Genomic DNA, 72,089 nt, shown 5'->3' with positions numbered 1-72,089 from the left:
AACGAGTTGGTGATTTAAGAGGCGGAACATTTACTTATGAACCAATGATCTCTCTTATCCACGGCCAATGTGGGATTTGCCTAGGATGTTACAAACACCCCCATTTGGATTCATCTTCCTCGATGAGGTTTGCCCCACCATCCCATTTAGGATGTGGGATTTGCCTAAGGTGTACCTCATGACACCCCTGGGGACTCACCGTCTCTGATGAGGTTTGCCCCACTATCCCGAACGGCACAAGAGTGGCTCTGATACCACTTGTAACATCCTACCCTTCGCACCACCAATATTGTCCGCTTTGCCCACGAAGAGCTCACAGATTTGTTTTCGGTTGCCCAGGTGGAGACTTCCCAGGAGGTCACCCGTCCTGCTACTACTTCCAGCTGAGCACGCTTAACTGTGAAGTTCTCCTCTCGTCCACTACGATGAAGCCCAAAATGCGTTGGTAATTTAAGAGGCGAGACATTTACTTATGAACCAAGGATCTCTTTTGTCCACGACCAATGTGGGATTTGCCTAGGATGTTACAAGTAGTTTCTTAATAGTTGCTATGATACATGCCACTGCTATTAAGAGCATCCACAACGGGCTACTCATCCCAAGGTCCGAATGATGTGGTCCAGCAGCATACAAGGCAAGCTGAAACTTCACCGTTGTAGCCATCAAGTCTGGTGAAGTGGTCCGTGACTGCAACCGGCTCTGCAAACGAGAAGATATGGGGCCATGCTATATAAAATAGAGAAAGAAACAAGAAGGAAGGATCGAAAATGGCAATGGTTTGAGCTGAGGATCGTTAAAGTTCATCCCTTTAACCTAATTACGTTTACGAGCCGTAATTTATTCAACCGGAAAGAACAAATTCTTCATGGTAAAATTGAAGAATGAAATTCAAAGATCAAGATCAAACCTGATTTGATTAAAGAAAGATGTGTTGATGGAATTTAATAATGATGTTGAATTACAAAGTGGAAGAGGAGATATGCGTCGAAGGGTGATGAACAAGTGGTGAAGATACGTGGAAAAAGAATGTTAATTTAGATGCTTCCATTTTTTGTATGCTTTCAAATAGATATTTAGTTTTTTTCTATTTATTTAATTTATTTTTTTTATTATATTCTATTATTTAAATATTATATGACAAATAAGAACTATAAATAATATCATGTATTATGAAAGATAATTTGTTTTATATAATATAATTGGATAATTTGTATATATTGTAAAAGTTATGCAAATGACTGGCTCGTTTCAGCTTTGCTCAATCGAGCTTTTTCACGATTCGATTTTGAGTAGCTTGCGAGCAGCTTGGCTCGTTTACACCCCCTATTCTTCAAGGATCCTTTTTCTCGTAACGAAACAGACATGGACCTTTCTGAGGATTTGTATACCTCGATCGAGACGAAATAAAAAGATTTGTAGGTCACTAGGCCTTAACGAGTAACGAAATATGTAACTTATGTACTTTAAACGAAAATAAAAATAGTAAAAATATAGTAATAAAATCAAATACCATAATAGGCAATGGTCAATCGATGATTCGTGAAGCTCTCCTACATTTTTTATAAAAAACTGTCTATGGTCTTTAGAGTTTTTGGAATTCAATCGGCGACTCCTATTATTATTATTATTATTATTATCTATACTACATTTAGAATTGGTGGCAAAATATTTAGTTTCATTTAATTTATTTTTATTTATTTAGTGGTTATATAATAAAACAAATAACCTCTATATTTCTTTACACAAATTATATCTCTTAAATAGTTAGATTGAACCTCCACGTTTATTAATTTATTAATATAACGAACGATTATTATTTTGTTCTAACTCTTACATTATAATATATTATAATTAAAGAAAGCAATATATAATATTTAGCCAATTAAAAGCACCATATTAAAAAGAAGGATGACGGTTATCGTATTTTAGTATTGTAACAGTCACAATTAATCAATACTATCGTAATTTCCAACGTCCGACGCATATCCATTAACCGTCAGCACCACTTCCCCCCACCGTTTCATACCCTATATATACCACCAGAAAGATACACAATATTATCACTCGACAACAAGTGGATGCGAACGGACATCCTGCATCAAACGAATGGCCCCGTTTCCATGAATGAAAATGTTTGTGGCCGCGTGATTCACGGTCTGCAATTACATAATGACATAATTTTCGTTGATTGATTTCAATGATTTACGCGTCGAAGTCACCGGAAAAGATGGACGTGGCCAGGATACTTCTACCGAAAAATGACGGTGAACGTGGTAGTTAGTGTGTTTTTCATATATTTCTTATTTTCCATCTACCTTTGGAATTTACAAACATGTTTAAACAATGATACAAATAGAGGCCTTACATTTAATCACATATATATTGCAAATTAATAATTCCCAAACTGATGCAATCCCAAGTTGTTCGTCAAATAATGGCCACTGCAATCATTTTACAATTTACCATTGACAAACAATAAATAAATAAATTAAAAATTTTGATTGATTTTAATATGGTATGAATATGTTTTCGTTTATGATTGTGTATGCATGTTTTTTTTCCAAAAAAAGTGTAACATGTATATTAACCAATCTTTAAGGGAATTAATATTAATATATATATATATATATATATATATATATATATATATTAATTTGCAACCTCCTGTTGCATTGTTGTTTATACTTTATGCAAGTAATTTTGTACATTATGTCCTTATTCTTAATGCTTCTTTTGCTGCATATATATATATATATATATATATATATGTTGTACGGTGTGCTTTGCTATTGCTTACCAGTTTATCAGCTACTAGAGTTTGTGTATCCATCCACGTGGTAGTTATGTGAGCCTTATTAAGTTATTTTGTTTCCACGTAGCCTAACTTCACACGTGTTCTGTTGTCTTTCACTTTTTTGTGCTTTCAAAATTGCATGTTTCATATTTGTTTGAACTTTCATATGTCCATTCTCTCAGCTAGAGAAACCAGACGAATATTTTTCATAGAATTTTGCGGCAGATACTATGATGTTTGGTAGAGAGAGAAAGAGTGTGAGAGTAACAAAGTTGTTGCTCTGCGTTGCCGGTGGCTTTCCGGCGGCGACGTATAGTTGCTCCCCTCACTAGTCTACTGTTCGTTTCTTTTATGCTTCATCTACAAGATTTATATTTTATATTTATAGACGCATGTGGTTATGATGTTGCAAGAGGTGGCGGAGTCGATTCTATCTATAGATAGAAATGAAGAGGTGGGTGTTGGTCTGTCGTTGCCGGCCATCTTTTACTTTGAGTCGATGATTGTGATGATGATCCTCTAGATTTTTAGATTAATTTGGGCCATAAAACTCACAAGTGCACTATTACTTTTAAACATGTGTAAGAAACAACCGTCAACCTAAGAGCACCAATCCCCCCATCTCATACCAAACTATGCGAAAAGTGGTGTCTTTTCGTCCCCGCCGCGTTGGAAAAGTATTGTCTGGTTGATTTCTAGGTAGCGATGCAGGTTGTTAGATTTAGGGTTTTGAGACATCGATCATTGTTGCCAAGTTGGATCTTGATGGCGGTGATCGCAATCCCTAACTCAGTCGCTGGGCCTAATTAATAAGGGGAGCCTTCATTCAAAGGTATTTTTGATTTCTGATTAAAGGTTTTTCTTTGTTGTTTTTTTACATTCTTAATTATTCTTTTATCTAGACAACTACATCGATATGTCATGCTGCTTATGACAACCTTTTTGCATTGGTATAGAATAGGTAACTGAAACAGTTCAAAAATTGTTGGCAATATGCAATAAGACATCGCGGTTGAGCTACATATCTCGACAACTAATGTCGACATTGATGATAATCTGAACGATCTGGTATTTGATCTACCGAAGTTTGTTTGAATTTATCAAGTAAAATAAAATCTCGGTTGGTGTACATTTGATCAGCTGGAGTTTGTTTGAATTTATCATACAAGATGAAATCTCACGTAAACAACCATAGGTGTTGTACAATGTACATAGTTTACTTTCTATCAAAATGGTTTTCCCCAAAAATACTAGTTCAGTATTAATTTGTTGAATTGTTACAACAATGTTTAAATCAAAATATTATATGTAACATAATATTACCGCCTACATTATGCTCTTGTATCTGCATATAATTTCTAAATATCACAAAATGAAAATGATAAACATGAATTGCGTTTCAATTTGTACGACATATATTTTTTACTTGAGAATTGAATTAATTATACTATATTTAAGGTATATTTAATCCAATTTGTACGGTTTTGATATATTTTTGCATTTATATTTATAAGTTATTGTATTATTTGTACGTGTTTTCCTAAGTTTGAAAGTTTATATTATATAGTACATAAAGTTACTGTCATGTATAATTAAATGCAATTGTTGATTTAATTTTAATTATATATATATTAAAAGGCAGATTTTGTATGTGAGGGAAAGTACTATTCATCTTTGTTGGATAATATGATGCATAGCGTACAACATGTAATCCGATTGTTTTTATCTTCGTCTTTAGAGGCCTTAACTTTATCTTCTATTTTCAGTTAAGATCGATAGATGTATGAATCCTCTTCCGTTGTTCTTACGGTTGTTTGTAGATGAATTTCTTCTACATCAGTACTACGTTAACGATGTGCAGTTTCCATGCCCCAATATTGATAATAATTTTAGTTGGGTCTTCAAAGAACCATTGACATTGACTAGAGGCTGTACTTTGCAACAGTATATGTACACTTATTTAACTTAATTATTTGAGCTTTGCTTTTTAAGTTTGTTCTGCAGTTTGGCGATGTCTTTAGGTTGCTTGGTCCTGTTACTGGCTTACTGTATTACATTATGATTTAAGGTAACACACTTTGAAGAAATAGATGAAACTATAAGGAAGACATAAACGACAACAATCATCTATTTTTTCAAAGTATGTTTATTTCAACACTAAAAGGACCTTATTAATTTGTTGTTTACCACATTTGTAAACATTTTGCTTTCACTTGAATATGGTCTGCTTGGATATTGTTTTACATGGTAGCTATTCTTTGTTTCCTCTTTTACGTTTTTTTTATCTAATTTTTTCTTTATTAACATTTAACACAAACCAAGCTACATCTAATTTTTTCTTTTTACGTTGGTAATTTTGTTGTTGAATTGTAATTAATTTACAATTAAAGTCATGGTGATGTTTTCCGAATTGTAAGCTCTATAAAAACCAAGACTAATATATTTTCATTGCCCTTTTGCATATTGATTTGTATATATAATTAGACCAGTAGCTAATGTACCCCACGATGGTCAAGATGAAGCAGATCAAAGCTGCCTTTAATATGAAGATAAGATCTTCGAATTGTATAGCGATTTCTAACTGCATACCATTGATCTAGACAGATCTGAGTGGAAATGGCATCATCTTTCGAAAACCTAGCAGTTTGCATTTGAGTTATGATAGCAGTTTGCATTTGAGTTATGATCTTTTTTCTCGCTCTTTTTGGGTTTCAATTGCAGATCTACAGAATGTGACAATATGAAGGGCATGATATTGATTACTAATTATTGCTCGATGTTTTTGTATACTTTTGGTATGATACATTACAAAATTTTGTTGTGGTGAAATTTGCAGGGAGCAGGAAATGCAAACATTTACTTTGCTACTGCAATGGTTTATGCTCGCTTTCAGGTTGGTTAACTTATGGGATTTGATTAATTGTTTTGTTATCCGTCTACCGTTTATGGGTATATTACACGAGGATTAATGTAACACCCCAACCCGGAACAGGCTAACGTGTTACTATTACAGATATCAAATCAACGCCACAATCCAAAATACAACAAAAATTAATGCAACCTATGTCATATCATTAAACAAAATGAATTAACTTTTAGAAGCTTGAACTTCATTTTGTTATCTCTCATCACTAAATTCCTAGAATCCCGGATTACCTGAAAACAAAATAAGAAAAACAAAACAAGAAAACACGGCTGAGCCAAAAATTGCCCAGTAATGGAAAGAACAATAGTATAGGTAAGGACAGACGTAAGAGAATAAATATACGAACTTCAATTCAAACTCGGAACCAACCCTTTTTACCGAAACATATACTTAACAAAATTCGGATGTATGATCCGACACTTGGCCAGAACATGGTCAAACGCATGCGGAAATATATCAGAACTATAACAAAAACACCCAGAGCCAGAAACATATAACTTGTAACATATAATGTGTGACGTGTAACATATAACGTGTAACATTTAACTGAACTATAATTAAATGCGAAACATAATCCGATACACGATCGGGACGTAATCTGAATATACTCAAATTTAACCAAATGCGTATACACATATCAAAACGGACCAGAAATATAGCGAAACAAAATATAATTACTAAAATACACGACGATGATGTTAAAATAAATAGGTCGTGTAATACGGAAGCACCCAGAGCCTAAACAGAGGGGTACACAGCTAGCTAGTCCATGCACCAAGGAGACGGTGTGGGTGGCGTGCACACATTGTTCCATCTCAAACAGAAGTCAGGAGTCAGGAGTCAGAGCTAAGATCGATCTATACGCCTCTAAGTGGCCGAGGTACTACATGAGTACTTTCAGAGACGCCGTGAACTTTGATTACGCACTGTCATGATAAGTGCCATGTCAGGAGTCAGGAGTCAGGAGTCGGAGCTAAGATCGATCTATACGCCTCTAAGTGGCCAAGGTACTACATGAGTACTTTCAGAGACGCCGTGAACTTTGATTACGCACTGTCACGATAAGTGCCATGTTGTTGACGCCCCAACGACAAGTCAAAAATGCTCGGGTAACAGAGTACTGAACTAAAGTCGTATAACTAAAATATATTATATAAAATAACTGAACTCAAAATATAACCGATGCGTAACGAAAATCCATACTACAAAGTAACGGAATAGAGTCAATACTAAAAGTGAACAAAAACAGAAACCGTACTACGAAGTAACAAGAAATAGAATCCGTACTACGAAGGAACAAAATATAATACTATGAGTAACAAAAACGGAAACCGTACTACCAAGTAACAGAATATAATTAATACTAAGAGTAACAAAAACAGAAACCGTACTACGAAGTAACAAGAAATAGAATCCGTACTACAAAGGAACAAAATATAATACTATGAGTAACAAAAACGGAAACCGTACTACGAAGTAACGAAATATAATAATACTATGAGTGAAAGAAACCAGAAACCGTACAACAAACTAACGGACTATAATTAATACTAAAAATAGCAAAAACAGGAAACCGTACCTTAGTAGTCGATGAGCAAGCAAGTAAAGCCGAGTCGCGCTAAGTCATACTAACTCCTACATTTTATTTATAATTTGCATTAAATTTACAAAACCTAATTTCGTTGTTTTAATAACTGATCAGGCGAGAGGAAAATTTATTGATTACTTGTCAATTGTCCATCTTACCATTTATCTGAAAGTCTAATCTAGATTCCATTTATGAAACTTATACCACACATAACTATTATATATATATAAATATATATATATATATGTATATATATATATATATATTCTTGTTAACACCTACTGATGCTAGCATTGATCAAACTTGCACATTAAGAGTTTGCATGACAACTACTTTCAAAACATTTGTTTTCCTCTTTTATCTTTCTTATTCATCTTACCATTTAATTTATATATACATAAAAATAAGGATGCATGAGGTGTGGGTGTGCAGGTTAGACCTCAAAACAACCTACATTCACCAATTTAGTATTTCCAAAATCCCTCTTATTCCATGAAGAGTTTTAAAACGTATGACATAGAATGAAAGCTTTCCCTTACTCGATTAATCAATTCCAATTTATATAATTGCATAAATTAACTATTCTAAATTTTGAATTTATTTATAGCTAGCTAGATTACATACACCAAACTTACAAAACAATTTATATTAATTCAGTTATGATTTATATTTTTCAGCTCAAGCTTCACCTAACTATAAGATGATAGCAATCTTATTATAACAAATTATGTGAATATGCACTAAAGCAATTTCAACAAACAGAATCGTAATTTATTTGTTTTACCACTTTCTTCGTACACAAAATCTCAGATTTATTATATAGGTTAAGTCGCCGGAATAAATCGAACTCACGGAAGCATGTTAACAGAAAGCGTAACAGCAGAGGGTCGGAAGTCCTTACCTAAATGGGTCGGCATAAGATATAAACGACGACAGACTTTGACTTAAATGGCATCGGCAGGAAGTAATGGTGTGTGTCTGTGTGACCATCAGCAGCGTCCGCGAGTGTTTGTTGTTACAGGTGTGATGGTGTGTCGCTGGCTGCTGTTGGAACTCACGGTTATTAAATGCAAAGCAAGGCATATATGAGGAAGAAGAAACGAGGAGTTTCAAGATCAGAATGAAAGGTAGAGACTATTCAATGCCAAAAGCGTATTATAGATTAGCAACGAGGAGTCATCATCCGATTCTTTAGTTAGTTTGTTGCAAATCATTATAACAAAATATCTAGTGCCAATTTCAAATACATATATATTATTATTAATAAATTTTGTTTTCAAATTACTTATAACCCAATTACGTATATAACTAAAAGTTCTAAATATCAATTGCTTTAATTATTTTAATTTTTCTATGTGTTAAGAATTTAAAATATTTGTCACTCTAATAAATCCATTTGTTTTATTATCCTTTCCTGTTTTAATTTATTTAAATACATATATTTATATTTTGAAAACCCCTTCAAAAATATATATATACACCAACAATCTACTTAATATCTATTCAATTAGATTATCATATCAATTTATTATTTATTAAATTATATTAAATATAATTTATATGTAAATCATGATTTTTCGTTTATTAACGGTTCATCGGTTTATCAATTTTCTAACAATCGACATTTATTATTTTATTGTTTCGAATTTTAGTATATTACAATTAAGGTTGTAAGTTTTAACTTTTCTTTTTCCTTATGCTTTCAATTGCACAGATTATGTTGGTTGTGGACATTGTAACTTATATGCTTAGCCATGATCAAGATTTAAAGCATGTTTCAACAATGGTTGACTAAAAAGTACAATAGTACAATGCATGATATAAACAAAATCTCAGGAAGTTTGATTACAAGAGGTTTTATAGGTTTTTTTCTTTTGAGATATATGGGTTTTGTATCACAGAATTATAGAGTTGATCTAATAGTTTTTGTTAACTATTTGTTGTTGCAATGCTTTTACTAGGGGCCGTGTTATCTGCTAATTTTGCATAGAATTATACAAAATCAAATGTATTTGTAAATTGCCAATCATACGATAACATTTCATGTTATTGATTTGATCTTTTTTTTTTCCTTCCCTTTTTCCTTAGTTGTCTCGCGCCCTTAGATTTAACTACATGTGGGTGGGATTTATAAAATTTGGTGGTTCATGATGTACTGTATAAACCTACAACTTAGTTTTGTGGTACAGCGCAAAAGAACAGGTCAAGTTAGGATTTAAAGATGATTCAAAGAAACATCGAATGGAATGAGGTGGTAGTAAAAAGAGAACAAAGAAGTCAGTTGTAGGCTTCTAGATACTAAAGGGTATATGCAGGTAATATAAAGTTATAGGAAAAGAGATGATAGATGAAGACATAATTAGGTACTTAGGTGTGTGTTTGAAAGAAAAGGCAATCGAGGAAGCGTTCAAGTAATGGGCCAAAAATATAGGTCCCTCATCAAGAGTTTAAAACAACATACCCTATCAGTACAAGTACTATTTGCTAAATTTGATTATAACCCACTGCTCTTGAAACGAACTAATAGATGAAACCGGCGGACCGCCGCAACGCGCGGGTCACAAATTCAAGTATATTATAAATAGGAAGGTCGGTCACACACAGAGTTTCACTGTTCATTTTGTTGTGCATTGTTTATTAGTACATCGTGCTTCAATCAATGTTCCCATACCACAACTTTGTGATGCTGCCACGTGCTCCCTGACATTGTCAGAAGCTCACCTTCTCAGTTCCCACTACTACTACACAACCATTATTCTCAGTTGTTTCTTGCACCGTCATTGTTTGATCCATCAAAACAAAAAAAAAAAGCCCATTTCTTTATCTTATCTTCCCTGTCATCTCCATGGATCCGATTTCGTATGATGTTGTGCGGTTGCTCTGATTGACTGTTGTCGGGTTCCATTTAAGAACCCTAGGCGACATCGCTTATCTAAGGAGGTACGATGGTGATGTTGTCTAACGTTTGTGGCTCCGATTGACTGTTGCCTGGGGCGATGGTGGTTGTCTACGTGCTTGTTGTTGAAGGTACGATTTCTTTAGGTTGAATGAGGCTCTCTGATCGTCAGCCATTGTATCTATGTAGATCGTTGGCATTAATTAATACTAACTTAGGGCTTATTGGTGATGTTGCAGCTTATTGTCGGTGATTAGTTCCTTACTGTTTTGATTATGTGATGATGATGGCTACGACGATGTTGATGATGATCGTAGTGATTTTAGTTTCCATGCACATTTTCCTCTCTGGATTAATCGATCAATGCCTACTAATTTGAAGGTAATATAGTCTGCGTCTCAGTTCTTTGTTCTTGATTAAAGTTAATTTGATGATAATTTGGGTGAATTGAACTTATGTGTACAACATGCTAAGCTTGATAAAATATTTGTGTGGGATGTTAAGAAGACAGTGACAATTGTTGCGACAAGATAATGGACATTCTAGGGATACCTCTTCGCATATAATACTTTCAACTATGTTACAACGGTGAAGAAACACTAAGTGACCCCGGGCAGATTATGGGTAATCTGGGGGCTAAGTAATGTTTCCCACGAAGGTTAGGTCCAGCAGAGTAAGTTGTACTTCAAGGAACCTGCAAAACAGACACCGTAAGCTCGTCACTGAGAAGGGGGGGGGTTCCTCCTTGTGACCACCCTCCGGCGTGAGAATCAGTCTATATTGCTCTTTAAATATAAAAGTATATGAATACTATTAGAGCAATTATCAAGTAAGTTATACGAGATAGTAGATGATGAAATGATAATACCATTTGCTGTCTTTTATAGCCGAAGGTGGGTTTCCAAGGGGTTTAGCCGGCCCAACACGCTACCAACTGTAACCTATGCACGTGCCCTACCTGTGAGTGGTGGATAGGTAGCGGCTGACACAGAGCAGGCGTGCCGTGCACTCTTCGTCTTCTACCAACTGCAGGCTAGGCACGTGGTCTGGCAGGAGTTGGTGGGCAGGCGGCGGCTATTGGTCACAGTGCTGTGGCGTGCTGTCTGCCACGCTGCTGTCAGTGAGCTGTCGCATTCTTGGTCAGATCTTTTGTCTTTACCTCGTCAGGTATCACGCAAAAGATCCTCCATCATACAGACTGGCCCATTTTGGCGGGAGTTTTCCCCCTCCCGCCTCTGCTCATTCTTTCAGGTGACACTGAATATTTGTAAGTGTTAAGCCTTATGCGTGTAGCTATGCTGTGCGGGTAGCCTTCCCTGATGGCTTGTATCCGCAACTGCGGGGAACAGGCGGGTTACTTTACCATTGGGAGGCTTTTCCCTGCGTATGCAGCTTGCATACTGCGCGTAGGCTTCTCTGAGCATGGTGGGTCCTGCGGGAGTAGATGGTCTTTGCGCAGACATCCCTGTTCAAGGTGAGTCATGCGGGACCAACTGAGCCCTACTGGGACCTACCTCTTCAAGTCCCCCCAGTCCAATGTTCTTTTCACGAATGTCTAATAAAGTGAGGTGAACTTTTGGACTTAAGCAAAGGGTTTTGAAAAGGGGTTTTTGTAAGGTTTTCCATGGGGGTTCTTCCCGCGGAAGTCCTTGTCACTTGCAGAAATTCCCGAGTTTCCTGCTTGGTCTTTGGGTATGATGCGGGTAGGTCTGTAACCTCCTCGCAAGTCAGGAGCATTGAGTCTTAGTTGTGCGGATTCTCCCTGTGGTTCTGGTAGTTTTTTGAACATAGTGATCAATTATGTTTAAACCACCAATTCCATCTTGGAGCCTCAAACAACGTAGTACTCGATGTTCCCGCTATGCGGGGATATTATTTCCGTTTTCACAAGCATTGCCCAGAAGATCCTTCCTGGTTTCAATTCTCAGCGGGTGCTAGGTATGTGAAGGGTTTTGCCTTTACACTGTACCTGCATCCGTCTTATGGTTACTTTACTTCCAAGGTATTCCTGGCGTCCATTCCCTGCGGGTGCTAGGTATGTGAAGGGTTTTGCCTTTACACTGTACCCGCACCCGTCTTATGGTTACTTGCCAAATATTTTGGCTTCAATTCCCTGCGGGTGTTAGGTATGTGAAGGGTTTTGCCTTTACACTGTACCCACACCCGGCTTATGGTTACTTGTTTGCCAAGGTAAGGGGTATTTTCCCGCTTACTTTTTTGAACCTTAGTCTTCAAATTTTTTAAATTTTGAAATTTGAAGAGTTGGTGGATGGATAACAACCCAATACCTCAAACGTCGTGCGACGGTTTCTTCTGACTGTGTCAGGACGTGCCAGAAGTTATGGCGACATGACATTATGTGGTCATTCCAGTTGCTTTTTCAGGCGCGTGGGCACGGGATTCCGGGCGCGTGGCCGCGAAATCTCTGGCACACGTCCTTTTGACAGCTGTTGCCAGCTTGCCTTTGCCACGTGTCATAGTTTCATTGCACCTTTGACTTCTCTCTCTTCCGTATTAATTTCATCGCATTAATTGCGATTACTATATAAAGGGGGAGAGGGTTATTTGCAATTCACACTTTCCACTTTCATCTCTTCTTCTCCAGTAATTTCCGGCGAATTTCTCTTTTCAGTAAAGCATTACTCTGAAATCTCTTCTTTCTTCCACCATGTCTTCTCACGATGCTGATGATCAGAAGACTGCTGGCGAATGCCAGTGTTCTCTTCCTGTCGAGCTGTACCAGTATATCGTCAGGAAGTTCATGCTCGAGTCTCTCGAGCCTGAGTTTCCTGAGCCCCACCATACTGTGTACGATGCCCCTAGTGGCAAGATCGGGGTTTATGCTGCATTCTTTGTCTACGGGAACCTTAGGTTTCCGTTGACAAAGTTTGTGTACCGTGTCCTAGAGAGGCACGGTGTGCACCTGACAGAGGTGCACCCCATGGCCATTGCCAAGGTCCGGCACTTTGAGTGGGTGTGCCGGATACTGGGCCTTGAGCCCCTCGTTGACCGCCTGATGACCTTCTATACATGGAGGTGCATCCAAGGGTGGTACACTCTTACAACCCGTATCAAGGGTTTAAAGATTTGTACCACCGAGCGGAGTCTTCGCTCATGGAGGAGAGAGTTCTTCTTCATATCCGCTCGCGCCATCCCCATCGCTATGAAGTTCAAGAATGGCCAGGCGCTTCCGAACCTTCCCGCCCTCAATTATGAGGAGGCGGAATGGTTCTCGAAGATATCCCGGGTCCATTCCCCGGTTTTCCGTTTTCCGGAGTCGGCGATGGTGATGCTGGGGATGAGCCGGGTGTGGAAGGCGGCGAATGCGGATAAGGTTCCGATCGTCCTCGAATATGGTTCGAACTCTGTCCCTTATGGTATGTCTTGTTTCTTTTTGCTGACTATGATTTTTTCTAACTTTCTTGTTGATTTCAGAGGGTAACGATCTTCAGTCGCTCCTGAATCCGCGGGAGGAAGATGGTCCTGCGCGGATGGGTACTCGTGCTCTGGACGAGAACGAGTTGCCCATCTTAGAGCAGACCGCGGGTCGGTTCGTGGAGGTTTACCCGCCAGGCCAAGAGATCCTGAGCCACCGACGGCCAGGTAAGCCTATCTTCTATCCTGAACCTCTCAATGCTGTGCCTGCTGCTGGAGTTGACATTTCTTCTTCTGAGGAATCCGCAGAAGGTCCTCCACTGGTGCGGAAGAAAAAGGCTGCCGTCGGGAAAGGCAAGGAGAAGGTGGCCTCTACGGCCGACCCGGTAGTCCTATCTGACTCGGAGTCAGATAATGCAGAGGTGGCGGGGAAGCCCGGTGGTGAGGAGACCACCGCTCCGGAGGCTGTAGGTGATACCTCCGGGGAGGCAGCGACGACGACGGTTACCGGTGTCAAGAGGCCGGCTCCATCGGGTTCGCCCCCACTCGTTCGTATGTTCAAGCTCAAGAAACCCCGTAAGTACCCCCATAATTCTTGTCTAGATTTGTTGTTTCAAATAAATTCAACACATTTGCTTGTGCAGGTGCGGATGTTGACGCATTCCAGGGTGGAGTTGGAGCAAGTATTCCCCCGCCAATGACGGTAGGCTCGGTCAGCCTTCCCGAGGCGTCGACCCAGGCGTCTGCGCCTGCCTCCGCTGGTTCCAGCCTTCCTGAGGCTGTTCCAGCTGAGAAGGTGTCTCCGCCGGCCGTGAGTGCAATTTTTACAGCATCTTTCACGGAGCCGGCGGTTACTGTTGCTGAGGAGGTGGCGCCAACAATGGCTACCACAGCGGCTGCCACTATACCTGCGCCACCGGCACCGACGGCCGGACCATCAGGTACGCGCCGGGCTTCCCGCCGACCTATGCCACCTTCCCGTCTGCCTGACCTGTTGGATGGATTTCCTTTAGGTTCAGGTGATGGGTTTGGCGGCTATCGGCCTGTTATTGACCCTACAGGTACATAGGGTTCTTTTTCCTTTGTATATTTTTGTCATCTTTTCCTAACTGTCTTTGTTTCTTTTGCAGTGTCGGATTCCAATGAAGTGTATGTTCCAAGATGGAACATACGCCGAGGAACAACCCTTCGCACACCTGTGGAGTGCGTGGATTGGGCTCGCCATGCTGCTCCTCATGGTGCGTTGGGGGAAGCCATGGCTAGCTACCAGGAGGGTAGGCTAACCAATGAGCTTCGGGTTCTCCAAGCCCGGATGCAGCCCCGCGTCGAGCTGCTTTGTCGTGAAAACGACAAGTTAAAAGCAGCTCGCGCCAAAGAAATATCTGAGACGCGGGCTCTGCGGGAGGAGAACCGGCAGTTGGCCGCTGCTGCCGCCGAGAAGGAGAGAGCATTCAAGGCCCTCGAGGTTGAAGTCCAGGCGCGACTCGAGGCCCGCTCCAAGGCTGCCCAAGCTGTGAATGAACAGCTTCGGCTGGCTAAGGAGACTGCGCGAAACTCAACTGAGAGGGCTGCCAAGGCTGAAGCTGTTGCTGAGCCGCTTCGCGAAGAGAATGAGCAGCTTAAATGCAAATTAAAGGCTCTTCAGCATGCTCATGACGCCTTGGCAATGGAAGATGCCAAGAAGCTGCAGGAGATCCTTGACCAGAGGGGGGTGCTTGACCGTACTGAAAGGAAACTTAAAAGCGTCGAAGAGGCTGCCGCCAAGGAAGTTCAACTTGCCAACCTTGATAAAAGCGGAGCCGAACGTGCTTACAAAGAAAGTCAAGCTACCCTCCAATGGCTGCTTCGAGAAGCGTTGCCTCAGGTATCTTTATCTTTTTCTTTACGCTTTCCGCTCGTAATTAGAAAATGTTCTAATTTGTATTCTTTTGTAGGTTGTGCGTCGGGTCCTTTCAGAGACCTCTTATGACGATGCGATGAGCGCAGCCCTCAACGCTTCTCATGAGGATGGGGAGAAGACTGGCTTCCTGCTTGGTCTAGGGTTTGCTGAGAGAGGCTTTCCGCCCTCCAACTTCCCTTTATTCAATGTTAATACTGAAGCTGCTTATGACCAAGCTGTGAACCAGTACGCTTCCTTCCCGCATCCAGTGGTGGAGAAGGTGAATGAAGCTGCTGCTGCTGATGATGGGCTAAACATCCTTAAGGCTTTCCTTGGGCAGCCGCGCTCTGACGGTGCTGGTCCAAGCGGAGGTGGCCCTGAAGCCTGATCCTGAAGATCTTTTCCCACTGCTAGGATAGACTTAGCTTTGTATAGATTTCTTTTAGGCGGGTAGTTACCCAGCCATTCTTGTAATAGATTGTGAAATATTAATCTTTTTGCGTATAAGATTGTTATTTCCTTCCTTGGGTTCCTTGCTTTATAAACTTATGACTTGCATACTTAGTTTGAATTAGCAATTTTCCAAGTGTTTAGAATAAGGACCTTTGAACGTGGTTGATGATGGGTTAAAGTTTCGCCTCCTCCTTCGTGATTGTGCGGGTAAAACCGTCACTTGCACTTGGTAGGATGGCTAATCTTTACCCTCTATCTGACCTGCGTGTAGGTTTTCCTTTTCGAAATTTCTAAGGCATTAAGTTAAACCTTTGAACGTGGTTGATAATGGACTAAAGTTTTCGCTTCCTCTTTCGTGATTGTGCGGGTGCAACCGTCACTTGCACTTAGTAGGATGGCTTTAACTTTAGACCTATATCTGACCTGCGTGTAGGTTTTTCTTATCCTTTTTTAAGTGTTCATAAGTTAACCTTTTAACGTGGTAGATGGTAAGTTAAGTTTGGCTTCCTTGTTTGTGATTGTGCGGGTAAGACCGTCACTTGCACTTACAAGGATGGCTAAACTTTACCTACATCTGACCTGCGTGTAGGTTTTCCTTAGAACTTTTTAACATTTTGGCGTTGTGTTTATGCGGGTATTGCCGCCTTCCACACGCAACTACTTCTTCCCGTAAGGGAAGTTCATAGGTTACAAGCTATCAATACATCATGAAAGGAGAATCATTTCCATTAGAAGTGGCTCTAGGCCTTTTCTTTACAAGTTGGAATTGATCTACATATAACATTTGCGTAATTGAGCTCCATTCCATGTTCTAGGGATGGGAGTGCCATCGAGCCTTTCGAGCCGGTATGCGCCCTTTCCCAGAACTTCTTTGATAACGTATGGCCCTTCCCAAATCGGGGCCAACTTTCCTGGGCGTTGTTGGTTCGAAGCCTCGTTGTTACGCAGTATGTAGTCTCCTTCATTGAAATTGCAGAGTTTTACCCGCGTGTTGTAGTATTTTTGCATTTGTCGTTTGTAGTTTTCTTCACGCACGGCGGCTAAGTCTCTGCGCTCTTCGGTTAGCATAAGGTCTAACCGTCTTTCCGCATCATTGTCTTCTGGTTGGATTAAGACCCTTGGTGAGGGTAAACCGATTTCGACTGGGATCATGGCTTCAGTGCCATAAGTGAGACTGAACGGGGTTTCTCCCGTACTGGTCTTCTTCAGCGTTCTGTTTGCCCAAAGGACGTGTGGAAGCTCGTCCACCCAACCGGATCTATGTTCCAAGAGTCTTCTCTTTATGCCTTCGACGATGCTCTTATTTGCTCTTTCCACCTCACCGTTACCTTGCGGGTGTGCCACTGAGGTAAAGGTGTGGGTGATTTGAAGTTCTTTCAGCCACTGCTGTAGCTTCTTGTCAGCAAAGTTGGTGCCATTATCGCTTACCAAATTCTGTGGAAGTCCAAAACGACAAATAATAAATTCCCAAATAAATTTTTTGATATGCTTTGCGGTTGTTTGGGCTAAAGGTTTCGCTTCTATCCATTTGGTGAAGTAGTCAATGGCTACCACTAGGAACTGAACATTCCCAGCTGCTGTAGGAAATGGGCCTGTCACGTCAATGGCCCACTTCTGAAATGGCCACGAGGAAGTGACAGGAACAAGTTCATTTTTCGGGCGATGCGTGTTGGGTGCGTAAAGCTGGCAAGATCTGCATTTTCTGATGTATGCCAACGCGTCCATATGCATCCCCGGCCAGAAGTATCCCGCGTTGTTTAGCTTGGCTACCACAGCGCGGGGGCCTGCGTGTACTCCACAGATGCCTTCGTGAACCTCCCTTAGGAGGTAGTCGGCATCTTGGTTGTCCACGCATCTTAACAATGGGCCAAGAAAGTTACGTCTGTAAAGGATGTCATTGACCAGCTGATAATTCAGTGCTTTACAGCGTAGTTTTCTTGCCTGTGACTTCGACTCTGGTAACGTTCCTGCTTCAAGGTATTTTATTATTGGGGTCATCCATGTTTCTGTACCGGTTTGGATGACACAAATTTCCTTGTGCGGGACTGATGGTGTTTCGAGGAGTTCCACGCGGATGTCCTTTCCCAAGTGGGTGAAGGCCAGTGATGCAAGCTTGCTTAACGCATCCGCAGATTTGTTTTCGCTGCGCTTGACGTGTATCACTTTACAATCATTAAAATCGCGCATGATGGCTTTGGCCTGGGCAAGGTACAGGGCCATTGTGTCGTTCACAGCCGTGTACGTCCCGTTTATTTGGTTTGCCACTAGCATGGAATCTACATGGGCTTCCAAATTTTTTACACCCATTTTACGCGCAATCCTCAATCCGGCCAGGAATGCTTCATATTCAGCCTCGTTATTCGTACTTGGAAAATCCAGCCGAATAGCATAAGTATATTCCTGGCCTGCTGGATTTGTTAATTTTAACCCTGCGCCTGAACCCTCGTTACTAGCTGCTCCATCAGTGTAGAGTCGCCAGACCTCATTGATTTCGTGTGCTGGGGAGGGTTGAACCTCCTCCTGGCACTCTTTCTCCCGTGAAGCGGGGACTTCTGCAATAAAATCAGCCAGGACCTGGCCTTTAATGGCTGGTCTCGGCTTGTATTGAATCGCATATTCTCCCAATTCAATTGCCCACTTGGCTAGACGTCCCGATAACTCGGGTTTGCCTAGAACATTTGAGAGTTTGAAGTTGGTGAGAATAGTGATTGGGTGACCCTGGAAATATCGTCTCAACCTGCGTGAAGCGTGAATAAGTGCCAAGACCAGTTTTTCCAGGGTAGAGTACCGGGTTTCCGCGTCTGCCAGCACGCGGCTAACATAATAGATTGGCATCTGGATGCCTTTTCGTTCTACAAGCAGGACTGCCCCGGTTGCTCTATCTGTTGCGGAGAGGTATAGGATTAACTCCTCCCCCGCTTGTGGTGCTGTGAGTGTTGGGAGTTCGATCAGGCGTGATCGAATCTCCTGAAAAGCTGCTTCCGCTTCTGGTGTCCAGCGGAAGTGCGTTTTCTTTAAACAATTTCTTAGCGTTGACACAAATGGGAACGACCTATCCGCATGGTTTGCCAAAAAGCGGTTAAGCGCGACTAGTCGTCCATTCAGTGTTTGAGCCTGTTTTATGGTGGTAGGTGATTCCATTTTGACAATGGCTTCGACCTTTTCAGGGTTCGCTCTGAAGCCATCTTTAGTAATAATGACTCCCAAGAACTTCCCTTCTTCCACCCCAAATGAACACTTGCTCGGGTTGAGCTTCATGTTTATCTTTCTGAGTGTGTTGAAAGTTTCCTCAATGTCTTTCAACATCGCCTCTGGCTCGGGGCTTTTGATGACCAAATCATCCATATAGACTTCCAAGTTTCTCCCAATTTGGGCGTGAAACTCTTTGTCCATTAGTCGTTGGTACGTGGATCCCGCGTTCTTAAGTCCGAATGGCATCATTTTATAACAAAATGTGCCATCGGGCGTCCGAAAGGCGGTTTTGTCCTGGTCATCTACAGCCATGTGGATTTGATGGTACCCCTTATACGCATCCAAGAAGCATTTAAGGCGAAATGGTGCCACCGAATCCACCTTGAGATCAATTTCTGGCAACGGATAACAATCTTTGGGGCATGCTTTATTCAAATCTTTGAAATCTATGCACATGCGCCATTGTTTGTTATTCTTCGGTACCATTACGGGATTTGCAACCCACGTTTGATATTTGCTAACGCGCACGATGCCCGCATCAAGGAGTTCCTTGACTTGGGTTCTGCACGCGTTGGTTTGCTCGGGCCCCATTACTCTGCGCTTTTGTACGATCGGCGTAACGGCCGGATCGCATTTGAGCTTATGCTCTGCCTTACCCCGGGGTACACCAGTCATGTCGGCTGGTGTCCACGCGAAGATGTCTGCGTTTCGCTGCAGTAAGCGCTTGAGTAAGGTGCGTGTTGGATCAACAATTGTCGGGCCAATGGTAACGGCCTGATCGGGATATTTCCCATTGAATGCCCACTGTTCAGGTTCAGTGATGGTTTGTTTGGCCATCTTCGGTTTGGGTTTAGAGGAGACAGATGCGATGCATACCTGGGGAATGCCCGTGATCATCGCTACGCCTTCAGTTGTTGGCCATCCCATCATGCCGTGGACTGAGGATACCACGGCGTTGAATCTTGCCATCCCGTCTCTCCCGAATAGGATGTCATACGTATGATGTGGTTTTTTCATTACAACAAAATCCACATCCTCCGTGCGTGAATAATTCCCATCGGTGAGAGTGACGGGGAAAGATAGGATGCCCAAGGGAGTGTTCATGCTGCCGTCAAACCCTTCCATTGAAGCGTAGACCGTCTCCAGGCGTTCCTTGTCTTCATCGTCGAGCTTGTCGAAGAACTGCCTGTACATCACTGTCGATGATGCGCCATTGTCAACGAGGGTGCGGGAGGTGATGTAGTGCCCCAGCTGGCTTTTAATGACAATGGGGCCTTCTTTGTTTGGGCCTCCCGGCACTCGCGGGAAGCGCACTTCTGCTTCCTTCCATGCGCATGGTTCGGTTATCGGTCTCTTTCTTCCTCTGACCTTACCATGGACCATGTTGATGCTAATGTCGACGGGCTTTCGTCCGTTACCCCTGTACCTGTTGTCGTTCCTTCCTCCCTTCTTGATGGATGCCACGAGGTGTGCGAGCCTCCCATCTTTGACGAATGTCTCGACGATGTCCCTCAAGGATGTGCACTCCTCAGTGCTATGGCCCTTTGTCCCATGGAAGTCACAAGACTTGCTTTGATCCGCATTGGGTTTCTGTCGGATCGCTGGGGCTTTTGGCCATGGCAGTTTTTCCGTGGCAAATATCTCCGTGACGCTCTTGGTGAGTGGCGTCCAACGGTTTTTCCGGTTCGAAGGGTGCGTGTTGTCCCTTCCGCCAACCAGAGGGCGAGAGCTTGAGGGGGTGTCAAAGTTTATCCTTGACTGCCAAATACCTTGCCGCCTCTTTTTGTTTAGCCGGGCGGTTCTCACATTGTTCTCCCTTGTCCTCTGCGTGTAGAGGTTTGTATTCTGGGGGAGGTCTCTTCCCAGCTGTTTCTCCGTTTCGGCAAAGCGCTTGGCTGCCGTCATTATGGCATCCCACGTGGATGGCATGCCGTCTTTACCCGTCAGAGTGCGGATGAGTTCTGGGTATTCAGCGCCCTGAATGAAAGCGGCGCGAACGAGGTCTTCACTGATGTTGCCCAGACTCAGCTTCTTGGAGTTGAAGCGGGTGATGAAGTCCAGTAAGGATTCATCCTCTTCTCTCACACAGTTGAGGATCGTCCACTGCTCCTCAGTGTGCTTCCTCTGTTGACTAAACTGTTGACTGAACTTGTTCTGGAAGTCTGCCCAGTCATAAATGTGGTGGACCGGTAAACGGTCGAACCATGCTCTGGCTGCTCCTACCAGAGTCATCTGGAACATGTAGCACCACGTGGGTTCCGTCCAGTTACTGACGGTTGCCCCCGCAATGAACCTGTTCAGATGGTCATCTGGGTCGGATATACCATCGTATGTGCCAATATTGGACATTTGTTTGGCACTCCTCGGGGCGATTGCTTCTGCAATGTCCCTTGCAAATTTTGACCTTCCTGCGTTTGTGGCAGTAGGTCTAAAGGCCTTGGAGAAGTCACGCGAGCTTTTTTCCGTGACTGGTTGGAATGCTTCCCCAAAATTCCTTTTTGGCTGGGGATCCGTTTCCTTACGCTTCCCTTTCGCCCTATGGCGAGGGTTCGCGTCGGTGTCGGAGTCTTCCCTCTCGGCGTCTGAGTACTCGTACTCACTACTCATGTTGAGGTGCTGGCGAGTACTACCGAATTCCTCAGCTTGTTGGACTGAACGCAAGCGTTCGTCCAACTCAGCCTGAAATTCTCTTTGACGTGCCTCGGCCCATGCCTTCACTTGATCAAGTGTTTGGCGAGGGGCTCGAGTTCGTTTTTCCAGCTGGGCATCAGTGAATCCCAGTGGAATATTTACTCCACTTGCCCCTACATGAGTGACTGGGGTAGTGTTCGTAAAATGTACTTCACTTGCCCCAGCTTGGGTGGCTGGGGTAGTGTTTGTAAACATTGTGTTGCCGGTGTTTACCCCAGTGGCTGGGGTTGTGGTTACCGGAATTTCTCTAGTCATCTTGGAAGTTTTGAAAAACTGGAGAAAGATGTAGTTCTAGCTTTATGCACGGATGGCGCCAATGAAGAAACACTAAGTGACCCCGGGCAGATTATGGGTAATCTGGGGGCTAAGTAATGTTTCCCACGAAGGTTAGGTCCAGCAGAGTAAGTTGTACTTCAAGGAACCTGCAAAACAGACACCGTAAGCTCGTCACTGAGAAGGGGGGGGGTTCCTCCTTGTGACCACCCTCCGGCGTGAGAATCAGTCTATATTGCTCTTTAAATATAAAAGTATATGAATACTATCAGAGCAATTATCAAGTAAGTTATACGAGATAGTAGATGATGAAATGATAATACCATTTGCTGTCTTTTATAGCCGAAGGTGGGTTTCCAAGGGGTTTAGCCGGCCCAACACGCTACCAACTGTAACCTATGCACGTGCCCTACCTGTGAGTGGTGGATAGGTAGCGGCTGACACAGAGCAGGCGTGCCGTGCACTCTTCGTCTTCTACCAACTGCAGGCTAGGCACGTGGTCTGGCAGGAGTTGGTGGGCAGGCGGCGGCTATTGGTCACAGTGCTGTGGCGTGCTGTCTGCCACGCTGCTGTCAGTGAGCTGTCGCATTCTTGGTCAGATCTTTTGTCTTTACCTCGTCAGGTATCACGCAAAAGATCCTCCATCATACAGACTGGCCCATTTTGGCGGGAGTTTTCCCCCTCCCGCCTCTGCTCATTCTTTCAGGTGACACTGAATATTTGTAAGTGTTAAGCCTTATGCGTGTAGCTATGCTGTGCGGGTAGCCTTCCCTGATGGCTTGTATCCGCAACTGCGGGAACAGGCGGGTTACTTTACCATTGGGAGGCTTTTCCCTGCGTATGCAGCTTGCATACTGCGCGTAGGCTTCTCTGAGCATGGTGGGTCCTGCGGGAGTAGATGGTCTTTGCGCAGACATCCCTGTTCAAGGTGAGTCATGCGGGACCAACTGAGCCCTGCTGGGACCTACCTCTTCAAGTATGGTTTTTGATTAAAAGCATATGTGTTTATGTTTACGCATTTGTTTTCAAATACAGGTAAAAATTATTTTCCATATGCAACAAATTAACTGATTGCTCATTGTTTAGATGTTATGGTGAGGGAAACAATGTTCACATGCCATGCTGATAAACACAGCCCATTTCCAACAGATTCGTTAGTATGCAAACCATAAATTGAATAGTTCCATTAACTAGAATTTCTTTTCTATAAGTTTTTGATTGTATCCTTTTTAGCTTTTGCTTGATATCGGCTTGCGGAAAGCTCAAAACAAACTGAGCTTATATAAACTTTTTTAATAAAGGAGCCATTGCTCGAGTTTCACTTGTTGAGCTTGAGCTGGCTTGAGAGCGTAGACGAGTCTGCTATCTGTTTGACTCTTACTATTTTTATTTAATATATCAAGTTATTTTATGTCTAAAGTTATGATAAAGTAAAATAATATATATTTTTGAGTTATTTTTGTGTCAATCTAAAGTCTGGGTCAACTTTGTTTCCGCCACTTATTTTCATACTCATATCATTGTCTATTCATGCGCAACTCCCAAGACCATCTACAAACTTGCCCAAGCTGGAATCGCAAGACCATGGGGAAAGTGGTCAATTTACTGAATGGAGAGTTAAATGATGCCAAAGGTATTTTAGGTATATTGAAAGTCATTTTGATCACTTTTTTTAGGTATTTTAGTTTATTGTTTTCACTTTTTTGTTGTTTAAATTTATCTTTTCTAGGGTCGAAAGTCATTTTGATCAACAACCTTTTTCACATTGTTGACTTTTTTTCGTCAACATTGAGGTCTGGTGCATGAATGTGCATCTATTGATTTGTTAGATAGTGAACCCCCACAACAAAGACGTCAGAGATTCCATGGTTAGCACCTCCAACTCCAACTGCAAGAAGACTATAGTATTTAAGGTCGTTTTGATGATTGTGTTATGTATTCATTTTTTTCCCATATGTGCATATATAAAGTTAGTTTTCGTGTAAATGGTCAGTTTCTCATCATTAAACATCGTTTCATGTTGAATATTTGTGACACCTGAAACACTATTCTTACAATGGATGTTCTTGTCAAACATTTTATTTTAATATACAACAGGCGATTTTGATTTTAGTCGACTAAGTTCATTTCTCATTGTGAGATTTGTTGATTTTGTGGTTAGTGACAGAAATAAGTACCACTATGCAAACGGGTATCCATTTGATGATAAAATGTTTTTTTTTTAATATTAAGTTTTTTAAGTGGTAAACGACTTACCTTTTTATTTTTGTTAACCTGTTTCATGAATCACACCATGGTTAGTAGTGTTAGACGGTTATTTAATCTTTTTATGAAAAGTTTTATTTTTTTTCACAAATAGAGGTTTTATACATTTGGAATTCATTTTGTTTGAACATCATTATCATGATAGCACTGGAACATGGACGTAATTAGCTAAGTTATTATCAAACAATATAAACTATTAATGTAAGTAATTAGCTGAATATGGACGTAGCAACTTTCATTTATAATACATGATATAAGAGCATTCTCATCCAATCCCTTAAAATCATGTGAGTGGAGTTTGCAAATTATAAGGTGATGTTGTGAGTCTAAATTATAGGGTGTGAAGTGAAAATGTAGTGATTTTTGTAAATTTGTGGAAACTTTGTTTGTCCATATTTATTTTTTAATATTTGTTGGATTGGTTGGGGGTAGAGTAGAGGGAAAAATGTAATGATAAAAGTATAAAAAAAATATTAATTAATTGAACAGAATAGAGAAATGTAATGTTTTTTTTTGTTTAATTATAGATATGAGGATGGAGGATAGGTTGAGAATGCTCTAACGATATAAGACTGGCGCAACACACAGTTGGAAAGAAATAAGCAACTGTAAAATATTATACGAATAAGAAAACTAACTGAAGACCACTTTGCAAATGTCGTTGTCCGCCGCATAGCGCGGGTTTCGTACTAGTATATATATATAAGGGATGGTTATTTTGAGAACCATGGTGAGTTTTAAGAACTTTAAGGACTCAATTTTGAACCACACATTTAATTAAATGATTTGAAATATGTGGCTGAGATTAAATTTAATTAAAAAATAAAGCATGAGAGAGAATAAGTATTTTTGATAATTACACAAGTTTAAACGTTAGTTACACATGTGTAAAAAGTCAATACGGTATGTAAAAAAATATTGTAAATTTTTGTACATCACTTACACTTACGTATTACACCTGTGTAAAAAAAAATTAAAAAAAAAATTGTTACGTTGAGTTCTTTCGAGTTCTTAAAACTCAAAGTGGTTCTCAAAAAAAATCAATCATATATATATATATATATATATATATATATATATATGTAAAATTCATAAATTGAACATGTGAATTAATAGTCAATTCCCTTAAAATGATCGATTATGTATGTTTATCGGGGATTGAACACAAAACATTTTTTTTTAAATGTTGTGGTTTACCAACTTAACTCGGATGAACTGATGATTATGTATGCTTAGTGCATGAATGTTGTTTACCTGTGTCGATTTCATTGGATCGATCTGACGGACAAACTTAGTTAAACAAAAACAACCACGTACCCAAGTGCGTATGCGCCCACATTTTGAAACCCCATTGGTGAAGACACGCCCACATGGCACTTAAAGTTTCGGCGTTTTCGCCCAAGTCTGTGTATATGTTGCAAGTTTATTTTTACATTTAACAATTTAATTTTCTTTGTGAATTTTCCTTTGTAATTGTCGTTTTTTTTCTCCTTAGTACATTCTCTCAAGCTCCTTGCTTGGTTTTAATGTATCCGTAGTTAAATAGTAATTTGCTTTTCTTTAGTTAGATGAGAATATCTTTATATTAAAAATCCCTGGTATTTGTGTTCCTATAAATCTTTGGTTATGCACAGCCCATTCTACAACAAATCTATACCTTCATATTATATTCTATCACACACCATTGGTTTTTCAATTTTAGTTCTTAATTCACGGCCATGGATATCATTTTCAAATTTCCAACAAGACCTATTATGTATTTCTAAGCTTAATTAGTTTAATTAAAATACGGGTTACCAACATACGAAAGACGACCGTCACACGTAAGCATTTATAAGTGGATTCCTCGGGTGTGGTTGGTGATCTGATATTGGCAAACGAACTATCTTTCTACAATTCTGTGTAGTTCTAACATGGATTTCTGAATCTAGAAGATGGATTTGTTGATGTTGAAGTTGTATTTCACAATTTTCAAAGTGTATATGTGAATCTTGACTATTAATCATGATGTAATGTTTTCGTCTTTATTTTATATGCAAGTTTATTAAATTTTGTATGTTAATGATGTAAGTTATTTTCTTCTTTAATTTATATGCAAGATTATAAATGGCATTACCTTTGTTGTATACTTTATTTTTAATATACAAATGATACACCATCTGTCTTTTAATTAAATTGCTAATGGAAAATATTTTATTATTTCTTTTTGTTAGTACATTTTCAATTATTGTTTATTTTTTTATACATAAATATAATACATTATGTATTGTTTAACTAAACGTGTAAAACTGACACCTACCTAGATTTAGCGTTTAAAAAATATATTTAATTTGGTAAATATTAAAGTTAATTAAATAGCATGCGTGTGTGGCAACGGTGTGGGGGTGTCTTTGTGGTAGCAGTTGTGTGGTGGTGTTTGTGTGACAACAGTTATATGGTAGCTAGTCTACTAGCGTCGATCAATAGTTAGTGCGAGAAAGAAAGCACAAGAATAGTGTAGCGACCAATTGTTCTTCTTGCTATGTTTTATATTAACCCTAGAATTTTCCGTTGGAAATAGTAAGGGAAAAGTCTGTCAATAATTATTTTAAAAAATGGATGTCTAATTCCTTGGTAAATACATACTGATTTTTGAGTGATTTGTCGATTGACTACTCTAAAAATTAGCTACTAGCGTGCCTCTTTGGCTTGAACTTTGCAAAAGACACCAATGATCGAGTGCTTAGGCCATAACATTGACAAATATGACAATTCTTACATATTAATTACATTACATCTTCAAGACTCCCCATATTTCTCGAGAGTTTTATGTTAGAATCGGGGTTTTAATCACATTAACGGTGTAACACAACCCAATATTTCACTAGAGAGGGAAACATATGCAAATAAATTAACACTATGTGTGTGCACATGAGAGAGAACATGCACACGTGAAAAACTTACAAAGACACTTACATCGAAATTATATAACTAAATAGGATTACATCCGGTGCGTTGCGCGTAAAACCCGAACGGTGGTAAAACTCAAGCGTTGTCGGTCTCAAACATTGAGATGGCAAGTCGATACGAATCCGGTCAGTTTCGATTATGTGTGTTAACCGGAACTAAAACCAAAATAAAATAAAAATTTTAATAATTGAGATGAAAGTAACTGTTCCCGAATGGATTGTTCTGAACACCTGGCACGAACCATGAACAGCGCTTATCACTCGAACCCAAAGTTGGGTAGGAAAAGCCTTAAACCTACACCACCATTTGGTTAGTATGTTGTACTCGACCCTCTAATGCCTCCAACACCAAGCCCCTCGTTCTTTTGATGCTATAATTTTTCCCTTGTGCAACCCTATAGGGTGCTGAATACACTACCAAGTGTCTTGTACAACGAAAGAAAATAAATTGGAAGACTTTCAAGGACCGACTTCACAAGAGTGATACAGCCCACAAACGACATGTCATTGCAAAATCTATATTTTTTTCATGTTAATCCCCATGAACAAGAAATGGCTTTAAAGTAAGAACAAGAAATTCCTAAGTTGATTTTAGTAAAAAATATATAAATGGATAATGCATGTTGTTTGATAATGCATGTTTCCATTCCTAGCCACCATGATTGTAGGATTGATTCATATGTTTCATTGGTTCACATTCACCATCCTCGTTATTATTATTGTTATGTATTCCATCTCCATCGCTTACACACATGACAAACCTAGTGTCTTTTAATAATTATGTTTCCATTAATTTACTATGTCTAAAGGACAGTCTTATACACGCGCCTACTAAAGAATAGATTAATATTTGTTGTGATAAAAAAAACACGTACACTTCAAAATTATACTAGGTGTTCATAGCGGGTTGACTCGGTACCATACTTTAATATATTTTTTAAATCAAATAATGATTCAAGATTGCAAAATTAAACATCACAAACACCGATGTGATTGAAAGTTTGAGGACCACAAACCATTGTTGTATTTTTGACTTTTTAACTTTATGTTTTGTTATTGCATTTTATTTTGTGGTTTTTACATATTTCCACTCTTTTAAGCCTTTAATATGTATTTCTTTAATGTAAAAGATTAATAAAATATTTCTCTTTTTTCATATCAAGTTATATAATTATCCTTTTGAATTTGAAATTTATTGAAGTCTCTTGCAGGTGTGACACTTTGGTTCGTTAGTGTATTAAACTTGAATATTTTGAATTTTGATGTCCAAGTTAGTTTATCGGCGCTTACGTTTTAAATGTAACATGAGTGGATGCGCGTTTATATCTTAGAATTTCAACGATGAGCAAATAGTATCAGGTATTGGTGCATATACTTAACTATGTAATTAAAGGCTTAAAAAGGGGAAATATAGAAATGCCTCTACTTCCTCTACTTGAAACACAATTTTAATAGGTGCATTTAATTAGTGATCAGATAGATTTTGGTTATTAAAACATTGTATTTTTTTTAACGGTAGTTAAATCACATATTTTTTATTGTTATTGAACTTTCGTCAGCCAACTTAACGATGTGTTGGGTTAAATCTTTAAAAAAAAGGTGATCCACATGTTAAGAAAGTGTGCATTTGTTTAAAAGCAGTGATACATCCAGAAAATTTACTCAAAGGTGCAAAATATGATTGGTTAGAAAAATGGATCAAGGTCAATTGAAATGTTAGCAACACTAAGTCGCCAACTTACATATGTGAGTCATTTGTGTGACCATCGTCATGGAAACTTATTCCCGAGGAAGACGTATGATGAGTTGATGACGGTTGAAAATAGCTTGACGGCTATAGGTAATAATAGGTGGTCGAGGTTGTCACAACATCATGCCTAAGATGGAGGTTGAAACCAAAAGTAAGTTGCAAAGGCCATGAGGAGCCCACTGCCCATGAATGGGTCATATACAAAGCCCACGTGTGCTTTGGGCTTTTAAAAAATCATCAATTTTAGAGAACCCTATGACCTAGAGGTGAAAAAAAAAACGAATCTAGAACCGGTTTTTTTTAATACACGGGTTTTTAATAACCGAACCCGTATCCGATTCTACCCATAGGGTACGGATAGGGTATGCTTTTCGGTACTAAAACCCGAACCCGAACCGGACCCGATTTGTACCCGGTAATACCCGAAAACCCGAACCGGTTCCATACCCGGAACCGGGTATTTCAAGTACCCGATGTATACCCGAAAAATGCCTTTAAAATACCCGAAAATACCCCTAAAAGTGGAACTTTTTAAAAAATTCAATCTATACCCGGAAAATAACCGGAAAAAAGCCCGAAAAATCCAACAAATAGGGTTTTTTAATATCCATAAATTGGGTATTCAAATACCCGGTTTTAGAATACCTGGTTCTATACCCTACCCGAACCCTATGCATAGGGTATGGTTTTTAGAGGCAATACCCGGACCCGAACCCGACCCGGGATTTACCAATACCTGATTTTCTAACACCCGATCATACCCGAACCTAGTTCTATACCCGAACCCGGGTATCTGAAAAACCTGATTTATGCACCTCTACTATGACCTGCTTTAATCAGACGACGATGACTACCAAGCTAGTGGTTTCCCAAACGATTTTTTACTTCCTGTTAAACATAACATAAACTTGGTTTTATAATTGTTTTTTTTTAATATATAAATTATTACTTACATATCAGTATATCACGATCTTTGGTGTTCACCTCTTTTTTATTTTCTTTTACAGATTATATTTTCTAAATAAGTGAGTTTTATAAGTATCCGTTTAAAAAAAGTTATTGTTTATCATAAAAGTCTTATAATCTTATAAAAATTATTTAAAATTTCTTTACAAGCTTTTTTTAAAAAAAAATTATTTATCAAGGGTGTACTTTTTTAATTAAATATTAGTTATTAGTTGTTAGTAACGTATTAAATAAGATCATTTAAATATAGCAAATTTATGTATATATACTAGAATGATGCCCGCGCGATGCAGCGGGTGTTTGAACCTGTTAATCACGTAACAAATATAAGTGTTTATGGTTCGGTTAAAACCTTGAAATCGTTTAAACCGGTCATTGGTTTGACTTCTTTTTTCTTTTTCTTTTTTTACTTTCGGTTTGTTGGTCGGTTTCAAAATTTTCAAGACGTAGTGAACGGTTGGTTCGCGGTTTATACTGGCAACCAGCCATAAGAAACCATACCAGACTGTAAATGTTGAATGCATTTTAATGTTTTTTATTATTAATTATTAGATATGTTTTGTAATATATATTAGATATAGTTAAAATTTAATTTAACATAATCTTTTTATTACAAATAACTTGGTTATACAACTTCAAATTAACCTAATTGCAGTATGATTCATTTTGTGATCTATGTTGTTATTATTTCACGTTCTAGATCTTCCAATAATATTTACCATTTATGTGGTTAAAAAAATCATTTTTTTATTTATGATTCTCTCAAGTATCATATTATGTTAGTGTTTAGTTAAAATTGATGTTACATTTAAATTAATAATTATTTTAAACTAAATTTATTATTAAAGTTTAAACTGTAAAACCAAACTGGAACCAGGCCGTTAGTAACGATTTTGTTTCAGCTTTCAAATGTTGGGTTTGGTTTTGGACGACAAAAAAATCAGTATTAACGGTTGGACTCACAAGTTTAACTTAAAAACCATCAAAACCGACACTGAACACCCCTACGTAACTTATTAATTTATTTAAAATGAAAAAAATTATAACAATATCATATCCAAATTAAAGAGAATAAAATGCTCGTTTTTATGGTGTAATTTTTTTATAAAAACATTAACGTTTGAAAAGGCTATAATCGTTTAAAAATCATGTGTGAGAAGTTAGTTTACAACTTAAATTAAAAACATAATATGGTTAAAGATGAGGGACTAAATTTGTAAGTTGAATGAATTGTATTTAAAAAACAAGTTTACCCTTACTAACACATGTATCTCATGCTTTAAATGTTGTAAATTAATTAAAAATGGGTGTCTTAATTTGCCCTTATTTGGGTTATTATATATAGTATAGATATACCTCGATGTTCATAACTTACGTTGAATTATTTCATGATAGTTAATGCAATTATCGTTATGAATGTTTTTGCAATATACTAAACTAGGCCACTTTACAAAAAAAATAAACCATATACGTTGAAAATAAAGTGGATACTAGTAAGTATATACACAAAAAATATATACTCAATAGAAAAAAACTGGAACAATATTTCAAAAGTAACGTTTTGAATTATGTATGAAAGTACTTTTAGAACTTGTTTCCAAAGAATCTTGTTCGTTTTTCCCAAAATAAAGATTAAAATGAATGTTTTAAAAGTGTAATAAAAGTTGTAACCGGATGTTGAGTTATCAACTTTTATTCATCGTTGTACGGAGTCTCCGACATTACTTAGTTTGTCGTCCAAAAATAAAATAGAAGATAAGTAATCACATCCATATTGGACGACCCATTGGGCTTTGGGCCCAAGTTAGTTATAAACTTATAATTCATAAATAGAACTTAACCCCTCGTACGGCGACCTCTCCCTAGGCCCACTCCTTAACTTTCTTCAAGATTTCAATATATGAGTGTGGGTTAATACCTAAATCTGGAAAATTGAATAGGCCTAACAGTTAAGCCTATAATTATATGTTATGATTTATAGTTTTACGGTATTGTCTGTGGAAAGTGTGGGAATTTTGTTAGTAGTGCCGTTTAAAGGCCTATAATATGACATGGCACGGATGTAAATGAGTAGAAAACTTGAGATAAATTTGAGCTTATTTAAATTTGAGCTTGACCTTTTTTTAACTTATGAGAGCACGCATTTGAGTTATTTTAAGCTTTACTACTATAGTTTGCACTGACTCGTCATTATTTTTTATTTAATTTATATGCATATATTTAATTTATATATATATATATATTCGTAAATATAAATTTTATAATCACATAATATATATTCTTTAGTTTACTTCCAACATGATTTTCTATATAATAATATTTATTAAATAAATGTATATTTTTATTAAATAAAAAGTTATATAAATAATAAAATCATTTAAGCTCGTGAGTGATTTGACTCGTTTAGTTTGTTTACACTCTCATGTGATACAAAGATTCTCCCTATATCATGTATAATTTTAATTTTTAAATTAGTTTTGTTGTTGGTAAAATTTTCTGGTCCGCTTCGTCTGGTTCGACCACTGAACATCGATTCAGATACTGGTACTAGGGATGGCGATTAGATAGGTTTGGGCGAGAATTGATAATCACAGTCTCACACATGTTTGTGAAATTGTGCCTCATACCCAATCCAATACCCATAAGCAGTGTTGCAAAACTCCCGACTAGGCACCGATTAATCCCCGATTAATCGCTAGTCCATAATTCATTGATTAATTTTGGGCTAGTCGGCCAATTAATCGGTTAACGGTCACATCCAGCCAAAATCGGCGATTTTTGACTATATTCCGACCAAAATCAGTGTTTTCCGGCGAGATTCCGACCCAAATCAACTGTTTTCGGCGAGATTGCAGCAAAAACTAGCGGTTTCCAACGAGATTCCAGCCAATTTCCGGCCAAAATTTGTTTGTGTATTATTAAAACTGAAAATTACGTATAAAAATGTATGTGTATGTATAAAGATGAAAAATATACATTAAAGTCCGATCCGATTAATCCCGATTAATCGCTAGTCCCCACGTCACCGCCCGACTAACGATTTTTGCAACATTGCCCATAAGATAATTATACAAGTCGATATCAAACTTACTTTCAGGTATCGGGTATTCCCGTTTATCATATAAAAATCGGTTGTGATTTTCACGTAGTTATTTTTTTTACAATTATAATTTTTAGATATTCCCATAATCGTCCTGCTGTCAACTCCAAAATGACAGCAGGTAAAATTTAAAGTTTAAACACATTCACTCTAATCTTACTGTCAGTTTAAAAACCTACATTAACCTGGTTGGTATCAAGGGTAAATTCATTTTACGCGTTGGTGGATAGAAGTGGGTGAAGGGGGGCCCCACCGGGGTTGGTGGGGGGTCCACATCAAAATTAGTAGGTGGTTTCTACGAGCACCCAACACCCATTCACACTATAAATACACCCCCATTCACTCCTAACCAATTCGTCTCTCTCTTAAGTCTTAACCTTAACCACCTCCTCCAGATCTCAATATTATTATTATTATTATTTCACATCCCCAAATTAAGGTACCAATTATTATTTCGTTTTGCATAGTTAGGTTTTACTTACAGATCTGGCTCATTTTGTTGTGGAATGACGTCAGATCTGTTAGATCTGGTTTGTTTGCGTCGATCTTTTGTCGTGAAGCTTTAAATGTGTATTATTGTTTAGGTTAAACTGTGAAAAGTTACTGCTAGATGACAGATCTTGTTGTTTGTGTTTCAACTTTTTGGTAAAGTACTGTTTAGGAGTAATTAATTAGAAAGTCAATTAATAAAAAGTCAACTGTATTGTATAGATTAGTACTTCATTAGTTGAAAATTGACTGTTAAGTGTTGGTTTATTATACTGATAGTTGTAGATCTTTAGTTTTTTAAGTCATTAGTGTGAGTATATGAACTAGAAATGAGCAAAAACCGAACTGTTAACTGAAAGTTATAATCAGAATTAACCATAACCGAAAAAGACTGACGGTATGGTTAAGTGAATCTGATTTACTGAAAAGAGTTCAGCGGGTCGTGCACGGTAACTCAACGACACCAAAGAATGATAACTTTGTTTTTAGCAGGATTGGTTTTGCCATTCAAAAGGGGTGGCGGCGGGGCAGCTTGTTGCCCGCTTACCTCCCCCTCTATCGTTATTGGATCTTTTTATTTTAATATGCAAATTTTATTTAACAAAAAAAAATAAAGAAAAATAACTGATCATTCGGTTATGGTTATGGTTAATGTGTCTTTGTTAACCTGACATGAACCCTAGTCGGCGGTTTATTCGCCCATGGTTAACCGACGGTGTGGTTATGATTATGGCTAAGCAACCGCCTAAATTACGAACAATATTGATTTGATGTTGACTTTAGTTATTAGATATGTATAAACTAAAAAGATTCCTTATCTTATTATTTGGAATAAAGTTGTTTTTAGATCTGTGAATTTGATTCTCAATTGTAGTGGATTAAAGCAGTAGATTCCAATATGTAACATTGTTTACCATTACTGTCACATTCATAGTGTGTTGTATTATCTATGATATGATAGAAGATATTTGTATTGGCATGACCTTGACACATCATATTGAACACTTTTTTTTGCATGTTTTAGTTAAGAGATGGAGACCTTCCTATTCACATCTGAGTCGGTCAACGAGGGACACCCCGACAAGCTCTGCGACCAGGTCTCGGACGCCATCCTTGACGCCTGCTTAGCACAAGACCTCGACAGCAAGGTTGCTTGTGAGACTTGCACCAAGACAAACATGGTCATGGTCTTCGGTGAGATCACCACCAAGGCGACTGTCGACTATGAGAAGATTGTCCGTGACACCTGCAGGGAAATTGGATTTACATCTGCTGATGTCGGTCTTGATGCTGACAACTGCAAGGTGTTGGTTAACATTGAGCAACAGAGTCCTGATATTGCTCAGGGTGTTCACGGACATTTGACCAAGAAGCCAGAGGAAATCGGTGCTGGTGACCAAGGTCACATGTTTGGTTATGCTACCGATGAGACACCCGAGCTTATGCCTTTGACTCACGTTCTTGCAACTAAGCTTGGTGCTAAGTTAACTGAAGTGAGGAAGAACAACACTTGCCCATGGCTCAGGCCGGACGGGAAGACCCAAGTGACCGTTGAGTACCGTAACGACAATGGTGCGATGGTTCCAATCAGGGTTCACACTGTTCTTATCTCAACCCAACACGATGAGACCGTGACAAATGACCAAATTGCTGCTGATCTTAAGGAGCACGTGATCAAGCCCGTCATCCCTGCTCAGTACCTTGATGAGAAGACCATCTTCCACTTGAACCCATCGGGTCGGTTTGTGATCGGTGGTCCACATGGTGATGCGGGTCTGACCGGGAGGAAGATTATTATTGACACATACGGTGGATGGGGTGCTCACGGTGGTGGTGCTTTCTCCGGGAAAGATCCAACTAAGGTGGACAGGTCTGGTGCGTACATTGTGAGGCAAGCAGCCAAGAGTGTTGTGGCCTCGGGGCTTGCACGCAGGTGCATTGTGCAGGTGTCTTATGCTATTGGTGTCGCTGAGCCATTGTCTGTGTTTGTGGATACGTACAAGACTGGAACAATCCCGGATAAGGATATCCTTGCTCTGATTAAGGAGAACTTTGACTTTAGGCCCGGGATGATGGCAATTAATCTTGACTTGAAGAGGGGTGGGAACTACAGGTACCAGAAGACTGCTGCTTACGGTCACTTTGGACGTGATGATCCCGACTTCACCTGGGAGATCGTTAAGGATTTGAAGCCCAAAGCTTGAGTGTAACAGTTTCATGAGAATGATTCTTTGGCCCTGAATACGGCTCACGGAAAATAAACAAGGTTTTGTTGATTTTCGGTAGCTTTAAGATGGGAAAACATACGTAGGATCCTTTTGTTTGTTTGGTCATATGTTGTCTTTGGTTGTTTGTGTTTCTGTGTCTTTTTCTTTAATATTTGGTTGCTGGGATTTCAAAACTTTGATGGAGATGCATATGTTACTACTTACATGTACTATGGAACTCAAGTTATTGAATTATCAACTTGCTATCAATTATGTCAAGTATGACATCTTATTAATATCATGAATGACGTCAATGAGACATTGATAAAGTTATGTGCCGGGATCAATCATGGCTGACAAGCTTGAACAAAATTCTTGTCACCATAAGTATTTGCAATATATCAGTCTCAACTTTTTATGCATCCATGGAATGTGACATCATGAACCATGGGATTTGTATATAAGAATTGGATTCGAGTTTATTTACGCCTGCTAAGGTAATGCAACCGGTAAATTTATGCCAACCTAAATTAAATAAAAGATTAAGATGGGTCATTCTTAAAACTCAATGTTGGCTTGAAATGGGTCCAAATGAGTGAGCATACATCATTTTGTCTCCTCCATCCCGATCCCACCATCTAAACATTGTTGTCTCCACCATCTATTAGTAGTCAGTCGCCTATGCCATCAACGCAACCACCACTATTGCCGCCGCCACAACTGTTGTGATAGCAACTACTTTTTCCTCTGTCGTTTTCATCTCATTTGCTAGTGCCTCCAAATACCGCTGTTACATAGAAGATATGATGTAATAGGTTTTATTTGTTTTATAGTTGCCACAGGTCACCATAAAAATAAAAATAACATGTAAACTCATATTGAGCAAACCAAAATGATAATTTTTTTTAAATGATCCAGTTTGGACTTGACACCTAACCTAACCTAACCTAACCTAACCTGCCTGATCTGCCCTTCTTACATGTGCCCTTTATGTCACTGATTAAAAGGACCTTTAGGTTATACTAGAACATTGTACATTAGATATTTGTATAAAAACTTTCCCAAAAATATTGAATCATATGTTCATTAGTATAAATAAGGTGACTTCGTTTATCACCTGAAAATCTAGCTCTCAGCTGTCAAATGTTCCCAGACAATATAATGTGTCTGGGAATCTCGCATTCCTCTATTAGTTGTATGCATTGTTATGAGTAAAATAACACTAAAGTTAGTAGACATAAAATGCCGAATGGAAGCTTGGAAACCTAACCCCATGACATTTACTCATTTAGCCATCTTAAAAGAATTGAAAGAGATTGTTATCTGGAATAGCACCCTACAAAATTAGATCAATACCCTCTTGTTCTATTCCGACTCCCTGAGAGCCCACGACAGGGCTAGACATTTGTCTCCTTCCCCTCTTTACTATTCGTCAGATCGCTATGAATTTGAAAACTAAAATATTGGTAAAAAGATATGTCCCTGAATTGTTGTACTTCATGCAGCTAAAGTTGCAGCTTGAGCTGAACTTGTAACATGAGTAATCAATATATGATCATCATCCGATATTCCGATCAAACTGGCATTGATCTTTTCACAAAATTCTACAAAGGCAGCATCTGGAACAGCAATACTCAAATCAGCAAGCTGTACATGATTTAACTTGATTTCAGATTTGGTAAGGGCTACCGAAGACCTTCTCTTCTTCACATTGATCCTGCAGAAAAATTTAACAATTAATACAAGTTCAAATTCGTTTCAATGGCTTCTAACACAAATTGAAAAAAAAAAACTACGCGAGAGCACTTTGTTTTGAAAAAAAAAATAAAGATCGAAAAGACGAGAAAGAAACATGCTTTATTTCATTTAAAGTCAAATAGTTTTAATTCACATTAGTTTTGTAAACCAAAAATAAATCAAAACCAACTAACCAAGTGTATGATTTGCAATTAATGTTTAAAAGAGCAGTTTCACTTCCTCGAATACACGAACACATGCTAACAACCTCTTGTCTGGGACTCTGGTCAGATTTACACTTTTAAAACATAAGCAAGAAAACAAAAAAAACATAGCCAAACAAGACTAAAGATATGCGAAAGAAGAGATACATCCCAACTTCTTCAGAGACAGAATACCTACAGTCCTACAAAAAACCATAATTTATGGTAGGCATACCTGGTGAAGACAGGTCCAAGATACAATGAACTCTCATAAAAATTGGTTATCTTGACAAGACAATCTTAGAAAGAACCACTCTTGACCAACCTGCACGATATGAAAAAGATTAGATCTTGACACTTTTCAATCCCAAAATAAAAAAACAATATGAACGGATTTTTCAGGGTATTATTGCTTACATCAGTATAATCAAGTCAAACGTATGACTCTGATTGGTGTATAGCCATCAGCAGTGTTTCAAGACTAGAGCTTGAAAACAGTTCTCCAGAAGAATCTTTTCTTTCAAGATTGCTCTTAAATCATTATATAAGTTTTATGTTATTTTACTTTATAACGTAAGCTTGAAAAACTTTCTAAGCACTTCCTTAGACTCATTATCCAACTTATGTGTGGACAACAACTTCACTAGGTTAGTTGACGTGTGTGCATCTGCAGAAAAACCAGCATCAAGCATTCTTCTAAGAAACTGAATCGCCATTTTCGTCTCATTCCATCTAAGAAATCCCTGAACAATTATATTAAAAGTGAACGCATCGGGCATGCAGCCTGCAACCATCATATCCTGGAGCAAGTGATTTGCATCCTTAAGTTTACCATTTTTTAATAAACCATTCATCAAAATATTATACGTACGTAGGTTAGCCTGCAAACCTTTAGAAGAAAGATCCCGAAAAAGTTCCTGGCCGACATCAATTTTCCCAGCTTTACACATGCCATCAATGAGAATATTCCAAAGAACAATATTAGGGCGCACTCCAACACATTCCATAGTTCTTAATAGTGCTAATGCATCATCAAACTTTTCATTTTTATATAACGAATCTATCAAAGTAGAGTAAGTAACAATAGTTGGAACTAGGTCATGATTTTGAATATCATCAAGAAGCAAAAGTGCATCCTTGAGTCTGCCAACATGGCACAAGCCGTTGATGAGAGTATTGTAGGTCACAATGGTGGGATTAACTCGTTTTCCATTCATTTCCTTAAACAATCTCAAGGCTTCACTTATCATTCTGCTCTTGCAATAACCGTTTATTAAAATATTATATGTATAAAAACCGGGGTCTAATCCTAACTCAGGAAGTTTCCTGAAAAGCTCTTCACCGACTTCAACTTTTCCAGCTTTACACATACCATCAATGAGAATATTGTATAAATCAATATTAGGAACCACTTTAATCTCTTCCATCGTCCTAAACAACGTGACAGCTTCATCAAATTTCCCATTTTTAAACAAAAAATCAATCAACGTAGAGTACGCAACAACATCAGGAACCAAACCACAATCTTGCATTTCATCAAAACGAAGAAGCGCATCGTCAATTCTACCAACTCGACACAAACCGTTAATAAGAGTCGTGTACGTTACAACATCAGGAAGTATTCTCTTTTCACACATTTCCTTAAACAGACTCAATGCTTCATCTAATCTCTTCATCTTGCAGAACCCGTTAAATAAAACATTATACGTAACAACATCAGGCACACATCTATACGACCTCATAACACCAATCACATCACCCGAATCCCTAATCTTACCATCTTTACATAACGAATGAATTAATATATTAAACGTAACCACATTCGGCGAAACGTTTCTCCCGAGCATTTCATCGAACAGTTGGTGTGCGCCTTCCTGTAAACCCAACTCACACAACCCTTTAATCAAACAGTTGAACGTCGTAACATCCGGTCGAACCCCTTTACCGATCATCTCACAGTACACATCCACCGCCTCCGTTACCCGCTTACTTCTGCACAAACCATTAACAACGACATTATAATAATGCACACCCATCTTACAATTCTGATTTCTTTCCATCTCTCTGAGCATAATAACAGCAGCTTGAGTGTCACCTGACTTACATAACCTCCGGAGAGTTGCAGCCACGTCAGCTTGAAACCCTAACTTGGGTTGTGATGTTTGATCATCAGTATGGATTTGATTCAATTGGTGAACTGGGTTAACAATTGTGCTATCGATTATGGTTTTAAAGGGGATTAATGAGTCTCTAAGCTCGCGGATTAAGTTTCTTGATGGGAAATTAATTTTAATTTTGGGGTTTAGAGAAGAAGCAGCAGCAGCTTGTCTCATTGATATGGGTTTTACTAAACCCTAATTTGGGATTTCATACTAAACCCCCAAAACTGAAACTAGTCCATGAACAAATGGTTGTGTACTTGTGTTATGTATGTTGACCTTTGAAAAATAATTTCCCAATCAAACTATTACAATGAAGTAAATATTGTTGTAAAACAAGCCTACAAGCAAGAAGGTGAGAATTAGGGAGAGAACAAATTTATATTATTAATTGGTGTATCATACAATAAAATACTTATATGTATTTTTAAGGAGATAAAAACTTAAGGAAAAGCCAATCTATATTTAGGAGATGATAATCATAATAATAAACACAATAATATCTATATTCATAATACTCCCCATTGATTATCAATTTCATACGCTTTATGTTGCCTCATTAAAAACCTTGCCAGGAAAACCCAGTGGGACAAAACCTTAGCTAAGGGAAAAAGAGTGCAACGCGTATTTTCTCCCCCTGATGAGAATCATTTAAGCTCCTTGAGTCGACGCATCCCAATCCCATGAACCAATTTCTTAAATGTTGAAGTCGGAAGTGATTTGGTAAACAAATCTGCTAAATTGTCACTGGAACGAACTTGTTGGACGATAACATCTCCACTTTTTTGCAAATCATGTGTGAAAAAGAACTTTGGCGAAATATGCTTGGTTTTGTCACCTTTGATATAGCCCTCCTTAAGTTGAGCAATGCATGCTACGTTTTCTTCCTGTAAAACCGTCGGCCCCTCGTCTTCGGAAGAAATACCACAATATCCACGAATATATTGTATTACCCTTCTTAACCAAAAAACATTCTCGACTAGCTTCATAGATTGCTATTATTTCCGCGTGATTAGATGAAGTTGATGTGATTGTCTGCTTTACTGAACGCCATGAAATTGCAGTACCTCCATACGTGAACAAATATCCAGTTTGAGATCGACCTGTATGAGGATCAAAAAAATAACATGCATCTGCAAAACCAACCAAACTTGTTTTCGATTGGTTAGTGAAATACAAACCCATATCTTTTGTACCTTGGAGATATCGAAATATTTGTTTGACTCCATTCCAATGTCTTCTAGTCGGACATGAGCTATATCTTGCCAATAAGTTTAAAGAAAACGACATATCCGGTCGTGTATGGCTGGCAAGAAACATTAGTGCACCAATTGCACTTAGATATGGTACTTCTGGATCAAGAATTTCTTCTCTATCTACCGGAGGTCGGGATGGGTCTTTCTCAACATCCAGTGCCCTTACGACCATCGGAGTACTTAATGGATGCGATTTCTCCATATAAAATCTTTTGAGTAATTTTTCAGTGTAATTTTCTTGGTGCACAAGAATTCCATCTTTAAGATGTTCAATTTGTAACCCAAGACAAAACTTTGTCTTTCCAAGATCTTTCATTTCAGATTCTTGTTTCAAGTACTCAATCGCCTTTTGGAGCTCCCCCAGAGTTCCAATTATATTCAAGTCATCGACATATACAGCAATTATGACATATTCAGATTCTGACCTCTTTATAAAAATACATGGACATACATAATCATTTTTATATCCTTCTTTCAACAAATATTCACTAAGGCGATTATACCACATACGTCCAGATTGTTTTAGCCCATATAAAGATTTGTTTAACTTAATTGATAGATGTTCTCGAGAACTAGATTTATATGATGTTGGCAATTTGAATCCTTCAGGAAGTTTCATGTAGATATCAGTATCAAGTGAGCCATAGAGGTAGGCTGTCACAACATCCATTAGACGCACATCAATCCCTTCTTACATTACCAGACTAATAAGATAACGAAACGTCGTCGCATCCATCACCGGAGAATATGTCTCCTCATAATCAATTCCAGGTCTTTGAGAAAATCCTTGTGCTGCCAATCGTGCCTTATATCGTGTAATCTCATTTTTCTCATTACGTTTTCGCACAAAGACCCATTTTTATCCAACGGGCTTTACACCTTTAGGTGTATGGACTACAGGTCCAAAAACTTCTCGTTTCGCAAGGGAATTTAATTCTGTCTCAATTGCGTCTTTCCATTTTGGCCAATCATTTCTGTTTTTACATTCATTGACAGATTTTGGTTCTTGATCCTCATTGTTTTCCATTACTTCTAGCGCTACATTGTATGAAAAATTGTCATCGACGTCCACTATATTTCGGTTCCATACCTTTCTAGACATAATATAATTTATTGAGATCTCTTCGTTTTCAGGTACCTGAGGTTCTTCTGGAACCATTATGTCTAGTGTCTCTTCAAGAGACTCCTTTTCGGGCATTGCAGTTACCTCGACAAGACCATCTATATTACTTGCTCCTTTTTTCTTTCGAGGATTTTTATCTTTAGAACCGATTGGTCTACCACGCTTTAGGCGGGCATTAGACTCATTACCAATACGTGGTTGTCCATCAGGGACACCAATTTTTATTGGAGCATTAACAGCTGGTATATGTGACTTAGTCACTCTCTTCGGGTCAGTAAATGCGTATGGTAATTGATTTGCTAATTCTTGTAAATGAATTATCCTTTGAACTTCTGTTTCACATTGTTTAGTTCGAGGATCAAGATGAGATAATGATAGTTCATTCTAAATTATATTGTTTTCCACCTGTTTTTCGTCTCCCCCTAATGTTGGGAAGGTTGATTCATCAAAATGACAATCACCAAATCGAGCCGTAAATAAATCTCCCGTTGATGGCTCTAAATACTTAATGATAGATGATGATTCATACCCAACATATATTCCTAGCCTCCTTTGAGGTCCCATCTTTGTGCGTTGTGGTGGAGCGATTGGAACATATACGGCACAACCAAAAATTCTTAGATGAGAAATATTTGGTTCCTGACCAAAAACCAATTTTAATGGGGATGAAGTATGATAACTCGTTGGTCTGATGCGAATTAGTGTTGATGCATGTAAAATCGCATGCCCCCAAGAAGTAACTGGTAGTTTTGATTTCATAATCATCGGTCTTGCAACCATTTGAAGTCGCTTGATAAGCGTTTCGGCAAGTCCATTTTGTGTATGTACATTAGGTACAGGGTGCTCTACACTTATCCCAATAGACATGCAATAATCATTAAATGGTTGGGATGTAAACTCACCAGCATTATCTAATCGAATTTTCTTAATGGGGTGATCTGGGAAATGTGCTCTTAGTCTTATCAACTGAGCAAGTAGTCGTGCAAATGCCATATTACGACTTGATAGTAAACACACATGTGACCATCTAGTTGATGCATCAATTAACACCATAAAATATCTAAATGGTCCACTAGGAGGGTGTATAGGCCCACATATATCCCCGTGTATTCTTTCCAAGAAAGTAAGGGATTCACTCCCCACTTTAACTGGTGATGGGCGAGTAATCAACTTGCCTTTTGAGCATGCAACACATGTAATGTCCTTAGTTTGAAGAACCCTTTGGTTCTTTAAAGAGTGCCCACATGAATCTTCTATAATTCTTCGCATCATTATTGACCCGAGATGGACTAACTGGTCATGCCAAACCATAAAGTTTTCTTTGTCCATAAACTTTTTGTTTATGACCATATTAGATTCAATTGCAAAAATTTTAGTGCAATACAAACCGGAGGCAAGTGCGGGTAGTTTTTCTAATACATGCTTTTTACCCGATTTCATACTTGTGATTTGAAGGTACTCATTATGCCCCTCACTTATTGTCTCAACATGATATCCATTTAGACGAATATCTTTAAAGCTTATTAGATTTCTTTGAGACAATGGGGAAAATAAAGCATTGTTAAATTTAAATTGTGTTCCACCAGGTAACACAACACAAGCTTCTCCAAAACTTTCAATTAATTTTGTACTACCAGATATAGTACTAACGCTTGCTTCTTTTATAACTAAATTAGAAAAATAGTTCATTTTCTTGAGAATTGTATGTGTGGTTGCACTGTCTATTAAACATATATCTTCACCATTAATAGGGAGTTTAGTTAACCACTCCATATGCTTCAAAATAAAATAAAATAAAATAAAGTTGCATAAATAAAACATTCAAGATACTTCAAGCATAAAAAAACGAAAACATAACGTCTAGTGTGCTTCAAAACAAAAACATAATCTTAAACATAAAGTCTAAAATAAACATTAAGCAAATAGCATAACTTAAATCAAATAATTCATATGTGAAAAAATCGCAAGCATCCAACTGGGTTGTATCAGCCAAAATATCACCAGAATCCAAATTAATTGGATCAGCAAGGAAATCATCATAATCCAATTTAGTTGCATCATTAGTAAAATCACCAACATCCATGTGAGTATCTTCATTAAGGTCTTTTTGACCACCGGGGATATCAACACTTCCATCATCATATGTGAAATGTGTCTCAATTTCTTTTCCTTTGCCTTTGATGGATTGTTGGTAAAGCTCCACCAAGTGTTTAGGCGTTCGACATGCACGAGCCCAATGGTTATTACTTCCACACCTATGACATGCATTTGGTGTAGTTTCGCTTTTCTTTTTACCCTTTTCATCATTAGATTTCTTTTCATTACCATGCCACTTTTGGTGGGCTTTTGGGTTTCTAAACTGAACACCATGATGATTCCCCCGGTTATATCCACGTCCACGACCATGACCACGACCACGTTGGTAATCACGACCACGACCGCGTCCACGATTTCCACTTTGGCCCATTATATGTTGCCACATTCGCTTCTGGGAATGGGGCTGTACCAGCTGGACGGGTCTCATGATTTTTCATGAGAAGCTCATTGTTTTGCTCGGCCACAAGCAAACAAGATATAAGCTCAGAATACTTGGTGAAACCCCTTTCACGATATTGTTGCTGCAACAACATATTTGAAGCATGAAAGGTGGAGAATGTTTTTTCCAACATCTCCTTATCAGTAATGTTTTCACCACACCGAATCAGTTGTTACGTGATTCTAAACATTGCCGAGTTATACTCGGTTATAGACTTAAAGTCTTGCAATCTTAAGTGAATCCACTCGTAACGAGCTCTCGGTAATATTACCGTTTTCTGGTGGTCATACATTTCTTTCAAATTTGTCCAAAGGACAAGTGGATCCTTAATAGTTAGGTATTCAGTTTTCAAAGCCTCATGAATATGATGGCGTAAGAAAATCATGGCTTTTGCCTTATCTTGGATAGTTGATTTATTTCCTTGTTTAATTGTATCACCAAGATTATTAGCATCCAAGTGGATTTCAGCATCCAATACTCATGACAAATAGTTTTTCCCAGTAATATCAAGAGCTAAAAACTCGAGCTTTGCAAGATTCGTCATTATGAACTATATTATTACAATACATAAAAATTAATGGATGTAACTCAAAAAATAAAAGATAACAAACATTAATCACAAGTAAATAAAATTTTACGAGATGCTTAACTATATAAGATTGTTTCATGTATAAAAATTATTATCTTAAATTTAAATAAGTTGTATGTCTAAAACTGGTTGTGTTGGAAAATAGTATTATATATGTTTCGATATAATTGTTACGGCATATTAATATCACCAAGATTATGCTACAAAATTGATTTATAAAATACAATCAGTTAATTAATAATCATATTAAGAATTAATATAAATCTCAAGTAGATCTAGAATTGTATGATATAACTTGATTGTTTAAAGAGATTTAAAAGGACAAAACTTATCTCAACCCAAAATCATATGAATTACAATATGGATTATTTTGAGAGATAGAAGACAACAACAAATTAATTTATGTTCACATACCTTACGATAATTCAACTCCAAAAGCAATTCGTGCTGATAACATGTTTTAAAACAAGCCTACTAGCAAGAAGATGAAAGAGAATTAGGGAGAGAATAAGTTTATATTATTAATTGGTGTATCATACAATGAAATACCAATAGGTATTTATAAGGAGAGAAAAACTTAAGGAACAAGCCAATCTATATTTAGTAGATGATAATCATAATAATAAACACAATAATATCTATATTCATGATAAATATGAGTTTTTATTATGTGATTTTTTCGAACTTAATAATTTACCTGTTACACACGGGATTATTACAAAATTTGTAGCGTTTAAGTTTAATTATTATAAAACTTGGAGTGTCTAATTGTCTATAATTATAGGTAAACAATTCACTACGCGAAATTAAATAAAACGTTTGTTTAACTCAATCTACACACGTATTTTCTAGTCTTATTTAGCACAGGATTTGAAAAGATCTCACGGAAAATCGTGTTTCATGACATCTTTCAAGAAAAGAAGTGGAGATAAAATAAGTTGGAAAAAAAATTTCTAACACGTAAAATCTTTATTTTTCATTTCATTTCATTTCTTATGAACTCGGTAATAAAATATTTAATTGCATTTTTTCATTGCCTTCTATTTCTTCTCACCTTAATTCTATTTCCTTTCTTTTCTTTAGTCTTTTATTACTATTGTTTTTTTATTTAAATAGTTTGATAAAAAGACATAAATACCGCCTAATTTAACATAATTTTCTGATGGGGCTAACGAAGTGGATGAAAATAACAAGAAAATGAAACCACAGACAAGATAAAAGTGGCCAAAGTGACCAAACCACATAGACGAAAATGACGGTTTGCTCTATACTAAATATGATATCTACCAGGCTTTTAAGACTGGTCTGACCAATGAACGATAGTATACCCGTCCCGTTTTCAAAACATTGGGTGTGACCGTTTCTCCTGATAGGATAATTGCAGCAATAAGAAATTGCCTCTTCCGTATACATTCTGTGATTAAATTTGCAATAACAGCTAATGTTAAGACCTAAGGCATTAGTTATTACAATCTTCATGAACCATGAGTAGCTTTAGAGGTTAAAAAATAAATATGATATAACTAACAAAAACTCCAGCATCAAGAGGAACTATGAACAAAGTAAATGTGCCATTACTAAAAAAACAGAAACCACATTCTAGTTGAACATTCAAACAAAATGCAAGTTTTACATACATACTTCAGCTATTAAACCTTGTTAACATGTTAATAAACTCAAAAGCAAAAAAAAATTACAGTTAACGCGAAGCGGGGTCCATCTCAGACGGGTCAACTAGGCCTTCCAACACGACAAGTTCATCCAACAACGCGAGCTTTTCCTCCTCTAAAGATTTAACTGCATCTTGAACATCTTTTGTTTCTCTTCCCAAACTAAATCTTTCTTCCTCGAGAAGTAAATACTTGCGTCTCAAGGAACGATACTCGTTACTAGTTGAAGAATCGGGTAAAGAATCAGTAGTTGAGTTTTCCTGTTGTTGGAAGATTTGGGGTGAGTTTCTTTTGGAAGTACGGGCTACTTCATGAGCACCCTGCATGCTGTTTTCTTGTGTCTGGTTCTTTGGAAGCTTCTGTGCAGCGGGTTTCCTTTTTGTCGGTTTTGGTACGATTGTTTCCTCGACTGGAATCATATTATGGTCTTGCATGTTCTAAACTTCTGTAGTGTCAATCTGAACATAAAAAGAAAGGTAAAACCGTAAAACAACCAACAATAAACCTCAATCCAATACAGAACAAAAACCAAACCGTTACCGAAAATCAGTAATCGTTTTTTTTTATGTATCCTCGGTTAACCGAACAGAACCATTCATATTTGCATATGTTTCTAGCTTTTATACCTCCACTTGACGTATTTCTAAGCAAACACGTTAGCCCAAGTTTGGTTTCAGTTATTACCAAAATTTACTGAACTTAACAGAATACCGACAAACTAACTGAATAAATCGAACCGATTGGCTAATAAAATAGATAAACCGATGACTTCAGTTTTGGTTGAAGCTAATAACCGAACCATACACACCCCTAATTAACATGCTCCTTTAAGACTGATGATAATTTTGGTTTCGTCACACTGACAAAGTAACCGAATACACCGAACCGATTAACCAAAAACAATTGGTTAATAAAATAGATTAACCGATGACTTCAGTTTCGGTTGAAGCTAATAGCCCAATTTGTTTTAAATCTATATTATTCTTATGGAAGAGTACACAATTTAGATCAATTTGTAGGTTAATAATAATTTGGGGAACTAATTTGTCATCTACCTTCAGTTATCAACAATTGATTTAAAAAAAGAAAAAAAAAGCTGTAGTAATAAACCCTAAGTAAAGTATGAATTCAATTACAATTACAGAAACGGTGTAATCATAAAAAGAAAAGGATCCATACCAGTAATTAAGCAAGCAAAGGAAACCGAGATTACGGAATAACGACCGATCGGAAGAACGTCTGAATTTGGATTTTGGTGGAGAGGAAATAAATAACAAGGTTTTGGAATATGACGCAACCTGCTTCTCAAATATATGTATATGTATGTATGTATGATTTGATATAAAGTCTATATCTATATTTCTTAGATTAATTTATTTTAGTTTGAGAAATCTGCAATTTGCCTCCCTGGTTTATATCGTCGCTGGATGGAATAGCCACTGAAAAAGAATTTGCGAACTTTGCGCCACTATGTTTCTCCGGCGGGTTCTTCTGACTCCTGCCGTCAGTTGACTGTTGGTATTTTAATAATAATACCAACATATTAAGGGTATTATAGTAATCTTCTTTTAATAAATAAAAAATATAATAATAATAATAGTAATAATAATAATAATAATAATAATAATAATCTGAAAGTGCAGCCTCACCATAAACTTGTTTCTTTCTTTCTTTACATCAAATTCTTCATCACCACACAAATCCAAAACACATTAATAATAATAATAATAATAACAATAACAATAATAATAATAATGTGCAGCCCCTACAGATACAAATAATAATAATCCATATCTAAAACACAAATTCAAAATTATCATTCATCTTCATCACCACACTTTTTAACCTCAGATAATCACTTCTACAACAACAATCCACTTCAACTGCTACTCGATTCATTCTCTTTCTTCAGGTATCAATTTTAATCTTTATTATTCAAACCCTAGATTTCATCACTCAACAGATCTATGATGATCTTCATCATCATCAACCTCATTATGGAAAAACATATTTGATCAAAAACCCTAACCTCCGGTCATCTCGTTTTCCCGGCATCAAGTAGGTTTCTCAAGACAGGTGATGGAGAATCGGAGCTCCAAACCCGATGTGTTGAATTTACGGCAGCTAGCTCCGGCGGAAACGGTGGCGGCGGAGGGGAAAGTGAAACCCAAATTCCGGCGGGTTTGAATCTTGATAATAAAAACCCATTTTCTCATATCACCACCATAATAATAACTGGAAGAACAACAATAATAACAGTGGTGGTGGGTCAAGGTCATCGGAGACGGCGCACGATAACAAGGCATCGCTGGTGAATGAATCGGTTCCGATGGTGCGGCTACCACCGGTCGTTCATTATTATATACCTTTATTAATTATTATATTGTATTGTTGGTTTAGTTGATTTGTGTGAATAGTTGGTGAGCCTAGTGGGTGGTTGTGTGATATATGAATTCAGAGAGAAGAATATTGATTTATATCTTAATTTTTTTGTATTTCGATTTCAAAAAATTAATTAATAATTATTAATTCTTATGTCATATTTGTTGTTATTGGATTTTTGGATGAATATTGATTTAGATCTTAATTGTTTTGTAAATCTGGAGATAATAATGAACTTGAGATGATGAAGATATGGTGATGATGATGATGTGTTAATAAATCTGAAGATGATGATGATGATAAACCTTTAATGAGGGTAAAATGGTAATTTCAACATTTTTTGTCAGTCAACATGACGGATGGGCACAAATTGCCCCGCCCAAATATCACAGACGTCCAAAATGCGCAAATTCTTTTTCAGTGGCTATTCCATCCAGCGACGATATAAACAGGGGAGGCAAATTGCAGATTTCTTTTTAACATATCCTCTAATATAATATTGTTTCATCTATATTGTTTGGGTACGGGATAAAGCTCGGGTAAGGACACTCGAATCTATTATACTTAAGTATCTACAACAACAAACTTGTACAAAGCGTCATATCAGCTCCACGTCAGAATCTAAACTTTTATCAACAACCTTCATTTATTCCACAACAACAAAACTCATTAAAATAATATATAATATATATGTATAAAATATATCTATATTCGTATGTGAGATGGAGAGAGAAAAACTTTTTTACCTCACTAGTTTGCATGAACAAACTTTGGCCCATGAATTTTGTTCTACAACAAAGAAGTTTGTAACAACCAGGTCCTTAGCACGTATGTAGATCCAGACATTGGGTTTCAACTTTCACACCCCGTTGTGGATGCTCTTATATTTTATGATTAAGGTGAGTGGGGACTTCAATAATTTTTCAGTTTTTTTTATTTTATAATTTTACTTTTCTAAATTTGTAAACTAATATTAATAGAAAAAATGCATACTAAACTAAAAATATTACAACTAATGTCACATGAAATAGTTTATAACAATTAGGTCGTGAAATACATTAAATTGGGTTAGGAAATTTATAAAAATAAAAAAATAAATAAAAAAATGTTATGATATTAGCCCTAATTATAGCAAGATATTATTAAAGTAAATAGTGAACTTGAAGATAACAAATAAACAAGAGAATAAGGAATAGACATATCGGTAACTTTGTCTATGTACATCTTCTTATTTACATGAGGTAAATATATATACTATTGGAATTACTATTTAGGAGACATACACAAATAATTGGTGTTGAAAATTTTCATCCATCACATGGATATGTTTTACCTACATATATAACAAAAATCAAAAATCTCCATGTTTTAGTTTATAAAACAAAAGGCCCAAGAAATAGTTTATAACAGTTAAGGAACATTCTTCATCATCATTCTTCTTCTTAGTTTGATTTTTTTTTATTAAATTAAACAAATGAATGAAAGTTGGAGTGAACAAAGACCAAATGAAATTTACCGTTAAAAAAACACACACCAAATGCACAAGATCCAAGACCCAACAACTCCCAACATTCCTTTTTATGTTGGGATCCGGCTCGCGCTAGGCCAAGGGGCTTGCACCTTGGTTAGCGGACCACAATGTTTAGTCATAGTTTTTTACATGACATTTTTCAACTAGGTTATTCAGATTCAAGTGATGCAGCCTATACATGAGTAGAATCAAACTCAAAAGTTAGGCTCATTTAATTTATGAAAGTTAGTTTAAGCTCGTTTATCCATTACTTATTGGTCTTGTTCGTACAATATCCACTTTCATAAATGTGAGTGAGGTGATGAGTTCAAATCGTTACAAGTATAAGGTTTGTAGATTTTCGGTAGAAACATTTATTGATAAAAATAGAACTTAAACTTGGGTTCATGCACAAAACTAACTACGCTGTCTTTACTTTGGGTACCCCTTACCAACTCAAATGGTTTTACAAACTTCTTATCTAACTTCACATTCGTTGAAAATCTTTATATGTGGTAGCCTCCTCAAGTTGTGAAGTCGTTCCTTGAGGACACTGGTGTTAAATTCAGACTATGATTTGGAAGATGTGGAATTTGATACCCTCAGTTTGGTTTTATTTATATACTCGAGTAATCCTCGTTTACTGAGGGTAAACCCTGGCCTCCGGTATGGGATTTAACCCATTTGAAAGCGTGTATGCAATGTTATCCTGACGGTTATATAGATGCACTTTGGTTCTATAAGTTGAGGCTATTTTTAAACAAGAATAATAGATTCAAAGTTTTCAACTTGTATATCCATGCCATATATAGTCGGGTTCGTTTCTTTGTTCAATCATTATGCATCACATTATTGTGAACATAATCCCCACACAACGTTGTAAATTCATCCCGATTGCCTTACAGAAACTCATAAGAGTTAGAAAAGCTAAAGGCGACAAAGTTGCCACCTTATGAACTGGAGCAGTTCATCAGCCTCAACCAATCAACCTATGCAACACAGCACAGCACAGCACAGCTGATACCGCGACACTAGTTGAGTTTGTTGACATGCCTGTTAGAGTCAGATGGGATCACTAATTATAAGGCATGAAAATGTAGATAATCAACTAACAAGTAACAAAATGATTAAGGATTTATCAATAACAGATACCAGGCACCAAAATTGTCAGAAATCCATAAATCAATCCCGAATCCAAAACTATTTATCTTGACATTTTGTTTAATGCACCAACTTTCTATCACCTGTCATATGATTGTGTGTGGAAGAGAGCAAGAGCTTCGCCTGTATGCATCTTTGTCAAGAACTTCATCTTCCTAAGATCTTCATATGTCGTAGTGACATACTCATCGTCCACCAGTTCTGGTGGCGGTTCCACCGTCTCTCTTGGCCCCATAAGGAACGATGTAATTGACACTCGTGTCTTAGCTTCTTTGCATTGCACCCTGTGTTTCGCATTGCTGAATCTCCATAAATCAATCCCGAATCCAAAACTATTTATCTTGACATTTTGTTTAATGCACCAACTTTCTATCACCTGTCATATGATTGTGTGTGGAAGAGAGCAAGAGCTTCGCCTGTATGCATCTTTGTCAAGAACTTCATCTTCCTAAGATCTTCATATGTCGTAGTGACATACTCATCGTCCACCAGTTCTGGTGGCGGTTCCACCGTCTCTCTTGGCCCCATAAGGAACGATGTAATTGACACTCGTGTCTTAGCTTCTTTGCATTGCACCCTGTGTTTCGCATTGCTGAATCTCCATAAATCAATCCCGAATCCAAAACTATTTATCTTGACATTTTGTTTAATGCACCAACTTTCTATCACCTGTCATATGATTGTGTGTGGAAGAGAGCAAGAGCTTCGCCTGTATGCATCTTTGTCAAGAACTTCATCTTCCTAAGATCTTCATATGTCGTAGTGACATACTCATCGTCCACCAGTTCTGGTGGCGGTTCCACCGTCTCTCTTGGCCCCATAAGGAACGATGTAATTGACACTCGTGTCTTAGCTTCTTTGCATTGCACCCTGTGTTTCGCATTGCTGAATCTCCATAAATCAATCCCGAATCCATAACTATTTATCTTGACATTTTGTTTAATGCACCAACTTTCTATCACCTGTCATATGATTGTGTGTGGAAGAGAGCAAGAGCTTCGCCTGTATGCATCTTTGTCAAGAACTTCATCTTCCTAAGATCTTCATATGTCGTAGTGACATACTCATCGTCCACCAGTTCTGGTGGCGGTTCCACCGTCTCTCTTGGCCCCATAAGGAACGATGTAATTGACATTCGTGTCTTAGCTTCTTTGCATTGCACCCTGTGTTTCGCATTGCTGAATCTCCATAAATCAATCCCGAATCCATAACTATTTATCTTGACATTTTGTTTAATGCACCAACTTTCTATCACCTGTCATATGATTGTGTGTGGAAGAGAGCAAGAGCTTCGCCTGTATGCATCTTTGTCAAGAACTTCATCTTCCTAAGATCTTCATATGTCGTAGTGACATACCGCCGTGGATGGTCATCGTCCACCAGTTCTGGTGGCGGTTCCACCGTCTCTCTTGGCCCCATAAGGAACGATGTAATTGACACTCGTGTCTTAGCTTCTTTGCATTGCACCCTGTGTTTCGCATTGCTGAATCTCCCATTGCTCCACACCTTTAAATACAATCAAACACAACATTCTCAACATTGATCAAGTAAACAAAATTTGAAATAGGTTGTTTGAAGACAAACCTTTGCCATGTCGCCGAGGTTAACAAGAACGGTGTCTGGCCATGGATCAGCAGGGATGAACTCGCCAGACTTGTTCATGACTTCAAGACCACCGACGCCATCATCTTGGAGGATAGTGAGGAAGCCAGAGTCTGTATGTAAATGGACACCAGGGGTTCCAATATGTTCAGAGGTGAAATGGTATTTGTTTATTCTGAATCGGCATGGCCAACTCTCAAATCTTGCATTTTCACTTTTCACCCCTAAACCTTCAAGCAGTTTATTTCCAATACTCAAAAAAAGGTCGTGTACTGCTTTAGTGTATCTCATAATCGTGTCTCTGTTATATAAAGAGAAGGAAACAAGAAAACAGATAAAAAAAATTATTATTAAAGTATATGGTTATGAGATATGCGAATTTCTAGTCGGGTAAGTCACGACCATGTTTTTACTTTAACCGGTCTAAATCCTTCAAGTTCTCAGCTTATTCGCAAATAACAACATAATGCACAAATCTATATACATGAAAAAAGATTGTTTAAATAGCCTGCGACTCGAAACATAATAAACATAGTCAGATCGATGTTGCTACGACAATAAACAAGCCGAGCTCAACTGACTCGTTTAAATTTCCAGTCGAACTTACGCAGAAGTAAGCTTGTTTGGCTTACTCAAATTAAGTAGGTTACTTATAAAACACCTTCACCTTTGTTATTAAATAAACTCACTACGTTAGAAACCCATATATTACACGGGTTGAATAAAGAAAAAATTAAATAGTTACTAATAAAGATTTAGGAATTGTAAAACAATATATTGAGATAAGATAAATTGAAATCGCTTATACTGATATAAGTTACTATATTTGATATTTATTATCATTGATATTACGTGAAGCGGTAAAAAGAAATCTGGGCTCGGAAAATTGTGACACGTAACACAACCAGTTTCTCATTTATTAGGTATAGATATGCGAAACAAATACTACATTTGTTGTTATATTCTTGTACACATACAAGAAAACTAAAATAATTTAAGCCAACAAGTTAAAAAATGTTTGGCAATCACAAAATTCATATGTTTTAGTTTTTTGAAATGGTTAAAAATACAGTTTTCTAAAATCCCCAAATCCTAGCTTTTCAAAAAAGTCAGTTGAGTCGATAACTTGTTTTCAAACTCAATCTCAACGAGTCGGGTAAAGTTTTATTTAAGCCGGTCTCGAACTCAAACTCAAACTCGAACTCCAGCATCTAAAATAATTACCTTTGATGAGGCGAGACATCCAACTGAGAACAGAATCTTTCCACGTCAGCAGGCAATGCCATATCGTACAACCCTAGGGCTTCAAACAGAGGACTAGTGGGCGTGGGGGCCACATAGCCGGTACCGGTGATGACGTGGAGGTTCCGGCGTTTGATCTCCTCCGGCAGGTCGAAGAGAGACCGGACGACGGCCTTCATATCGGACATGAGAGCCGCCGGAAGGACGTGGTGGAAGTTGAGCAGCCGGAAACAGCCCCAGTCTTCACTTGCTGCGATCAGTTTCGATGATTCGTTCGGGAAATTGAGATAATCGATCACCGGGATGGTAGTACATTCGGCGGCCATGTTTTGTGTTTGGTAAAGTAAAACTTGCGTTGAGAATTGAGTGAATTGTAAAAGGGGGTAAAAATATGGGAGTTGAAGTCTTTGGATAGACGTAGTTGTTGATCGGGTAAGGGGTTTGGGTCGGGCCGAGCTCGGCTCATTTAACTTACATAAAGTTTGACTTGTTTGTATTTTTAATTTTATGATTCGAGCTTGGCCCGTCTATGGTTTTTCAGGATTGAGCTTGACTGAGACTCGACTCGTTTACCATTATTATTATTATTATTAAAAAAAATTATAAGTGACATGCTCGTTTAGGCTTGCAAGCGGGCTCAACATCGATAAGTGAAGCTTGGACTCGATCTCATTTATTGGTGGTACGAGGGGCCGGATGTTATACCACATGTAACATCCGGCCCCTCGCACCATTGTCCGCTTTGCCCACGAAGAGCTCACGGATTTGTTTTTTGTTGCCCATATGGAGACTTCCCAGAAGGTACCTATCCTAGTACTACTTCCACCAAAGCACGCTTAACCGTGGAGTTTTCATGTGCTCCATAGCCAAGTAAGCCCAAAATGCGTTGGTGATTGAAGAGGCAGAACATTTAGTTATGAATCCAAGGATCTCTCTTGTCCACGGCCGATGTGGGATTTGCCTTAGAGTGGGACGATGTTGTGTTTGCCAAGGGTGTTACATGATGTCTATTTTCTGTTGATAATTTTTCCAATTATGGGCGATTATCAGGAAGAAAGCTTGAAGACAATAGAGTTGGTGAATGTATTGCTATTGATTCAAGAAAGAGAATTCCTGCTGATTTTGCCTTGTGAAAGGCTGCTAAACCAGGGGAAATTAGTTGGGATAGCCCATCGGGACCTGGAAGGCCAGGATGGCACATTGAGTGTTAACTTATTTAACAGAAACTTTTGATATTCATGATGGTGGGATGGATTTAATATTTCCACATCATGAAAATGAAATCGCTTAAAAGTTGTGTCGCATGCCCAAACAACAGTATAAATGTGACACCCTGCACTTTCACGTCAACACCGTTAACCCAAACTCTGTTATCTTACACCTCATGCATAACATTTACATGAGTCAATAAAGAGTCACACACATGAGTCAGTCAGTACGCGTTGGTGATTAATGTCGAATCAGATATGCTTAAATAATTCGGATATAATTGTACGTGCTAGATGATTTTATGTGTTACACGATTTAGTACATTATGCTTGCTTAACTTGCTATTAGTTATTATATAAAAATAATGTCTCAAGCATATGTTTATAATATTATATGTGTGAAATTACGTGCTAAATGATTATGTGTTTGGTTTATAGCTTGTTTCATGAAAATGCGATCGATTGCGCGTGATTTGTACGTTTTCGGCTTTTATAAGATAGTTTTAACAAAGATATCAACGAGACTTTATTTTTACTAACTTGGGTTAGTATTTTAGTCATAATGGTTTGTCATAATACAGTTCTTTGTAAAAAAAGAAGTTCGTTTAAAGCCAAACTTGTTTTAACGGGGACCATATTTGTAAATTAGGATTTTAGTAATATTAAAACAAAACCAACCCAAACCTAAATCTCCTAAACCCTTCGTTGTCCAGCCTCCCTCCCTCTTTCATGATCCCAAGTGCACCACAAACCCAAATCCTTCAATTCGATCTTAATTCATACAATTGGTGGTGTCTTTGATTGATTCTCATCATTCCTAATGCTAGTTGGTAAGTTTTATGCATTGATTTTATGTTTTTGATGAATTATTGTGAAACCCTAGATGTTCAATCTCTGTAATGTTGATGATTATAATGGTAATTGATGATGTAATGTTTGATGATTATAATGGTAATTGATGAATTAAAACCAAAGGGATGAGATAAACATGTTAGGGTTTGAGTTTTGATAATAACAGTTTGCTGACAGATTCGTTCTCGTTTATTGATTGGTTTGTAACTTGATGTTAAACGATGATTATTGATCGATTGTTGATTCTAGGATATAGTATTTTGAGTCTAGTTTCCAGGAAGGTAAATTTTTTAATTTTTGGACAAGTTTTGAATAATTATTTTGATTTTACAAAAACATGTGTCAAAGCTGATGTAGTGATTCAAATTCTGGTATGTCTTACCGACATCATTACTTGAGATTAATAAATACAAATGAGTTGGTTTCACTTCTGGAACTTAGTATTATGAGTCTAGAAGATAACACAATTGGCCTTGTACAATTTGGATAAATGAGTTGAGAGAACCATGAAACTATTTTTTATTGCACAATCTGCTAAACTGTTGGTACCCATCTGTAATGATTGAATTATTGTGAGTTTTTTATGCAAGAGAAAATATAATAAAAATTTGTTTGAGAAACCTAATTCTTATATGCTACTGTGGTAAATTTTGTATAATTTATTCTTAAGTTTTGCTTAGTGAATAAAATCGGTTTGTACATGTCATAATCTGTCTCGTGAACTGAATGATCATAAGTTGAGTTGTATGATGAATAGTTGGTTTCCTTGCCGTGATATGATGTGCGGATACATGTTATAACTTTTTGGTACAGTTGACATTACTTATTATCACCAACTAGTTTTCGTGTCAAGTTTGTGTTTGTGTGTGAGTCCACACTTGGGTTTTAGAGTCATGTGTTGTTGAACACATTCTCATAACTTAAACACTTGTACTAGGTAACGTTTAGCGAGTCAAGTGCGTCCTTTTGGTTTAAGAAAAGTCTATTACACGCGAAACCAGGTGAGTTCATGTTTTTTCTTATATGTTTTCCGGAGAGAAAACACAAAACTATTTTCCTTGTTTTCTGGATTGAAAACACTAAATTATTTTCGTATACATGTTTTTTGGATTTTAAACACAAAACATTTGTCCATACTTGTTTTCGGGGAGAAAACATGGATATACTTACATACTGGTTTTTTTGGAAGAATATGCAATGACATGTTTTGGATTTATGTAGTTTCTTATATGTCACAAGTTTATACTAGATGCCTTTATATCACTTAAAGTCCTTACGTTACCTTCAACCGATAGGATGGGATCGCGGGATTATATGGAGTAGTACTACTGGGTTTGACAAACCCCACTCTGGCTAGTCGCGCTAGCACAGTTGTGTTGAGTTTCTATGGATAATTTATACTAAGTTAACCATTTAACTAGTCACAATTAAGGCGGAAGCGTGATATTTACAAACTAAACATATCTATCCATATGTATATATATATATATGTTACAAGTTTATATGATATGTGTTCATGAACAACCTAGTTTATTCATGTCATAAGATTACCAATAATCTATATGTTAGAAACCCGAGGCAAGGATCAAGTAATACGGAAAAACTAAACTATCAAAGCTTGTAAAACTTACATTCTTAAACCTTAAGAGATGTAGTTGATGGTTGAAGAAGATGATGATGTTGATGCTAGACTTTCAAAGGAAAATCCTCAAACGGAATGTACCCCGAGCCTCCAACACACACCGAGCTATGTTAGGGAGCTTGAACACCAAAAACCGAGACCCGAGCCTCTTCCTTTTGTCTTGGCCGAAAACAAGAAGAAAGAAAAGAAAGAGTTGTGTGGTTTTTTGTATCTTGAAAGTATTTTATGATCTTGATCTTTATATCATCATTCCATCAAATCAAGACATGGTGTTAGGTGTTTTTGGTCAAGTAACCCATACCAAATCCATGACAAGATATTGACCAAAATCATGGGGTGTGGGGCCCACCCAAAACCGGCCCCAAATATATTTATTTATTTATTATTATTTTTTTTATTATTTATTTTATACTTTATAAAATATATAAACACCCCATCTTTTATAAACCATTTTATAAAAGAACACATAGTTAAATAATCATTCTAATAATAATTATTTGAATAAATAAATTAACCAATTAATTTATTTAACACTTTCAAGTAAGTATTCAGAAACCCGATTTTCTGAATGTATCGTGTTCTGTATTTGTCTCATAGATCTTATCTTAACAAATACATAATTGGTGTGTGTCTAACTCGTTATTGGGTATGACCCGACTTGGATCAAACACAACTAGCCACATTAACCTAATTATGTGTCTCGGGCATATGGTATTCCAACAATCTCCCACTTGCACGTGACTCATAAGAAGTTAATGCTAATGGTGAATACCGCCTAACAACAGGTCACCTCCCCTAGTGTGTTTGACTAAGTGCCATTCAATAACATCATCCCCTTCAAGTCCATACTTGATATGATATAGGTAAGTCTTATCATTATATCCCTTTGTTACTAGATGTCCTGTCAAATCGAAGAGACACAGAGTGATCATTCTCTCAATGATTTAACTTAACAGGCCTTAGACATCTAAACTCTCAACACATAAGAGGAACAAATTCCATCTTGACTGCATACATCCTCGTTGACATCTCATATGATATCTGAGCTCTTTCTTACACGTCATCGTGTTACTGAAATAACAAAGAAGAGAGTCAAGATATCAGACTTGATGAAAAACCAGATCCGATATGCATCTCAGGTCAAAGGACACAATGATACTCGCCTTTACTCAAGGATTACTTATGATCAGTTGCACTAACTCCATGCAGTGATCCTTGAGAGCGGATCATGTCCAATATTTGTATCCCACAAATATCTATGAACCTTGGTGGCAAACCTATGCCCTATATTCATCACATGAATATCAACCAATCCGGGTTCATAATAGTCTTACCTTCATACTTGTTCCCACAAGTATGATCGACTACGGACGTTTAGAACAACATAAGTCATTCATGGATTAAACATGCAAATATAGAACATAACTCATTGAATAATTAAAACATAATTAATTTTCATGAGATACCCATTACATTCGTTCTTATACAAACACTAAATACAGATTAAATCCACTCACTAGAATACCGAAGTCCTAATGCACAAACATGACCCTCATGCTTTGGCCTATCGAGGAGCTTCGTGAGTGGGTCCGCAATATTTTGATCGGTATGAACTTTATGAATACATATCTTTCTCTTTTCAACTTCATCCCTTATGTAGTTGAATCTGCGCTCAATGTGCCTCGTTTTCTGATGAGCACGAGGCTCCTTGATCTGTGCAATAGCACCTTCATTGTCACAGAATATCTCTAGGGGCTCCTGAATGGTAGAGATAATCCCTAGATCCATGATGAACTTTTTCATCCATGCAGCCTCTTGGGCTGCCATTGAAGCGGCGATGTACTCAGATTCTGTAGTGGATAACGCGACAACATCCTGCTTCGAACTCTTCCAAGAAACAGCGCCTCCATTCAAAATGAAGACATATCCCGACTGTGACCGAGAATCATCTCGGTCAGTTTGGAAACTCGCATCCACGTAACCCTTTACGACGAGTTCTTCCTCACCAGACCCATATATTAAAAACATATCCTTAGTCCTTCTAAGGTATTTTAATATATTCTTGACAGCCATCCAATGACTGTCACCTGGGTTGTGCTGGTATCTACTCGTTATGCTTAAAGCATACGAGACGTCCGGTCTAGTGCACATCATTGCATACATAATAGATCATATTGCCGAAGCATAAGGAACATGCTTCATCCTATCCTGCTCTTCCTTAGAGCTAGGACTTTGGGATGAGCTTAACACGGTTCCTCTAGGAATAGGTACCAAACCTTTCTTAGAGTTTTCCATCCTGAACCTTTTCAGGATTTTATCAATGTATGCACTTTGATTGAGTCCGATCAATTTCCTTTGTCTATCCCTATAGACCTTTATTCCCAAGATATATGTCGCTTCTCCAAGATCCTTAATTGAGAAACGACTACTTAACCACGCTTTAACGCTTTCCATACTTGGTATATCATTTCCAAATAAAAGTATATCATCGACATATAAAATAAGGAACATGACTACACTCCCACTAGCCCATTTATACACACACGCCTCATCACCGTTTTGGACAAAACCAAACGCTTTGATTTCTTCATTGAAACGATGATTCCACATCCGTGATGCTTGTTTCAACCCGTAGATTGATTTCCTTAACTTACATACTTTGTCAGGATTAGATGGATCGACAAAACCTTCAGGCTGAACCATATGGACATCTTCCTCAAGATATCCATTAAGAAAAGCGGTCTTGAGATCCATCTGCCATATCTCATAATCAAAATGAGCTGCAATGGCAAATAATATCCTGATCGACTTAAGCATCGCGACCGGCGAGAAGGTTTCATCATAATCAATACCTTGAGTTTGCGTGAAACCTTTTGCTACAAGTCGTGCTTTGTAAGTATCTAAATTTCCATGCATATCGGTCTTCTTCTTGAAGACCCACTTACATCCAACCAGTTTGGAGTTAAGTGGACGATCAACCAATTCCCAAACTTGGTTATCGTGCATGGATTGCATCTCGGCGCTCATGGCTTCAAGCCACTTGTCACAATCAGGTTGTGACATAGCATCTTTGTAGGAGATCGGTTCATCCGAATCGACCAAGTAGCAATCATCCACGAGAAATCCATATCTCTCGGGAGGTTGACTAATCCTACTAGATCTGCGAGCAACGTGTGTATGATCAACCATTTGATCACTTTCAACATCCTCGTGTTGAAAACTAGTATCGACCAACTGTGTATCATCCAGTGATTCTTGAACCTCTTCAAGTTCCACTCTCTTTTCACTAGGTCCTTCCATAAGGAACTTAGTTTCTAAGAAGTATCCTTTGCGTGAAACAAACACCTTTTGTTCACTAGGATCATAGTATATATATCCTATATCATCCTTTGGGTATCCTATGAAGATACACCTGATGGATCGAGCCTCAAGCTTATTTGGGGTGTCACGTTTAACATAAACTATGCATCCCCATACCCTTAAATATGAAAAGGATGGAACCTTTCCATGCCACACTTCATAGGGTATTCGATCCACCTTTTTGGTCGGGGCCATATTCAAAATGCGAGCCGCTGTAAGTAGCGCATATCCCCAAAATGATGGTGGTAGTGAGCTTCGTGCCATCATTGATCGAACCATGTCCAACAGTGTTCGATTCCTCCTCTCGGATACTCCGTTATGTTGAGGAGTACCAGGAGGAGTGAGCTGTGAAATAATTCCACAATCTCTAAGATGACTTTGAAAAGCATCACTTAGGTATTCGCCTCCTCTATCGGAGCGGAGTACCTTGATTGTTCGGTCGAGCTGATTTTGTACTTCATTTTGAAATTCCTTGAACATTTCAAAGGCTTCATGTTTGTGTTTCATTAGATACACATACCCATATCGACTAAAATCGTCAGTAAAGGTAATGAAGTACCTTTCACTATTCCTACTAGTGGGCTTGAGAGGTCCGCATACATCCGTATGTATGATACCTAACAAGTCCTTAGCCCTTTCATTTGTACCTTTAAAAGGTTCTTTGGTCATCTTGCCTTGAATACAAGATTCACACTCATCAAACGAACCTAACTCATTTGTTTTCAAAAGACCATTCTTTTGGAGAGTATTTACACGATTCTTGTTTATGTGTCCAAGACGACAATGCCAAATGTAGGAATCACTCAAATCCTTTTTGAGTCTTTTAGTGGAAGTTTGATATAATGAGCTATTTAAGGTATTGTCATGAACCAATTCATAAATACCGTTGTTTGGTACAGCTTTAAAATAAAAGATACCATTAGATGATACATGCATTTCTGATTTTACAAATTTAAAGTCAAAGTTACATTGTCTAAGAAGGTGCACAGAAATAATGTTCCTAGTCAAACTAGGAGCATACAAAACATTTCTCAAAACAACTTCCAAACCACTTGGAAGCGATAAAGTGAAGTCTCCTCTAGCGACCACGTGCACCCTTGCACCGTTGCCCATGAAAAGACTCACTTCGCCCTTCTTTAAGTCTTCATTCCTTTTGAACCCCTGCAACCAATTGCAAATATGAGTTCCACATCCGGTATCCAATACCCATGTGTTAGAAGAAATAAGATTTAGCTCAATATTAATCATAAAGACATTACCCGAGGCATGCCCCGCATTCCTCTTGTCTCTTAGCTCCTTTAGGTAGACCGGGCAATTGCGTTTCCAATGTCCGGTCTCACCACAACCAAAACAAGGATCATCCTTATGACCCCTCGGTTCCACAACCTTTTGTTTCTTTGCCATAACCGGTGATTTGCCCTTACCTTTAAGATGCATAGGAGGACCCTTTCTTTTTGCTACCTTAGCCTTAGGATTGGGTTGAGATCGATTCTTGGATCTACCTTCATTGATCGCAAACACGGGTAAAACCCTTTTACCCATGCTCGCCTCGGCTGTTTTAAGCATTGAGTGAAGTTCTCCAATGTTTTTGTCCCACCCGTTCATGTTATAATTTAACACGAAAGTGTCGAACCTTTTCGACAAAGAGTTAAGGATCAAATCCGTTGCTAACTCTTTTGAGATGGGACAATTGAGCTTGGCGAGGCGATCAATGTAACTTTTCATCTTAAGTACATAAGTTGAAACTGGTTGATTATCATCCATTCTACATGCATGCAAGGCTCGAACCGTTTCGAACCTTTCAACCCTCGATTGCTTAAGGAACATTTCCTTAAGTTGAGTAATCATGTCGTACGCATTATGGTTTTCGAAATCCTTTTGGATTTCGGGAACCATAGTCGCCAACATGAGGCATGACACTTGAATGGAATCTTCCGTGTGTTGGACCCAATTCATATATTCGACCTCACTTCCCTCTTCCGGTTCATTGGGGATAGGTGTTTCCAAAACATGATATAATTTTTCTTGTTTTAGAACAATCCTTAAATTTCGGAACCAATCCGAAAAGTTATTGTGGTTAAGACGGTCTTTAGCGAGAATAGATCGGAGAGATACGTTTTGGACGTTAGGGATTATGTTGTCGTCGACGTGTGCGGCCATCTGCAGAATTTTAATTAAGTTCATTTTAGTGTTTTACATATTTTAATTATTAATACCCTTTTATATATACCAAATATAATTAATAATTAAAATCTAGAATCCAACAATAAACACGACTCCGGTTAGGTGACCTTTTTCCCATTGTCGGTTTATCAAGGTAGTTATTCATAACAATTGCAAACCCTTTTGCAACTTCTAGAGTTTATGGGACCGGTTCGAAATCATATTTCGTATCGGCATGTTTATCCCATCAACACCTATTAGACCCCATGCTTGGGTGACCCTCTTCACATGGTTCTAATTTAAGTCGTCCTACTTGTATCAACTTGTAATATTAACATACAAACGGTTAGGTGACCTTTTTCCCATTTATATGTCAATATTACCTCAACATATTAATTTACTCTACGCGGTTAGATGACCTTTTTCCCACTAAGAGCTTACTAATATGTTAAGCGTTAATACAAAAGGATGGTGTTTAACTTGTTATCCTTAATTTTAAAAGGGATTTTTAGTTTTAATAATTCTAGTTATAAAACTTTAAATCATGTTCTAACATGCATTTAGTAACATGATTATTTTGAAACCATTTTCAAAATTCTAATTTATAATAAAACCATTTTATTATGGGCGTGAGACGACTAGTTAATAAATCCATTTTATTAAACTATGTGTCACGTAATTACCGATAATTATTAGAACCCGTTTTATGCTTTGTTAATTAATTCTATGTGACGAAGTTGATATCCTAATATCTTGCAACCACATATTCAAACAATCAATTAACAAGCATACACAATTATACTAGACACGAGCCACTAAGTTAGACCACACTTGTTAGCCGAAACAAGTGTGTGTCTTAGGTCCAATCCTAAGGGACACATGACACATGGATGTTGTAGCTCCCACTCGATCCCGCATCCAAATGCTTCGAGCATCTTCTTCAACCCCGTTGTGATCCATTGGGCTTGAACTTGGGCCTAAGCTTCCATAAGCTTCCATTTGGGCTCATTAGGTGGGCATAGGTCCATTTGGGCTTGAATCCCTTTAATGGGCTTGTGAGACCCATTATCACCATACCCGGCCCAATAAGGCCCAAACTTCCAATTTTGCAATCTTCTTTAAATTTACATAACAAATGTCCTAATACATTTTTTTTTCTATAAAATAAAGATATTACAAATAAACTATTTATTACATACCCATATGAATAAATAATTACAAAATTGCCCCTATTTAATTATTACAAACCGAAACTTTGAATAATTAATAACAATCACAACAAACATCCATTTGGTCTACGGCTCGGTCTAGTTTTAACAAACATAACCCGTTATGTCTTAGGAACCCGTTCCAAAACCCCTTGACCTTATCGGGCCTAGCCCAACCCATTTGGGCTTGACCCAATAACTTGATTATGGGCTTCGGCCCACATGTGCAAAACACATGGGCTTCGGCCCAATGAAAAGTCTAATGGGCTTCGGCCCATTTGACCAAAATGGGCTTCGGCCCATTTAACTTTCTTCCCTCCTTTATTTTTCTTCTCGGTTAACCCATTAACCTAATGAAGTGGGCTTCGGCCCAATCACATCCGAATTGGGCTTCGGCCCATGAACTCGGTTTTATATATATATTTTTTTTTATTTATTTTTTTTTTGAACAAAGCCAAAAAAAATAACAAGATTAAATACAAAAAATCATGCATGTTTATTTTTGTATAAAATCTTTCAAGGGGAAAAATATAAAACCGAAAACCCGAAGCTTAGTTTCCCGTATCCCGGCTCTTGATGCCATTTGTTGAGTTTCTATGGATAATTTATACTAAGTTAACCATTTAACTAGTCACAATTAAGGCGGAAGCGTGATATTTACAAACTAAACATATCTATCCATATGTATATATATATATATATATATATATATATATATATATATATATGTTACAAGTTTATATGATATGTGTTCATGAACAACCTAGTTTATTCATGTCATAAGATTACCAATAATCTATATGTTAGAGACCCGAGGCAAGGATCAAGTAATACGGAAAAACTAAACTATCAAAGCTTGTAAAACTTACATTCTTAAACCTTAAGAGATGTAGTTGATGGTTGAAGAAGATGATGATGTTGATGCTAGACTTTCAAAGGAAAATCCTCAAACGGAATGTACCCCGAGCCTCCAACACACACCGAGCTATGTTAGGGAGCTTGAACACCAAAAACCGAGACCCGAGCCTCTTCCTTTTGTCTTGGCCGAAAACAAGAAGAAAGAAAAGAAAGAGTTGTGTGGTTTTTTGTATCTTGAAAGTATTTTATGATCTTGATCTTTATATCATCATTCCATCAAATCAAGACATGGTGTTAGGTGTTTTTGGTCAAGTAACCCATACCAAATCCATGACAAGATATTGACCAAAATCATGGGGTGTGGGGCCCACCCAAAACCGGCCCCAAATATATTTATTTATTTATTTATTTTTTTTTATTTATTTTATACTTTATAAAATATATAAACACCCCATCTTTTATAAACCATTTTATAAAAGAACACATAGTTAAATAATCATTCTAATAATAATTATTTGAATAAATAAATTAACCAATTAATTTATTTAACACTTTCAAGTAAGTATTCAGAAACCCGATTTTCTGAATGTATCGTGTTCTGTATTTGTCTCATAGATCTTATCTTAACAAATACATAATTGGTGTGTGTCTAACTCGTTATTGGGTATGACCCGACTTGGATCAAACACAACTAGCCACATTAACCTAATTATGTGTCTCGGGCATATGGTATTCCAACAAGTTGTGATGTCGTAAAACGGGTGTTATATTTACCTAACTTTTATACGTTAGTGTTGGTGATGGACCTGGTAAGAAGACATACATATAGTCAGCTTCAGTTCAATCGTCTAGTAGCTTGTAAATGGGTTAGCTACCCTGGTATATTTGAAAAGTGCTAAATCTACTTATACATACACTACTTATGCTAAGTATACTATCTATTACTTTTTACTACAACTTATGAACTCACCAACCTTGTGTTGACCCTTGAGTATTTATACTTGCCCAGGTTGCTAGATGTGCTAAGGAGCGGGTTGCATTGCATATGTTAGGAGTCACAGTTGTCGCATGAACTTTTATTTCACATTGTTTACATTTGATGGATTGTGCATGTTTGAGGATGCGGTTTATTATTTTAAACCATTAACTTTACGCCTCCGCAAAACTTTAAACTATTTGTTTTTTTTCTCATGTTTGAATGAGACTTAAATAATGTTTTGAATATTTTGAATTGGATGTTTGGTATAACAAATGAGCTATATCCAGGTATGTCACACGTCTCACGGTAAAACTCTGTTAGTAAAATTTGAGGGTGTGACAGATTGATATCAAAGCCATTGGTTATAGTAAACTCGGTTTGTTTTTGAGAAACCGGTCTATGACCTTCTTAAAGCTCAACTATATTTTTTTCAAACTTGTCAACCCATCAGTACATTGTTTTCATGCATTGCACTGCATACATACATACATACATACATACATACATACATACATAGCATTCACACACACACACACACACTATGTCACTGGTATGCCCACGATAACCATGTCACCATCCTTAGCTGATAAGTTATCTTTTAACTTGTTATTTTACGCCTTGCTTCGCATCCTGATATGTCTTTTGACGCCACCCTAATTTAGAAGAGGCCGGTCTAGCACCAGTGAAAGGTGAGGAGGCATATGAGTAGTCATCACACGGCAGCACCCTATGTGACACCAACGAGTGGCAGTGATTACCGGAATTAGTTAGATAATGAATACATCGATAACAAGTTCTCTCCTTCCTCTGTTTTCGGCGTTACCTCATTGACGTTCAGTACTTCTGTTTTTGATATCATCACTATCATATAAATGTATAATGGATAGGACATAACACCCCAATGTACGATAAATTGACGAGTACGGTCCGGAACGTAATCATGAATTTATAGGTACATTGGTGTGAGATGGGATTTTCGTTGTGTGAACACTTTTCTAAAGCAAACTCTTAAAACTCTATACTCGATTATCTAAAGTTACTGACGACTACGATCCCTAGACTATCGTTACGAGCCATAGATAGTCAACAGCCGGGACGCGGTTAGTGTGTTGTTAGTGTATAGCGGGTACCCGGGTTCGAGTCCTGGATAGGCTTCCTTTATGTTGTTTTTTTGATTTTATAGTTTCTCGTATTTACACAATTAACCCCTGATGTTTACAACAGCTGTTGGTTTCATTTAAGAACCAAAAAGTGGGAACCAAGTCTTTTTTTGATTTTATAGTTTCTCGTATTTACACAATTAAACCCTGATGTTTACAACAGATGCTGGCTTTTTTCAGTTTTCTCAATCCCGCGCCTTTTTTGACACAATTAACCAAAAAGTGGTATCCCCTTTTTCAATTTTCTCAATTCCACCTCTTTTTCAATTTTCTCAATCAGAGAAGAAGCATGGCTTCAGACGCAATCAGTGGAGAATAAAGAAGAACTAATCAGTGGAACCTTTTTCAGTATGTAATCAGACCTAATCCCCCTTTTCTCTCTATTCTTATGTGCGACTTGGACCAATGTCTGTTAGTTTTTGCACAATTATACCTTTATTCATTGTGTGTACGATTTGTGAGTTCTTCATGTTATTCTAATATTCCATTTGCTTCATATAAGTTTCATTTTTCATTATTTTCTGTAACAACAATTTTGTAGTGATCTAGGGTAAAGGGGCTGACAGGTTTTCAACTATATGTTAGACATAACTCTTCTAACATTAACTTCATGTGATGTATTAGTTCTTACCTTACTTGTGAATAGATACACTGACCTGAAAAACACTCGTTTATTCGTTATTTAGGGTGGAGCACCCATGTTCAAATAAAGAAGAATGCCTTGATAAATACATAAAAGAAAAGGAAAAGAATTCCAAAAATCCGGAGAAGAAAAAGAATAATAAAACCCGTATAAGGTGTAGGTTAGACAAGTTTCGTAAAGTTTTGAGCACACTAAATGACCATAAAAAAAGGTTATAAAAAAACCCTTTTGCCTCTCTTCTAGACTTCTAGGAGGAAAGTTTAATCCTACTGTACATAAGGGGAGTGAGATCCAAGACGTTAGGCATTTTAATTGTGATCAAATGACACAAACTGTACATAAGGGGAGTGAGATCCAAGACGTCCCTATCAAAGTAGAGGATTTTTCTCGTATAATGGGTATACCAAATGGAGATGGCTCAATAGTTGAAGAAGAAGTGAAATTGGATGATCCTCTCAGTAAATATTGCATTTTGAAACAAAATGACAAGTACAAAAATATTGATATTAAGAAGGTTGAGGAAGAACTCAAGAATGTTGTTGAAGACAATGCTATTAAGCAAAATTTTGCATTAATTGCATTGCATTATATAGTTTGTCTTGCCCCGACGGGTAAATTAGGAATTTTTTTTGTGGTATGTGAAGAATGTTAACAGTCTTTATAATCAACCATGGGCAAGTTTTGCTATGAATTGTCTCAAACACATCATTCAAACATTTGTTAAAGAGAAAGTTGCAGAGAAGAATCTATGGGGTGTACCTTATTTTTACAATTATATTGCATGGAAATGAGAGGCTATAAGGAACGGCTGAAAGCTTCTGAGATTGATAAAGAAAGGATTGAAAAGTTTCACAAGAACTAGATGGTTAGTGATTATTATGTTTATTAGTTTTATGACTTTTGTGATTTTTTTAACTGATTTCCCCTAGTTACAGATTGACCATGCTACGGAGAGAAAAATGAAGAACTACTTGGCGGAGAAGATTTGCTAAAACATGAAGTATCTATCTAATCGTATCAAAGTTAAACCGGAAACAGTAGAGCTGCAGTTACTTTTGGAAATCGATGCATTTAACGAGAAATGCAAGAATACGATTGCTGCTTCTACTCGGAATGTTGGGGCAGCTTCTACTAGTGGAGCGAGTATAAGTGACCTGTATAGGTTTGTCTTGCCTCTTTCTTTTATTTTGTGAGAATAGATGACTTTCTCTGACAGTTTTAACTGAACATAACTGGTCTATTGTATCTTTTTTGCAGTGATGATCACATTTCTGATAGTGATATTAAGAAGCATGTGCCTGGAAACGGGTTGAACGATAAGCTTATGAACTTTTACCTCCAGTATGTGTTTAATTGTTTTTTCTTTTACCTTCGGTATGTGTTTTCTCCAGATATTTAGAGCAGAATGTATCTCCAACAAATGGAGCAATAAGTGATTATCACTTCTTCAACACAATTTTTTACACGAAGGTGAAACTTGTTTTTATCACCTAAGGTTTTATCTCTCTTGTTCTTTTGTTGATGATAAAGTTTTATCTTTGTAAAGTTTTGACCCGCACCCATTTTGACTCATTACCCAAACCCGCCGGACCCGTCCTTTTTTCTAGGTCTAAATTTATGACTATCATTTCTCCCACTCATGCTTGTTTGGTCCATGAATAGGGAATTGCTGAAAATTTGTTCCACAACTTGAGAAGGTGGTGGCATAGAGACAATATTTTTCAAAAAGAATATATTGTTATCCCAATTCATGAAAAGTAAGTTTTTTAAAGATATTTACATTCAAAAACAATTTGTTTTAAATCAGATATATTGATCAGATTTTTACATATTGTTAAATCATATATATTGATTCAGCTAATTTTATTTTATCCAGTTCCCATTGAAGTTTAGTTATAGTTTGTATGCGTAACAAAACTGATAAATCAGAACCAATTATCCTTCATTTGGATACATATAGTACCCATGATGCAACTCAAATTTTTTATAATATTAGAAAGTGAGATAAAAATAAGCCAAATGATTATTATATCGTCTGTAACCAATTTAAATCTTTATTTTTAGGTTCATGGAGGAAGAAATGAAACATGGTAGCATAAAGAGTATTGTTCATGGAGTCAATACAGTTAAAGGAGTCGAAATCGAGGTCTAAAACCTAATACACAATTTAAATCTTTGTTTTAGTTTTTGAAACGGAAAAATTAGGTTTTATGTGATTGATTTTTCCTGCCAGTTTCCACAACAACTGTTGGAATTACGTATGCCCGAGACACATACTTAAACTAATGTGGCTAACTGTGTTTGATCCAAGTCGGGTCATACCCAATAACAAGCTAGACAACACCAAATGTATTCTTTAATGATTTGATCACTTAAACGAATACCGAACACTACGTGTTTAGAAAATTGGTTTTCTAAACAAACACACTTGAGGATTTAAATAAATTATCTGGATAATTTGTTTATATAAATTAATTATTTAATTGGTTAAGTAATTATGTAAATGCATGTACATTTTATAAAATTAAGTTTTATAAAATGAATGGAGATGGTTTTAAAATGGTTAAAACAAAACACAAAAAAAAAAAAAAAAAAAAAAATATCAAAACCGGCCACCCCATGTGGGTGGAGGGTTTGGTCCCATCCAATCTTTTGTCCTTTTGTGTTGACCACCTCTTATTTATCTCCATTCACATTACATGCATTCTTGGTCTTGTCCCTTTTGTATTCTCAAGTAATTTTGAAGTTTTCTATACTCTCTTTTCTCTCTCTCAAAAACTCACGGCCATATTGGCCTCAAATTGGGAGTTTTGTGAGCTTGGAATTGGTGTTCAAATCCTAGCACAAATTGGTGTTGTTGCTACATAAGCTTGGGGTATACAAAGCTTGAGGGTTTCTCCTTTGCAACCTAGCCATTCAAAGTCATCATCTTCTTCATCCACCTACATCTTCTTCTAAAGGTAGAAGAGGTACCATTTACATTTTGTAAGCATATTGTTCTTGTAATATTGATCCTTGTCTTTGGGTTTTAGTTTTAACATAATGGTATGTTTA

At 37.5% G+C, this 72,089-nt stretch overlaps 3 protein-coding genes and 1 long non-coding RNA gene across 6 annotated transcripts; 1 reads left to right on the top strand and 3 right to left on the bottom strand.

Moving 5' to 3' along the window:
• The first annotated feature begins 34,592 nt into the window (after nucleotides 1-34,592).
• LOC143558754 (S-adenosylmethionine synthase 3-like) lies at nucleotides 34,593-36,071 on the top strand. The gene has a single exon (XM_077047530.1). It carries the CDS (start codon nucleotides 34,617-34,619, stop codon nucleotides 35,787-35,789), a length of 1,173 nt encoding a protein of 390 aa, XP_076903645.1. The 5' UTR covers nucleotides 34,593-34,616; the 3' UTR covers nucleotides 35,790-36,071.
• Nucleotides 36,072-37,397: 1,326 nt separating this feature from the next.
• Nucleotides 37,398-40,166, bottom strand: LOC143558753 (uncharacterized). Of its 3 annotated transcripts, none has more exons than XM_077047529.1 (2): nucleotides 38,622-40,166; nucleotides 38,349-38,532 (listed from the first exon to the last, which is right to left on the bottom strand). In XM_077047529.1, the coding sequence occupies exons 1-2, from the start codon at nucleotides 40,063-40,065 to the stop codon at nucleotides 38,489-38,491; spliced, it is 1,488 nt and encodes a 495-aa protein (XP_076903644.1). In that variant the 5' UTR covers nucleotides 40,066-40,166; the 3' UTR covers nucleotides 38,349-38,488. The 3 variants fall into 3 exon arrangements, with proteins under 3 accessions (XP_076903642.1, XP_076903644.1, XP_076903643.1); XM_077047528.1 differs by having other exon boundaries at nucleotides 38,376-38,532; nucleotides 38,604-40,166; XM_077047527.1 differs by having other exon boundaries at nucleotides 37,398-40,166.
• A 6,812-nt stretch (nucleotides 40,167-46,978) lies between these two features.
• On the bottom strand, nucleotides 46,979-48,274 carry LOC143558735 (uncharacterized). Its single transcript, XR_013139788.1, has 2 exons — nucleotides 48,245-48,274; nucleotides 46,979-47,523 (listed from the first exon to the last, which is right to left on the bottom strand). It is a non-coding gene; the product is annotated as an uncharacterized LOC143558735 (long non-coding RNA).
• A 5,035-nt stretch (nucleotides 48,275-53,309) lies between these two features.
• LOC143558734 (2-oxoglutarate-dependent dioxygenase DAO-like) lies at nucleotides 53,310-55,299 on the bottom strand. Its single transcript, XM_077047513.1, has 3 exons — nucleotides 54,945-55,299; nucleotides 53,703-54,021; nucleotides 53,310-53,624 (listed from the first exon to the last, which is right to left on the bottom strand). Exons 1-3 carry the CDS (start codon nucleotides 55,286-55,288, stop codon nucleotides 53,370-53,372), a joined length of 918 nt encoding a protein of 305 aa, XP_076903628.1. The 5' UTR covers nucleotides 55,289-55,299; the 3' UTR covers nucleotides 53,310-53,369.
• Between the last annotated feature and the right edge of the window lie 16,790 nt (nucleotides 55,300-72,089).

This window comes from Bidens hawaiensis, unplaced genomic scaffold (assembly GCF_021521415.1).
Source record: "Bidens hawaiensis isolate Kalapana, Puna unplaced genomic scaffold, B.hawaiensis_p1.1 tig00019639_1, whole genome shotgun sequence".
In the NCBI taxonomy this organism is placed as follows: domain Eukaryota; kingdom Viridiplantae; phylum Streptophyta; class Magnoliopsida; order Asterales; family Asteraceae; genus Bidens; species Bidens hawaiensis.
This window is presented reverse-complemented; position numbering and strand designations above follow the sequence as displayed.

What these genes read in the sequence shown, in the direction of transcription:
- LOC143558754 (XM_077047530.1), top strand. Translation starts at nt 34,617, where the DNA reads ATGGAGACCTTCCTATTCACATCTGAGTCGGTCAACGAGGGACACCCC.
- LOC143558753 (XM_077047527.1), bottom strand. Translation starts at nt 40,065, where the DNA reads ATGAGACAAGCTGCTGCTGCTTCTTCTCTAAACCCCAAAATTAAAATT.
- LOC143558734 (XM_077047513.1), bottom strand. Translation starts at nt 55,288, where the DNA reads ATGGCCGCCGAATGTACTACCATCCCGGTGATCGATTATCTCAATTTC. An exon ending in GATGTCTCGCCTCATCAAAG is followed by an intron (nt 54,022 to 54,944) that starts GTAATTATTTTA and finishes TTTATATAACAG; the next exon opens with AGACACGATTATGAGATACA. An exon ending in ACCTCGGCGACATGGCAAAG is followed by an intron (nt 53,625 to 53,702) that starts GTTTGTCTTCAA and finishes TTGTATTTAAAG; the next exon opens with GTGTGGAGCAATGGGAGATT.